The sequence below is a fragment of the Hibiscus syriacus genome, unplaced genomic scaffold (assembly GCF_006381635.1).
Source record: "Hibiscus syriacus cultivar Baekdansim isolate YM2019G1 unplaced genomic scaffold, ASM638163v2 tig00111022_pilon, whole genome shotgun sequence".
Lineage (NCBI taxonomy): Eukaryota > Viridiplantae > Streptophyta > Magnoliopsida > Malvales > Malvaceae > Hibiscus > Hibiscus syriacus.
In genome coordinates this window covers 4,701,023-4,773,111 of record NW_024062956.1, presented here as the reverse complement: position 1 = coordinate 4,773,111, position 72,089 = coordinate 4,701,023, and the positions used below count along the sequence as shown (strand labels likewise).

The 72,089-nt window shown below is 35.8% G+C and overlaps 4 protein-coding genes, 1 non-coding gene and 1 pseudogene across 5 annotated transcripts; 3 read left to right on the top strand and 3 right to left on the bottom strand.

Annotated features, from left to right (window-relative positions):
* The first annotated feature begins 1,438 nt into the window (after positions 1 to 1,438).
* LOC120150259 (extra-large guanine nucleotide-binding protein 1-like) lies at positions 1,439 to 5,632 on the top strand. The gene is made up of 8 exons (XM_039162954.1): positions 1,439 to 2,634; positions 2,724 to 2,861; positions 2,958 to 3,062; positions 3,144 to 3,308; positions 3,773 to 3,950; positions 4,236 to 4,477; positions 4,583 to 4,743; positions 4,907 to 5,632. Exons 1-8 carry the CDS (start codon positions 1,657 to 1,659, stop codon positions 5,493 to 5,495), a joined length of 2,556 nt encoding a protein of 851 aa, XP_039018885.1. The 5' UTR covers positions 1,439 to 1,656; the 3' UTR covers positions 5,496 to 5,632.
* Positions 5,633 to 5,861: 229 nt separating this feature from the next.
* LOC120150632 (xanthotoxin 5-hydroxylase CYP82C4-like) lies at positions 5,862 to 6,518 on the bottom strand. The gene is made up of 2 exons (XM_039163271.1): positions 6,132 to 6,518; positions 5,862 to 6,056 (listed from the first exon to the last, which is right to left on the bottom strand). The coding sequence occupies exons 1-2, from the start codon at positions 6,516 to 6,518 to the stop codon at positions 5,862 to 5,864; spliced, it is 582 nt and encodes a 193-aa protein (XP_039019202.1).
* Positions 6,519 to 23,624: 17,106 nt separating this feature from the next.
* Positions 23,625 to 37,412, top strand: LOC120150631 (transcription factor TCP8-like). The gene is made up of 2 exons (XM_039163270.1): positions 23,625 to 23,930; positions 36,492 to 37,412. The coding sequence occupies exons 1-2, from the start codon at positions 23,625 to 23,627 to the stop codon at positions 37,410 to 37,412; spliced, it is 1,227 nt and encodes a 408-aa protein (XP_039019201.1).
* A 12,093-nt stretch (positions 37,413 to 49,505) lies between these two features.
* Positions 49,506 to 53,905, top strand: LOC120150316 (ATP phosphoribosyltransferase 1, chloroplastic-like). The gene is made up of 11 exons (XM_039163009.1): positions 49,506 to 49,879; positions 50,472 to 50,531; positions 50,632 to 50,745; positions 51,054 to 51,119; positions 51,205 to 51,312; positions 51,454 to 51,537; positions 52,419 to 52,520; positions 52,640 to 52,753; positions 52,832 to 52,912; positions 53,059 to 53,178; positions 53,487 to 53,905. The coding sequence occupies exons 1-11, from the start codon at positions 49,631 to 49,633 to the stop codon at positions 53,580 to 53,582; spliced, it is 1,194 nt and encodes a 397-aa protein (XP_039018940.1). The 5' UTR covers positions 49,506 to 49,630; the 3' UTR covers positions 53,583 to 53,905.
* A 5,018-nt stretch (positions 53,906 to 58,923) lies between these two features.
* On the bottom strand, positions 58,924 to 61,142 carry LOC120150264 (annotated as a pseudogene).
* Positions 61,143 to 61,344: 202 nt separating this feature from the next.
* On the bottom strand, positions 61,345 to 61,417 carry TRNAK-UUU. Its single transcript has one exon. It is a non-coding gene; the product is annotated as a tRNA-Lys (tRNA).
* Positions 61,418 to 72,089: the final 10,672 nt, after the last annotated feature.

The window sequence follows — 72,089 nt, the reverse complement described above, 5'->3', positions numbered from 1 at the left end:
TAGAGGCCATACATAAAAGCCACAATGTGGACCCAAACTAATAAAATAACTCATACATTTATTTTTTTAAAATTTTATAACATTAATTATGTCAATCGAATTAAAATTTAATATATAATTATTTAAAAAAGACTAATTCTTAAATTACGAATCTTTGGATAATGTTTAATTTTGATAGAAAGAGAGAAAATGCATTTATAAGAGGAAGACGAGTGGAGTAGTCTCCTAAAAGTTCCAACTTCCTATATATTTTAAATATTTTCTGTTGAAAATATATTTTCGTCCCTTAAAATTCTGTAAATTCTCTTCTACTTAAAATTTCATAATTTCATCCCACATTATACATTCGTCCCCAATTTGGAGATTGGTGCTCATTTCAATCTTAAAATATTGTAGATTCGATATAATTTAATTTCGAAAGAATGACTCTAAATGAATATTATAAATGCGGGTTCTAAAAACTTAAGAGTATATTAAGAAAATGCAAAATAATTATTAAGAAAAATAAAAGAAGAAAACATGTCAGAAACATATGATGACCCATTCAATTCTTCCACTTATAGCATTAGGTTTGATGATTAGTCATCCAGAGTTTGTGTTTAAGACTAAACTTTTTACAACAAAAAGAACATATATATGACCCATTCAATGCTTCCATCTATACAAGTCATGACTTCTAGAATAAATTGAACTCGTGATCCAATTTTCGCACGCGTTTCCTAAATTTATAATAGAATATGATACTATATCATTTATATCACTTGGGAATTCATATTTTAATTGTAAATGAAATTATAATGTGAACCCTAACAATATGTTTAAAACAGTAATATATATACTGATTAATTTTAATAGAATTGATATCAATATCGATATTAAATATAAAATGATTTAAGATTCAACATATTTAAACGTTTAATGTCTTTTAGATACACTTTTAATAAATACTATAAAGTAGGAAAATATATAATTCATGGGCTATGTTGAATAATGAATACTATACCTTATCTTTTTTTTTAATTTTATTATTACCAAATATTTTCCTTCATTTTCCTTTGCATTACGTCCATTTTCTCGGCATCCAAACTTAAAAGAAATACTATATAGATGACGTAATTCCAAATTGCGTCAAAATGTCAAAGAACCAATTAGCCTCCAGTTTTGGTCCCGCTTTGACTTAATTATTTATTGACCCAAAAGGTTCATAAACACTGTGTGATGGTGGTAGTTGATGATGCAGCCAGGCCACATGTTTGACTTTTTCAATCCTCAGTTTCCCGTCATTGTTTCCCGGCAATTTCTTCCTCAGCGTATTGACGTGGAAAAACCATTGATGATTTTAACACTAAAAGCATGTCACTCGGTCGTGCCTCAGGTCTCCATAGCTTACTGGTTAGACAAGACTCACCATCATCTTCATTGTTCTTTATTGCTCATTAAGCCAAAGGGGGTCATTTTCAGTTTGTTTTTGGGGATTCAAAGTAAATATATTAGCTTGTTTTGATTGTTTGAATGAGTTGGTAGCAAAATGGGTTCTAAAGTTTGATTCTTCTGATTGTTGGCTGTTTTGATTCATGGATTGTTGAGATAAATCAGGGAGTTTATGGGATTAGTATTGGTGGGTTAATTTTTGGAGTTGAGAATTTGAAAGAAATCATGGCTACTCTTTTAAGAAAAATCCTTCCTTTTGAGAAATCATCTCCTGTAGATGATGATATTAGCATTGAATACTCTTTTGCTATTGAGTACCATGGTCCTCCGATCACTTCTGATATCCCGAAGTTGGTTCCGTTGGACGTTGACCGCCTCCCGACGGCTGCTGAAGTTTCCTCTTCCTTTTCTTTAAATGATATTCCATTGCCGGTTATCCAACCAATTGTCAAGATCAATCCAGTGAACCAGAAACCACCCAGAGACAAAAGATTTGCCTCTAAATCTGGCTCAGCTGGAAAATCCATCGTTCATCCCGGTTTGTCGAATGAATTATCGGTCACTGTTCATAGTTTGGATTCATTAAGTAAGGGAATCGATGATGGTCATGGTGGAGTAGGAAATTATGAAATTCAGGAGATTTCTGATGTTAACAATGAGACTCCTGGCCATGTCAGAAGACCATCTGTTGTAACGTTCCGGGAACCCGAATCATGCGACGTGGAAGAATCCGACTATACCGAGACAGAAAGCATCATCGGTGATGAACAACCTGTTGCACGGAACGGCAAAAAGGGGTCGTGTTATAGGTGCTTAAAGGGAAACCGGTTTACAGAGAAAGAGATATGCATTGTCTGTAATGCTAAGTATTGTTATAAGTGTGTATTGAGAACAATGGGGTCGATGCCAGAGGGAAGAAAATGTATTACTTGCATAGGTAAGAAGATACATGAGTCAAGGCGAGAAAGTCTCGGAAAACGTTCTCGGCTTCTCAAGCAGCTGATCGGTGAGTTGGAAGTTCAAAGGGTAATGAGGTCGGAGAAGGCCTGTGAGGCTAACCAGCTACCACCTCAGCAGGTATTCGTGAATGGAGAGCCATTGACTCAAGATGAGTTGCAGGTTTTGCAGACCTGCCAAAACCCACCTTTGAAGCTAAAACCCGGATTCTATTGGTATGATAAATTGTCCGGATTCTGGGGAAAGGTAATAAACAAACTTTTTCTCTTCTTTTACATGATATAGCAGTCATTCTCTTCCATTAAAAATTGAACTACTGCTCTGCCGAAAATCAGGAAGGACATGGGCCATGCCAGATTATTACTGCCCAACTAAATGCTGGAGCTCACATCAAGAGAGATGCTAGCAATGGAAATACGAGAATAATTGTAAATAATCGGGTGATTACTAAAAAAGAGCTGTGGATGCTGCAGGTTGTTGTGCTTTACCTGTTCGAGTTCTTTTAAATGAATGTTTTTATAGACGTATAATACAAGTTCAATAAACGGCATTCTGTTAAATATTTGCAGTTAGCAGGAGTTCACTGTGAAGGAAATCCTAGCTATTGGCTGAGTGCCGATGGATCCTACCAGGAAGAGGGTCAGAATAATATAAAGGGGCCAATATGGAACAAGGTATATTTGCATAGGCATAGGCATATGCATACTGCATAGGCACTATTTACCGGTTATAACATGGATGTACCTTATTTTCAGATGGGGATCAAGCTTTTTTGCGCTCTCTTGTCTTTGCCGGTTCCTCCTAATACCGTAAATCCTGCTGGGGAGGATGCCAGTCAGATAGGTCGAGAGAAACAAGTACTTCCCAAAATTCTTCTAGTTGGGTATCCAAAGTCCGGCTCGAGAACGATATATAAGCAGGTAATATACCGGTTGGTGGTCATAGAAACTTATTTCCGTTAACATTTTCCCCACTTTTGGCGTCTGTAAATAGAGTTGTTACTTATTTTCTTTTATGCATACCTTCCTTTTATCCTTCACCAGCTTAGACTGAGAACTTGGATCTTAAGCTGACTTTCCATTGAGCTTTGGCCAATCAAGCTCATCAGTTCAGCCATGAATAAATGCCTCTGACTACAATCTGTTTTTAAATGATTGAAGTTGAACAAGAGTAATGGAGTTATTACAATAAACTTTTAAATTCATAATATGCAATTAGTGGTTTAGATTGTAAATGAATCCTAGTTTATGCTTCTTGACACCATTACTTTCAATAATGATTTAGATTTTTTTCTTGATATTTATGACTACTGAACTCTGGCTTTATGACACTGGAAGTGCAGAATAGGATGTCTAATGAAACCTTTGTTGCTTGCTTATTTCAGGCCAAGATCCTGTATAATAATTCTTTCTCTGAAAACGAACGCCAAAGTATCAAATCGATGATCCAAAGCAATTTGTATGGCTATCTTGCTATATTGCTTCAGGGGCGAGAACAATTTGAAGAAGAAATATTTCAGGAGGATAGAAAAAGACATATTGCTGAAGGATCTGGTTCACCAGGTAGAATAATAATGATTTACTCTGTATGCATTTTGACCAAGTTTATTTTTTTCTTTATTCTCTGGGAATTTCTAATCCTTTTTGACATTACAGTTTATTCTTGATAGATTCATTTTCTAGCAACCTTTTTATGCTTCCTCTCTTTGAATTCTTAGATCATTTGTGATAATCCTCAAATGGACTTGATTGTATCATTGTTACTCTTTGGCTAGAGGAAACCTGGAGTTGTCATAGAATAATTTTAATATTTTCGGAATAGAGTTTGAGCTTCATTGTTGACAGCAGGTGGTGCAAGCCAGATTGATGGCAAAACAAAATATTCCATTTCCCCAAGATTGAAAGCTTTCTCGGATTGGCTCGTCCAAGTGATGGTGTCTGGAAATTTGGAAGTCATCTTCCCCGCTGCTACTCGTGACTATGCACCATTTATTGGGGAGCTGTGGAATGATGCAGCCTTTCAGGCCACGTATAACCGGAGGCACAAACTAGAAATGCTGCCTAGAATTGCTACTTATTTCCTAGAACGGGTAAGCTGAATTTGCTAGTTTCTTAGTAACAGACATAAAGCGAGAATTTCACTCTTCACTTAATTGCATTTGGGTTTCATACTAACTCTGATATCTTCTTCTCAGGCTGTTGAGATCTCAAGGACAGATTATGAGCCGTCCGACATGGATATCTTGTATGCCGAGGGAATTTCATCATCGAATGGACTCTCTTGCATGGAATTCTCTTTCCCCCCAATAGAACGAGAAATCGCTATTGATGGTTATCAGCATGATCCATCAGCAAGGTTAGTAATATTCTAGCTTATGCTTAAATTGTTAACTTTAATCCTTGGAATAGATATTCAACATGTACAGTTCATAATATTCCTTGGGGCTTAATTGGTGCATCATAGGACGATTTCATATATACATTTATCATGCTTAGAATTTGTTGCTTTGAATCAACAGGTACCAACTTATTAGACTGCATCACAGTAGCCTCGGGGAGAAATGTAAATGGTTGGAAATGTTTGAAGACGTCGATTTTGTCCTATTTTCTGTCTCGTTGACCGACTATGATGAGTTTTCATTAGACAGTAATGGAGTTCTCACAAACAAAATGTTGGCAAGCAAGCAATTGTTTGAAAGTATAGTCACCCATCCAACCTTTGAGAAAAAGAACTTCCTTCTATTACTCAACAAAGATGACCTGCTTGAGGAAAAGATCGAGCACGTCCCTCTCACTCGATGTGAATGGTTCCACGACTTCAATCCAGTTATTGGCCATAATCAATACAACAACTGCAGCAGTAGTATAAATAATCACACCACGCTATCGCAGAGTGCGTTCCAGTACATCGCTACGAAGTTCAAGAGATTGTTCAATTCTCTTACTGATCGTAAGTTGTACGTTTCAATGGTTACCGGTTTGGAGCCTGATTCTGTTGATGAAGCTTTAAGGTACAGCAGGCACATTCTTAAGTGGAACGAAACCGAAAATAGCTTAGTTAACACCGAGATGTCATCTACGGATATTGAGGCAAGCTCAACCTCATGAACCGCCTCATGAACCGATTTTTTTCTTCTTCAAATTGTAAAATTGATGAAACCCCAGTTGAAATTAGATGTAGGAAAAACAGATTCTTTGCATAGAACTCAATTGAGAAGCAATATATATGATTTATTCTTCAGAAACATATAACTCAATTGAGAAGCAATATATATGATTTATTCTTCAGAAAGATGCATACTTTGCTTTTCCTTCCATTAATTGTCAGATTCCCTAGATACAAACAGCAATTTTGACCCCTCACATCTATGTTAACATGGTCACTGAGGAATCTCTCCGGCATGATCTCTAATGGCTTATGCCAAATTCCTCCATAGCTTCTCTCGGTACTGATATGGGCGCTGCCGGGTATAATCACATTGTTTCCTTGATAATGGCTTGCAGGTATACCAAGTTGCTTATGTCTGAATCTTCCACTTGTGGTCTTTTCCCAACATGGACGTCAAGTTCATTTTGGGCCTTCTTTTGCACGTTGCAGTTATTCAATAGCAGGGAGACTGCCCATGTAAGCGTAACCACATTGGTATCGATGCCACCCAAGACAAGACTCTGCAATCACAAATTCTGATAAGGTTATCTGTTTTCTGGTGATGCCTATAACTTACATGATTCTACTTAACATACAAGGCAAGTTGCTTTAATGGTAACATCAGCCTCTTGAGATGGAACGTTGCTTTCATCCATGATAGACAACATGACATCGATGAAATCTTTGTCCCCTTTGATGCCTTCGTTGCGCCTCCGTTCACGATGCTCCTTCACCCAGCTTCCAAGTACAATATACAACTCCTTTGCTGTCTGCTTTATTTTTCCTATGTTTCCCGTCACAACGTCAAGCCAACCAAGAAAGGGCACCGTATCGGAAAACAAGAACAACCCTTCCAGAAAAAAGAACTCACACAAGGCCTTTTGGCATCGCCTTGATTCCTCGTAACAGCTTCCTTCGGATCCATAATATCTTTTTCCCAGCAACATGATGTTGGTTGCTAAGTCACCAATTCTTTCCTTCATTTGCACTATGTTATAATATCGAAACGATTATTATCGACACACAAATAAACACGAACAAAAAGGAAAAAACAAAGAACACCCGAATTTACGTGGAAAGCCCAGAAGTAAAAAACCACGGGCAGGAGAGAATAATTTCACTAATATGAAGGAAGAAAATACAAAAAGATTTTGGTGAAAGAAAAGAACTTACTTTCTAACGCTGACCCTTAGTATCTATTTATAAGGATAGATACTTGATTACAAAGGGAAACTAAATAAAATGGAAATCTACTATAATAAAGTTTTCTACTTTTAACCAAACTGATTTCCTACTTCCCAATATTTATATATTAATTAATTTGTGTCACTTTGAATTCAAGTCAAACTCTAACAAATCTCTACCTTCACACGAATACTGAAAGTGCAAAGGTTTCGAGACAAAACACCCAAATTTGATGTGACACCCAAACTCAACAAAAAACAATTCTTCACTTCAACGAACAAGTTCTCCACCTCTTCCACAACACCCTTCAAAGGGGTAATCTTCAGTAACGGACATCGATCAAGTCCAAGCTTTTTTTAGGCTTGGATTTAGAGTTCACATCGACATTATTATCATAAGTGTCAACTTTGCCCACAAAATATTTCACAACTAGCAATATCATGTACATCACGATCTCAATCATCAATGATAGTTCTATTTTCAAATTTATTATGTTCACGAAATTGAACTCTTTTATGCTTCACATAACTATTTTGCTCATGGTTATTTTGTTCAACAATGTTATTTGACACAGTGTATGAAACACCAACTGTATTATCTAAAACTGTTAAACCCTGTAGAACATAAAACTTGATAGTTTTTCTCTGCCCTTTCAACACAACAAGAGAGTCCTTGCAAATTTTCATAGTTTCACATTCACTGGAGAATTTGTACCCTTTTGAATCTAGAGTACCTAACGAAATTAGATTTCTACTCAAATATGAAACATGTCTCACGTTACCAAGTGTTCGAACAATCCCATCGAACATCTTAATCTTGATTATGCCAATACATGCGACTTTACAAGAGACGTAATTTCCCAAAAATACATCACGTGTAGATACATCTTCATACGTCGCAAACCAGTCACGATTAGAACTCATATGAAAACTACTACCAGAGTCAAGTATCCACTCATCACTTGTTATAAAGTTGTCTTTAGCCACAATTAGGAGTTCTCAGTCATCGTACTCCTCTACTATACCGACCTCACCAAATTTCTCTGAGTTATGCTATTCAGTTTCTCTTTTGATTTTATTTTGCAACTTGTAAAACTCTGATTTGACATGGCATTTCTTTTTACAATAGTGACAAGTTTTACCTTGGTTGGAAGATGATCTACCCCTTCCAATATTATCAGAAGAACGCTCGTCTTTTCTCCCACTGTCTGAGTTAGTCGATTCATGCATCACTAGCCAATCTGCATAGGGCTCGGAACCATATACAAGATGTTTCATATTGTCAAACGAGTGCAAGCCATTGTAAACTTCTTCAAGAGTGAGTTTTTCATGACTATACAAGATTGTATCTCTGAAAGACGAGTAGGAAGGATACAACGAACATATGAGGATCAGTCCTAAGTCTTCTTGATCATACTTCACTTATAAAGTCTCTAGATTAGAGATGATTTCCTTGAATGTGGTCAGGTGCTCTTCAAGAGACGAACCTTCCGCCAACTTGAGCGAATAAAGACACTGCTTTAGGTGCAACTTTCTGGTCAATGATTTATACATGCAAAGTTGCTCTAATTTCGCCCACAAAGATGCAGTTGTTTATTCTTCAACACATTCTGTAAAATTTGATTTGATAAGTGTAAACGAACATGAGAAAGAGCTTTGTGATCCTTACACTTTTCCTCATTCTTCCATTTTGTGTTACCGACTTCTTATCAAATCCTTATACTGCATCGTCGAGATCTAACTGCGCAAAAACATCCCGAATCTTCACCTGCCATAGCAAGAACTTGGTGTTTCGATCTAACAACGAAATAACATACTTCATTGCTGCCATAATCTTGAACATGAAGCTCTAATACCAATTTGATATAATATCGAAACGACGATTATCAGGAAATAAATAAACACAATCGAAAAGAAAAAGCAAAGAACATCAGGATTTATGTGAAAAACCCAAAAGGGAAAAACCACGGGCAGATGAGAATAATTTCACTAATATGAAGGAAGAAAATATTTTGGTGAAAGAAAAACTTGATTTTTAACATTGACCCTTAGTATCTATTTATAGAGATAAATACTTAATTATAAAAAAAAACTAAAAAAAATAAAAATTTACTTTAATAAAGTTTTCTACTTTTAACCAAACTGAGTTTCCTAATTCGAGTCAAACTCTAACAAATACTAGTGATTTTTCCCTTTTAGGTTTAACCAAAATCCTCTTATATTTATCTTCCTTCATATTAGTGAAATTCTTCTCCCCTACCCGTGGTTTTTTAATTTTGTCTTTTCCATGTAAATCCCGATGTTCTTTGTTTTTCCTTTTCGATCGTGTTTATTTGTTTGCCGATAATCATCGTTCCGATATTATAACACATTACTGCGTCACCTCTGTTTTTCACTGATAGCTCATATAACTCCTTTATAAAGCTATTGATTTTGGTGTTGGGAACATGCTTGAGTAACTCGAGCTGGCGATTCAAGAGGATGAACCGTTGCTAGCTTCTTTATACTGCGCCAATACGGTCCATAAGGAGCACAGCGGTCTGTACTTGTCAGCCATGTCTGCAAATGTTCTATAGATGAAGATGACTAAGAAACGGTAATGCCCTTCCGGCTCCGGGGGTCTCCTTTGCTGTTTCTTGTTGCCTTTAACAGGGATTGTGGCCACAATATGGTGATAATTATGGTGGAAAAAAGTGCAAAAAGGAGCTGTTGCTGAAATTGTATAGAGAATTCCATGGTGTGCTTAAATGAAATGAACCGATATTGGAGATAACAGTTTAACATAGGTAAGTTCATGCCCCATAGATTTATAGACCTTGAAGAAGAAAGATAGAGAGCTGCCAAACACTGTTGGCAAACTTTGTATAGAATAGGGTTTATGGAGAAATTGTATAGACAGAGAAGCTGTCTGAAATTCAACATTTATCCAAAATAAAATGATAAACTAACTTGGTAATAATTTTATTTTATGTATGTACAACACCAGTGGGAGATGTGCGAAATTTATTACAGGAGAATTAGAGGTTTAATGAGTAACTAGTGGGAGTAATTAAGCATTCCAAGGGAAACAGACATCGTAATTGGTCAAACAGGGACCATCGGGCCTTACATTCCACACGCACTGACTACAAAGTGCCTTATCCCTCATCTCTACGTATATGTCGAACCAATGCGTCGTTCCGTCCCACTGAAAGCTGCAGTAAAACAGGGTGTTCATAAAGATTCTCGGCCGGAACCTGAACTCGAAGTAGTTACGGTAACCGAGATGTTGTCCGCCCATGTCATCGTTCTTCGATTTGCAATGGAGGGTGAGATTCGTCCCAGAGCCCAAATCGTTATAGATATATAAAGCGGAATCAACGAAAAGGCTTCCGACACGACTAAAAGCAAGGATAGATGGAGCAACCAAGTGATGGGAGAAGGATTATATATATATATATATATTTGAAGTGTCTGATTTGGTAAAATGGTATATCCACATAGTGGAGGGTATTAGGCAGATAAGGTATCCAATTTCCTAATAAAGAAGTCATTTGATTTCGTATAATACCAACACGGAATGATGGAAATGCTTTGCAATATTTCATGCATAATTTGGAATCATTAGAAATAATTCATTGTAATGGTTATATATTCCGTTTATGTCTTCAAGTCTATCTTTATTGTATATATACTACACTTTATACCTGATTTCGTTGAAGTTTTATTAAGCTGATTTCCTTATTTGTTCATCGAGTATCAATACTCATTCATAGAATATTAATTTCAAACTCGGAAAATTTAGAAAGTAAACGTAAATTAATTCAATCATACCCCTAACAATCACATTTAATCCCTACACGACTTCAATCCATCACATCAACATTTTAGCACATGTAATCACCTATAAACCACAATAAGAACATCAAATTAGCCCTCAAGTTTCATACAAAGCATCCAAACACAATATTAGACATATGTTTGACAAACAAAACATCACACTTATACAAGTCATGAAACATTTAAAAATCTGTTACCTAGTGTTTGCTTTTGTATTTTTACTTTTTTGAAACAACAATCGGTATTTTTGACATTTGATCAATTTTACTTTCTTAAATAAAATTTATTTATGTACGATAAATATTAAAAATTTATAATGTATTACACAAGAAGATCTCTCGGATCAATCTTCTGTCACCATGTTTTTTTTCCCTTTAGCTCTTGAAGACGGCTCACTTCTTTGGACTTTTCAATCATTCCAATGATTAAGGGATGAATAAATGCGAATTTAAAAGGGTAAATTATAAATTTCATCACACAATTTTTTTCTTATTTTAGTCACTAAAATTTAAAAATATTCAATTTTCTAGTTGTACTTTTGATTTACTCTTGTTTTGGTTACTATGTCGTTAAATACTTAATGGTGTTATGTCTGGACATTTTTATTTTAAAATTTATAAAATGTCCCCAAAAGTTTCTATATTTTTTTGTGTGAAAAAACTTTAAATTTGAATTTCCTTTGATTTTTCGATGATGAAGGCCTTCTTCCAAAACCCAACAGCGAGTAGGTGGAGAAGGAGGAAAGGAGTCGCATATATATTGATTCTACACTTATCAAATTGTAAATATCATAGATCAAGGTGGTTTGAGATTTCATGGGTTTTGGGTTTAGAGTTAAGTTTTATGAGTTTTAAAGTGATTTAAATAAAATCTAAACTAATAGTGGTATTAGACAATGAGGTGGGTTCATTGATATCTTAAGTGATCGGAGACAATGCCTCAGAATGGTAATTATAGTGTTGGTGTGACACATTGATGAAATTGTAAAACTTTAATCTTTGGATGAAGAATATAAAAAATAGTATGTAAAAAAGGGGGTAATGACGTGGATAACACATGGTTTCCAAGTTAATAGAAAGCAGTCCACGTCAACACGCGTGGATGTTATGTCACCATTCTATTAATGATTTAACACCCGAGTGATTAAAAATAGGAACAAATCGAAAGTTTAATGAATGAACTAAAAATTTTAATCTTTATTAACCAAAATAAAAATGGAAATAGAGAGAAATTTGTACTTTAACCAATTTACAATGCAAATTAAGAATGGAAATAATATGATATATTCTTCTACCTAAACCTCTTTAAATCCCTATAAAGCTTCACACCATCAAACATGGTAATGATGAGCTTTTCGTAGAACTCACATATAGATGAAGAAGAATCTTACCCTTTGAAAATTTGGAAGACTGAAAGTCTACATAAAGTCATGTTTCAATGGTGACTACGTGGTGAACTAAGTTATGTTTGTGTGAATAATGTATTAGTAAGGACATACGTAAATTTTTATATTAAATGGTGAATTTATAAAATTTTAAAAGAGGACGAAAAATTATTTTATATAAAAACAACATATAAATAAAAATGATGGAATAAGAGCAATAATTTTATTACGTATATACAACACCAGTAGGAGATGTCGTGGGAAATTTATTACAAGAGAATTAGAGGTTTAATGGGTAACTAGTGGGATTAATTAAGCATTCCAAGGGAAACAGACATCGTAATTGGTCAAACAGGGAGCATCGGGTCTTACATTCCACACGCACTGACTACAAAGTGCCTTATCCCTCATCTCTACGTATATGTCGAACCAATGCGTCGTTCCATCCCACTAAAAACTGCAGTAAAACAATGTGTTCATAAAGATGCTCGGGCGGAACCTGAACTCGAAGTAGTTACGGTAACCGAGATGTTGTTCCCCCATGTCGTCGTTCTTCGATTTGCAATGGAGGGTGAGATCCGTCCCATAGCCCAAATCATTATAGATTAACACATCCGCTTTGTGCGGAATCAACGAAAAGGCTTCGGACACAACTAAAAGCAAGGATAGAAGGAGCAGGCAGGTGATGGGTTTAGGGTTCATGTTTAGTTTTGCTGGTCAGCAGAATGGGACAGACAGAAGGTTTATATATGGAATTTGAAGTGTCTGATTTGGTAAAATGAGATATCCACATAGTGAAGGCAATTATGCAGATATGGTAGCCTATCTCCTAATGAAGTAGTCATTTGATTTCGTATAATACGAAGATGCTAATACTTTGTAGTATTTCATGCAGAATTTGGAACCATTAGGAGATAGGCTACCTTATCTGCCTAATATCCTTCACTATGTGGATATCTCATTTTACCAAATCAGACACTTCAAATTCCATATATAAACCTTCTGTCTGTCCCATTCTGCTGACCAGCAAAACTAAAAATGAACCCTAAACCCATCACCTGCCTGCTCCTTCTATCCTTGCTTTTAGTTGTGTCCGAAGCCTTTTCGTTGATTCCGCACAAAGCGGATGTGTTAATCTATAATGATTTGGGCTCTGGGACGAATCTCACCCTCCATTGCAAATCGAAGAACGACGACATGGGGGAACAACATCTCGGTTACCGTAACTACTTCGAGTTCAGGTTCCGCCCGAGCATCTTTATGAACACATTGTTTTACTGCAGTTTTCAGTGGGATGGAACGACGCATTGGTTCGACATATACGTAGAGATGAGGGATAAGGCACTTTGTAGTCAGTGCGTGTGGAATGTAAGGCCCGATGGTCCCTGTTTGACCAATTACGATGTTTGTTTCCCTTGGAATGCTTAATTACTCTCACTAGTTACCAATGAAACCTCTAATTCTCCTGTAATAAATTTCCCACAACATCTCTCACTGGTGTTGTACATACATAAAATAAAATTATTGCTATGTTATTCTATTTTTGTTATTTGAATTTAGTCACTAAATTATAAGGTTGGTTCACTGAAATTGAAGTTCGTTCGAATAACCCTTCAATCATGATAATTCACTGGAATTAAGCTTAGTGAGAATCTTCTTACCTTATTGTTCCAGATTTTCCATAAAATATTGTGAAGTATTTCCATCTTCCTATCCTACTAAATCAAATTACTACTATTCCGTATTAAGATAACCTTATCTATCTCATACTCTTGATTCTATTTCCTAATGAGAGCAGCCCGTTTCACTTATATTAGCTTTTGTGTCATATTGTTGATCTCATCGAGAGCAAACATGAATCCTTCTCCGACCAGCTTCTTTGTGCCAAAAGGAGTACACATATTACTCTATGACTGTTATATGTCTTCCAAATCTTTTTCGCACCTTAAGATGTCTGAAAAGCTCAGGAAGAGCATTTTTCCATCTCTTGAGAAACGTCTGACATCTATGGAGTAGTGACCTTTTGACATAATCCTAACAGGTAGTCAACTATATTTATCTAGCCTGCTAATCTACGTATAATCATAGTAGTTCTATTTCTACATCAACACTAATAGTCAATATAAAATTTCTTGACGAAGATCGAGCCTAAGGTTTGGAACTTTTATCTTCATTTGTGTATGTTCTATCTCTTGACTTAGATATTTAGACATCAATCAACAATCATTCTTCCATCGGTTATGATTTTCTGATTAAATTAAAAAAAGGTAAATCACTTATAACTATCATAATTTATTTATTGTCCTAAACAATAACGGTTTGAGCCACAGCATGAATTTCACCATGTAATAAAGAAGGATTATGATATCTGCAAACATCTCGCTCACCACGAGTACTTTGAGTGCTATCTCGGTCCGAGCATGCAATGGGACGGAAAGACGCTTTGGTTCGATATTTATGTATAGGCGAGAGATAAGCCTGTTTGTCATCGTTGCGTGTGGGATGTCAGACCTAATGGTCTCCTTTTGCCCTGTATTAGGACTTTTTTCCCTTGGAAGTGAACCGAGATGCTTAATTACAGTCACTCTTACGTGTTGTCTATTTTGCCGCTAAACTTGTGTAATCATCACCTTTATTTAGTGATTGAATATAAGATTTATACATTTGTGCGCCGTCATCGTTGTTTATAACAGTATTAAAAAATTGTAAAAAATCAAGAATGAAGTTGAATCTTCTTTCTCATTAAAAAAGAAATGTACAAAATAAACAATATATACAATAGCCAGTTAACCTAACTAACTTAGCTAACCATAAAACTAACTAATTATCATACCAGTTACTGTAACACTGTTCGATCGACACATGCTCATATAATTATATATCTTTGATATGTATTGTATACAGTGTTTTTTTAAATAAAATTCATATATATTTTTTTAATTTTTAACTCATTACTTTTATTTTAAACTTAAATGGTGTCAACTGTCAACATTGGACGCTTCGCCTGAAATCCCTATCATATTAACAAAAAATATATATATATAAATATATCATGTAAAACACATCTTTTGAAAAACGAAATCTACATAGCGCTTATTTACTAAAATAATTTTAATAAATTTTTAAGTGTTATTTACTTAAATAATAATAGGGCAAATTACACGTTTATTATATAAACTATTATTTTTATTCTATTTTGGTATCCAAATTTTACTTTTTTCATAATCACACCTAACATTTAGTTTATATTTTATTTTTGCATCCGTCGTTAAAAAATTAACAGAACTACTAACGTGATATTTTTTTATTTTTTCAATGACAGCGTGACATTATCTTATGATGACATGTCAACATCTCTCTTAAATTTTTAACGATTGAGTATCAAAATAAAACATAAACTAAATTTTAGGTGTAGTTTTAAAACAAAATAAAATTTAGGTACCAAAATGGATAAAAATAATAATTTAAATATTTAAACGTGTAGTTTAACCATACCACTAAAAATATTCATATAAAAATATTCACATAAAACAGCTCCATCAACGGTGACAATGATGCATGTTGTAAGAAACACTTTGTTTCTACTTATGGGGTGAAAAATATACACTAAGGTGTTGTTTGTTTATCTCTTAATGGAACCATTCAGTGATGAATGCTGAACCGTTCAACATTCAGTGTGTTTGTTTCTGACCTCTTAATGAAGACTATGTTGAATGATTCAGCACAACAGTGTTGAATGATTCAGCACCAAGGAACATTCTGAATGATTCAAAACCATTATCAAACAGCATGTCACATTCAAAGCTAATTCATATAGAACCTCTGAATCATTCAGTATTTGAATCATTCAGCGCTTAATCATTATAAAGTAAACAAACAATTCCTAAATCTTTATTATTTGCCTTTACAATTTTAAGTGGGGAAACTGAATTTACTGTAAAGTCGGTAAAAGGGTAAAGTTACTGGGAACAGAAAGAAATTAATTTCCGGTGCCTTAAATGTCCATTGATGATCAAAGTGTTAATGCATTTCTCTAATTAATAAGTTAAGGTTAAATTATGATTTTGGTCCCTCCGTTTTACTCAAATTTAGGGTTTTTTTGGTATTTTTAGTTGACATAGTTTGATTATCGACTCAAATAACATCATTAGTTGCTCCAAATAATGAATATCATAAATATTTTAATTAAGTGACTTAAGTGGTAAAAATAATATTAATCTTGATAGAGATTTTGGGTTCAAACAATGATATATGTAAGATATGTATACATTGTTAATATATTAATAAAGTTTTAAGTACAAAAAAATATATTGATGAGGATTTTTCTAACCCCTTTCAACACACACAAAAGGTTAATATCATAAATTGAGACACGAACAAAATTAAAAGGTTAGATTATAGTATCATAATTTAAAATTTTAATGTATAATATTTTTTCGAAGTGGTGTCGATATCCTTCTAACGTAGTGCTAATTCTATTTATTATAAAGATTTTTTACCAAAAAAATTTAGGACGTCAACTGACATTCTTTTTTCAAATGTGGCTCTACCAATAAATTAAAGAAATGTTTTTTTAAAAATCTTAATGTAAAAATAAATATTTGAATTATATTTAAAATTAATTTTAGGTGATTAAAATATTTTTCGTTAAAAATAGATGTCTAACGTTTCCTCTGTTACACTTTTAGATGCCTAATATTTCCTACGTTATATTTTTAGGTGTCTGGGCAACAATGTCCATTAAAAAAATATTGTTATTTGACAGTGTCAAAATATAAAATTTTATTTAAAAAAACGCTTAAAATTAAAATTTATTAAAAATATCTAATATTTTCTGAAGTTATATAAAAAAAACTCAAAATCCCTAAAAAACCTAATTTCAATCCTTTAACATGCCGCCAATCGACTGAAATCCTAACGGTGTGCAACTACTCGAACCCCCATCGACCGAACCCCATGCTTCACAAGGTGAATGCAACAAAAAAATGTGATCGCAATGACTAAATAATTTTGACTAAATAATTTTGACTGTGTGCGACAATTCCAACTATTCAAGCGATGATTTCTCCCACCATGCGTTGGACTCCAATTAAATGGAGTGTCCAACGATAAAGAGCGATGACCATGGCAACATTATTGGCAATCGGTGTGGGTAGAGGAGTTTAGAATTAGGGTTTTAGAATTTTGGGATTTATAAAAAAATAAGAAAAATTACGTTTTTTATTAATAAAGTATTGTTTTTTTATTTTTTATTTTAAAATAATTTTTTTAATTATTATAAGTATGTCACGTGTTAGATAATAGTCAATTTTAACGGTTGTTACAGTCTAATCACTTAAAAGTATAATATTAGAAATATTATTAACATATATATATATATTTTTTAAAAATCTTTAAACACGAAGTTAACTTTAGGTACTTTAGGTGTACTATGTGCACTTATGTTTTACATTAAAGCTTTTTTTAAACTATAGATAAATTAAAAATGTTAATTATTTGAACTAACGATATTGAGATTTGAATTAAGTTACGCCGAATTCAAATATAAAAAAATAGTATAACAGATGGGCTAAATCATATGGTAGAGGTCTTTATCAACAAAAGAAAACAAAGAGTATGCTGAAGATGACCAGTGTCTTTACTTGGCCACCCTGGCATCCAACACTGTGTATTTTTTTAATAATTTAAATTATTTATAAGATAAGATTTATTAATAATTTTTTAATCATTAATAATACATATAGTATTGACGTAATAAATCAAATTGAAGAACAACACTGCAAACCACTAAAATCTCGTGTTGGGTTCCCACTACTATATATTTATTGTTATTATATTCCTTTTATTAATATTTACACTTAATTGAACATAATATTAATAAAATATTTATAATATTTGATTAAATAGTTATTTTTATTTTATTTTTATTATTTTGATCTACAACTTTTTATTTTGGGGTAAAGAGTCATTTTATGGATGGAAATTAGCAATCAATAAACAATCGACACTCCAAAATATGATTTTTTTGGTCTTAAAATGAAACATTTGGATGATCAAAATTCTCCAAAAAGTAATATGAACTAAAATAACTATTTAGTCAAACGTTAGGACTATTTACCTTAAAATGAAACATTAAATGTCAAAATACTAAAAAAAATAAGAACCACATAACTATTTAGTCAAACGTTAGATGTATTTTTTATGTTATACCTATTAAATATTCTCAATTCATAATCATAAAATTATTTTATTTATTTTATAACTTTAATATTTAGTCTATGTAGACACACTATTTTTATATATATATTACATATATATATAAATTATTTTCGTTTTATTAAAACAACATTTACATTTGTTTTCAGGCCCAACAATGGCCCAACAGGCTCGTGACCCAGCAAGCAAAGGTTTCCAGAAACCCTAGCAAGTTCCAGCCAACGCCGTAACTATCCCCATACGAGAGTCCCGTGTCCCACGTCTCACCGGCACTCATTCCCGGTTATCTCGGCGCCTTGAACTTCTCAATGTCAAACAACCACCAGCACACGAAGCCAACCGCCAACAACAAGCAAGGCAACGTGTTAGTTTAGGACTTCAACAACCAAACCGAGTTTTACTCGGATTAAAACTCTAAAGTAGGCCTGTATAAATACATGTAACGAGAACACTCACAGGGATCTTTTTTTTTTCTTGGACACTGGACGAACACCCGAGATCATCACGACAGCCCGCACATACAAACATTACGAGTGTTCATTAGTGAAATACGAGCAAAGTAACTTCGGAGATCGACATTTTGTAATCGTTTCGTAGCAAAATAAAGGGTAAAAGTTTCGTACCTTTCTTGTTTACTTTGTATGTATGTATTTCCTTCACTCTGGTTTGATTCTAAACAACAAAAAACGTTTTGGCCGAGGACCAAGGGGGTTGCTTTCGAAGCTATTTTGCTAGATCTACGCGACCCCGAGGCTCGTTTTAAAAAACTAGTTGGATTTTTGTAACCTACGCAAGAAGACCTTTCAAAAAAATAAAAGCTTTTTCATTTTCGCCGCCGATGACCGCGGCCAGCGCCGTTCGCGGTGGCCGACGAGGCGGCATGCAGTGGTCGGATACTGGGTTCTTGAAGAACCACGGTGGCCTGTTCTTGAAACTCAAGAACAAACCAGAGAAAAGGGAGAGAAGAAGAGAGGGTTGTTCGGCGAGAGAGATGAAAAATGAAGGTTTAAAAAAATTTTAACATTGATATTAACCAGTTAACCCGCGTGTAGACCCGACCCAATCTTCTGACCTGCGTATTTTTACGAAGTAAAGGGTAAACTACCCTTTTGGTCCCCTGCTGTGTTAAAAGGCCCCATTGGCATCCCTAAATTCATTTTAATATTGGCCCATAATTTTTATTTTATTTGAATTTGGACACCTAACTCTTTTTTCTTATTTAATCCGACCCTTATTTCTATTTGTATATATTTTTATTTGTTACGTAATTATTTTTTAATATTATGTATATATATATTTTTCATTTAATTTTATATATTTTTACTATTATATTTATTCTCTATTTTTATTGATATTCGTAGTTGTATATATATATTTTATTACTATTATTATTATATATATATTATACTCACATTAATTATATCTACCTATCCCCCCCTACCGTTTTTTTCTTCATTTTCATGCACTGCTCTACTTTGATTAATTAATAGATTAGGTTTGACGTTTTTAACTTTATGTTATCATTATTTATTCTTTTTCGTCTTAGCATTTATTTAGCATTTATTTATCATTCTTTCACTATGGTTTTCACCCGTTTCATTTAATATTATATGTATATGTTATCATCTTTCTTCATTTTATTTATTTATTTTTATCTTTACTTTTTCATTCTTTTATTTTCTTTATTTTATATTACTTTCTTTATTTCGTTCGTTTTTGTATTATTTATTTTCATTTTTCTAACACATTTTTGAATTTTAAAGGGTATTTTTTTGATCAATCAGAGGTAAGTAATCTAGATCGCTATTTTTACCTTTTAATTTAAAATTACAATTTTCTTAATTAAAGACGACTGGAAATTACATAGTACCGAAAGGGCAGTTCAAGGGTGCTAACCCTTCCTTGATTGTAACCGGCTCCCGAATCCGACATATCACTGGTAAGAAGCGGATCAGGTAAGAAATAAGGTATCTGATCAACCCGTTTTATTTTTAAAATAAATGATCGGTGGCGACTCCAATCCATTTGCCTAAGTCGAAGCCCAATTCCGGGCCCAACCGAAAGACGGTTCCGACAGCTTAGCGACTCCGCTGGGGACACAGGTAAGTGAGTCAGGCTAAGGTAATTTCCAGTTGTCTTTTTAACGAAAAGGGTAAGTTTAAATTTTAAGGTAATATTTCGATCCTTATTACTTATTTTTGATTATATTTTTTCGAGTAAATAGTTGGACTGACCTTTTTCTAATGATTTCAGCTTTCCAAACATTTTTCATCTAAGGCTCTAAACCCGAGCTCCGAACCCGTTTTAAGTGGGGGTGAAAGCGACGCCTTCGTGTGAATTTATTCACCGTATGGGCCTAGCAAGTAGCCTTCGGGATTCATATACCTTATGCATTCGTGTGAATTTATTCTCCGTATGGGCATAAGGGAATGTGTCCTCTCGAGTTTAACTTAGTCCACACAAGCCTGTGATGGGTTTCGGACTAAGGGTCTGGTCGGCCCAAGGGGACGCCAGCAAGGAGAACTCGAGTACCGTTTTTAGAACCTAAACTGGGAGACTTTGAATAAATAGAGCCTACCCCAAAACCACATTCCAAAACCTAGGACATTTCTTTCCTAACCTTTTTTTAGTCCTTATGTTTTTTCCTTTACCATTTATTTTTTTTTATTTTTATTTATTTCTATTTTATTAACCTTTTTGCCTTTGTGTTTGTTTTTAGCATTTGCATCATAACAAGAGGCCATTGATCCCTAAAAAGGTGTTTATTAAAACTCAAATAATCTGAATTCATGGAAAAGGTGTTGTAATACAAGAGATTGAAAACGCTGAGGCACGACTATGGTCCGAGAAGACTCAAAGTGAAAAGGGAGACAGTCTTCAAGGAAGCTATGTGTCAGAGTTGGTTCGCTACACCCCTATCAGCCTAAAACAGAACAATGTACAAGAGCTTCGAGATATCTGGGACAGTTGGAAGAATGATCGGAGACAGAAGTTCAGCCAACGGTACGGTGACATTGCACTCTTGCTTCATGTTAAGACTGATGAGCCCTTAATCAGAGCCATGGTTCAATTCTGGAACCCAGGATATAGTTGCTTCACTTTTAACCAAGAGGACATGGTGCCCACCATCGAAGAATACACTACACTGCTGCATTGTGAAAGCATCAAGCTTGAGCGAGCCTACATTAAACACATCAAAAGCCAGCCCTTCAAGAATGCACTGGCCAAAGTTGCAGGAGTAGATGAGAAATGGGTAATCGATCGGACTCAGCGTAGAGGCAGTGGAGAAGGAATTGAATGGATCCACATAAAGCAACTAATGAAAAACCACCCTGATGAGTGGAAGACTATAGACCTTTTTGCACTGGGTCTGTACGGTTTGATCATCTTTCCGAAAGCTTTGGGGTGCATTGACGCTGCCGTGGTGGAACTATTTGAGCAACTTTCTAAACGAGTTAACCCAGCACCAGCCATCTTGGCCGAGACCTTTCGATCTCTCAACCATTGTCGAAGATCTGGTGGAGGAAGATTCACAGGGTGCATTCAGCTCCTTCAGGTCTAGATTCACAGCCACTTCTGGAAGACTAACGGGGTTGCCTACCGCCGTTTCAGCACCACCTATTCACCTCTAGGTGAATTTATCACCTTAAAATGGCATGAAGGCACCTCGAAGGAAAAATGGATGAAGGTCTTTATGCATCTTCAGGACCGGGATATTGTCTGGAGAGCCCCCTGGCTATTTCTCAGTGACGTTCTTTTCCGATGTGGTGACTCTGACACTGTGACCTTACTTGGACTTTAGGGAGCAGTCGGGTATGCTCTGTTATTAGCACTTAGACAGTATGGAGCACGCCAGTTTGTCCCAGCAACATGCGGGTTGGCTAGGTCAGAGTTTGAGTATCACGGCGACAGCTATAAGAAGATGATCAAAGAAGCAGCCGATTCGTGGAGGAAAGTATTCCGGATGGATGTTGTAGCTGCCAGAAGCATGCTCACTCCGGATTATGTGGAGTGGCGAAGATTGAGAAAGAATGACAACATCCCTGTGCCAGACTGTGATGCACCCGAACCATGGAAGAACATCTCAGGCATGTCCCTTCTGAACTCGAGATAGCCAAGACCGAGTTTGAAGCCGTGAATAGTGAGCTGAAGCAGAGGATAAAGGAACTTGAAGCCGAGCGCTATCAGTGGAAGCTAGATGCTGACTCTCAGAAAGATCGGGCAAATAAACTGGAAAGAGAACAGAAAAGAGTCTGTTTTGAGTTCGAAGACTTGAGAAAGGGGTATCAAGATAAGGTCAAGGATAACGCCAAATTGAAGGTAACCTCTGAATACTGGAAAGACGAAGCTCATAGCCTGAAAAGGAAGTTTGAGGGGCCTGATGAGAAAGCTTGGAAGGAACAGATGAAGATTGCCCAAAGACGCTTGGCAGATAGTCAATATCAGAACCAGTGCTTGAGAGTTCGGGTAGCTGACTTAGAAAAACAGCATGAGAAAGATGGCAAGACAATAGCTGAGTTAGAGGCTATTGTAGATGGGTTCAAGAGGCAAGCAAACGAGCTTCAGATGGTGCCCTTCGACGGAGGATTACAATGGCATTTTCGTTGGGAGCAAGCACAACGAAGGGTGAGGGCCCGAGATGCAACCATCCGAGATTTCCTAGATTAAGTGCAAAAAGTAGCCCGTCATCTCCACGCCAAATTGAAGGTAACCTCTGAATACTGGAAAGACGAAGCTCATAGCCTGAAAAGGAAGTTTGAGGGGCCTGATGAGAAAGCTTGGAAGGAAAAGATGAAGATTGCCCAAATACGCTTGGCAGATAGTCAATATCAGAACCAGCGCTTGAGAGTTCGGGTAGCTGACTTAGAAAAACAGCATGAGAAAGATGGCAAGACAATAGCTGAGTTAGAGGCTATTGTAGATGGGTTCAAGAGGCAAGCAAACGAGCTTCAGATGGTGCCCTTCGACGGAGGATTACAATGGCATTTTCGTTGGGAGCAAGCACAACGAAGGGTGAGGGCCCGAGATGCAACCATCCGAGATTTCCTAGATCAAGTGCAAAAAGTAGCCCGTCATCTTCACGGCCTAGCAAGGGAAGCTGGAGTGGTTCGACAAGGCATTCAACCGGTGACAGATGAAGGCAGAAGACTTGTCAACCTACTGGAAGTTGTTCGGGGTCTAGAGGATTTAGTTCGAATGTACCTTTAATTTGTTTTTATGTCTCTAAAAAGATAAAACATTTTTGTCTGAATAAGGATTATTTATAATAATGAACACTTTTTCTGGATCAATGCCCCCAAATTGCATACATCATACATTACATATTTTGCATTTTTATATTTCAAGTTTTTTTTTTTTATTTTTATTTTTTTTACATTCGTATTAACTAACAGAACATGTCTCAGACACCAAGCTTACCACCGCAAGCAATAGATACGCATCACCCTCACAACACTCGTGCAAAGAAAAAATAAATAGATGTCAGAATGGAAAAACTCGAGGAGAACATGACAAGACTTCTAAAGGAACTGGAGGACAAGATGGCTCAGAACAATCAACGTACCATGGAGTCCATAAAGAAAAGCACGGAGTCCCTAGCCGACCAGATCGTGGCTAAGTTATCTGGTTTACAACAACAGACAAGTGCATCCGGAGAAGCTGCATCTGAGGGGATAACCATACCACCGACCCCACAAGTGGTTGCCTCATCTGGGACCTTACCCGGACTGCAAGGTGACTCATTTGTCGCTAGAGGGAAAGCTGTATCAGCGGCAAATTTACAGACTTCTGCGGCAAAGCCTGACAGTAATCTAGACGACTGCCCTATCCCGGATTTTGACGAGGAGGATAAGGCGAAGAAGATGAAAGAAAAGATCAGGATGTTAGAAGACCAAATAAAGATGGTCCAGGGAGACCATGATTATTATGGTGTTGATGCAATGGAACTAAGCTTGGTTCCCGATTTGGTGCTTCCACCAAAATTTAAGGTTCATGAGTTTGAGAAGTTCAACGGGAACAGCTGCCCTTCGGCCCATATCACTATGTTTTGTAGGAAGATGACAGGGTACGGGGGAAATGACCAACTCCTGATCCATTGCTTTCAGGAGAGCCTATCCGGTTCAGCTACTCGGTGGTACAACCAGCTTAGCCGGACTCATATCAAGACGTGGAAAGACTTAGCCAAGTCTTTCTTGGAGCAGTATAAGCATATCAACGATATGAGACCAGACCGGGTCATGTTACAAAGCCTAGAGAAGAAACACAATGAGAGTTTCCGACAGTACGCACAGAGATGGAGGGATTTATCTGTGCAAGTTCATCCACCCTTGGATGAAAAGGAAACAAGAAAGCTGTTTGTACAGACCTTGAAGGCACCTTACTTCGGGCACTTGGTAGCAATCACGTCGGGAAGTTTCTCAGATTTAGTCATGGCCGGTGAAATGATCAAGTTGGCCATTAAACAAGGAAAGATTGAGGGAGGTGACTCTAGTAAAAAACCTCTCGTGAAAAACAAAGAGCGAGAGATCAACAATGTAAACACCTACAACGTCAGCAAGGGGGTTACGATCTCAAGCTCAAATTCCACAGCAGCTGTGCCATCCGGCACTTCTAGACAGAATCAGAGAGAACCAAGAAGGGAAAGGGAAAGGGAGCAGTTCGAACCCATTCCCATGACATATAAAGAATTATACCAATAGCTCTTCGATACTCATGCAGTGTCGCCTTATCCTATGAATCCAATAAGTCCCCCTTACCCGAAATGGTATGACAAGAGCGCTCACTGCGAATACCATGGCGGTGTGCAGGGGCATTCGATTGAAAGTTGTCTCGTATTCAAGAGACTTGTGCAACGAATGCGAAACAAGAATTGGATCACTTTCAACTCCGGAGCACCAAACGTCGCCCAGAATCCCTTGCCCAATCATCAGGAGACAGGAATCAATGCCATTACTACTGAAGGGGGAAGGAGAATTAAATCAAGTGTTTCGGAAATTAAATCTCCTTTGGCTTGGGTATGGAGCCAAATGGTAAAGGCAGGATTTCTTGCACCATATCCAGACATTACAGAAAATGAAGATGGTAACCATTGTTGTTACCACAACAAAGAAGGGCATAAAGTGCAAGATTTCCCAGAGTTCAGATTGTTAGTCCAGCTCATGATGGATCGGAAGGAGGTGGAGTTTTACGAAGAAATTCAAGAGTCCTTGGAAGCAGATGTTTGTGCCACTGGAGAATCATCAGACAGAAGATTTGGTAGGGGTAGTCCTTTGATAATTACCCCTAAGGCAAGCATGACAGTAACAACACCAGCCAAGGTGAGTACTTCCGGAGGATGTAATAGTAAAATGGGGCAAAGACCACTTGAGCCATTCAAAGAAGATGTGCTAGTTGTCAATGAATCTATAAAGGAGGAAGAAGCTAAAGAGTTCCTCAAGATCTTGAAGTACAACGAGTACAACATTGTAGAACAGCTCCACAACTTACCTACACGTACTTCAATGCTAGCACTATTTTTAAGCTCGGAAGCACACCGAGAAGCGCTGTTGAATGTCCTTAATCAAACGTTCGTGCCACAAGACATACCAGTCAGCAAGATGGATCGACTGGTGAACAATATTCAAGCTGATAATCTCATCTCGTTTTCAGATGATGAGATTCCATCCGGAGGAAGAGGCCGAACAAGGCGTTACATATTACTACCTACTGTAAGGGGCACGCTTTACCAAGTGCCTTAATCGATAATGGTTCGGCCCTAAACGTGATGCCTTTGGTTACATTGAAGAGGCTACCAATAGATACCTCTCATATGAGAGCTTGTCAAAATGTGGTCCGAGCATTTGATGGGACCAAAAGAGAGGTAATCGGAAAGATCGAGGTACCATTGACCATCGGACCAACCACCTATGATGTTGAGTTCCTTGTGATGGATATCATGCCGTCCTATAGTTGTCTTTTGGGAAGGCCATGGATTCATCAAGCCGATGCAGTACCCTCCACGTTGCACCAAAAAGTTAAATTTGTTATTGACGGGGCCTTAATAATTATCAACGCTGAAGAAGATATCTTGGCAAGCGTGACCACGGAGGCTCCATACATCGAAGTAGATGAGGAAGCGGTAGAATGTTCGTTCCACTCCTTGGAGTTTGTGAATGCCACATTCTTGGCGGAAGGAAAGAAGATTCCAAGACCCCGACTCTCCAAATGCACAAAGATGGAGATCAAGCAAACCTTGGGCCGAGGTGCCAAGACTGGAAGAGGTTTTGGGAAATATTTGCAAGGAAGGATTAATCATGTCCTTCTGATTTCAAAATTAGACCAGTTTGGGCTCGGTTTCCAGCCCAGTTATCATGAAAAGAGAAAGGAGATCTAAAAGAACCGGGAGAGAAGATTAGCCAGATTGACTGGAAACGAACTCCAATGGAAGCCTATGATATTCCCGCCTCTTTTTAGAACATTCAAGTCAGGTGGTTATGTGTTTAAAACCACCATATCCGAGTTGGAAGCGGCTCTGGAAGATCTGAACATCAATGCCGTGACCACAGAAGATGCTGGCAACGGAGATAGATCCGGGATATGCCCTCTGCCGCCTGGGTTCGTGCCTAGCAGTTGGTCGGTGGAAGAACTACCTGTGGTTTACAAGAATCTTTCAGAGTAATATTCGAACTATCCCTATTTGCCTATACCCGGGGCAATAGGTGATCTTTTGTAAGGGTGAATAAACATTTTGTTTAAGTTTAATAAAAGATGCATTTTTCTTTTTCCATGGCAAACAAATTTTTCTTTTATTGTTGAATTCATTGTCTATCTCCTTCATTCCAGTACTTCATTTCCAGTTACTCTCAAAGTTAGTTCTTGACCATTCCGTGTGGGATATTATCCTCTCACACATGCACGTTATTCTCCTTGCAGGTGCCCAGATAACGATAATGTAGGCACTGATGATCCGGATCCGGAGGTGGATTTTGAATCAACCATTTGTCTCGGGGAATTTGATGAATGCGATAATGAAGAAGAGTGCAACTTGCCTACTGAATTGTTGAGAATGATATAAAGAGAAGAAAAGCAAATATTGCCCCATGAGGAGGCGATCCAAATCCTAAATTTGGGCACTGAGGAAGATCGAAAGGAGGTTAAAATCGGCACGACTCTTTCGGCTGAAGCAACACAAAACTTGATAGTCTTACTTCAGGAATACGAAAATGTGTTCGCTTGGTCGTATCAAGACATGCCGGGACTAGACACAGATATGGTAGTTCACAAACTGCCAATCAAACCAGAATTCAAACCGGTGCAGCAAAAACTGAGAAGAATGCGACCAGAAATGCTCCTTAAGATCAAGGAAGAAGTCAAGAAGCAGTTTGATGCAGGTTTTCTTCAAGTGGCCAAATATCCAGAGTGGGTGGCCAACATAGTGCATGTACCGAAGAAAGACGGGAAAGTACGCATGTGTGTTGATTACCAGGACCTTAACAAGGCAAGTCCCAAGGACAACTTTCCTCTGCCACACATAGACACTCTGGTGGACAACACGGCCGGGAACGCCTACTTTACATTCATGGATGGATTTTCGGGGAACAATCAGATCAAGATGCATCCCGAAGACATGGAGAAGACCACTTTTGTCACAATGTGGGAACTTTCTGTTACAAAGTGATGCCTTTCGGATTAAAGAATGCTGGGGCAACATATCAGAGAGCTATGGTGACCCTGTTCCACGATATGATACACCAAGAGATCAAGGTTTATGTCGACGACATGATTGTCAAGGCACAGACCGAGAATGAACATGTCGAGAATCTGAGAAAGCTCTTCCAGAGATTGAGGAAATTCCGGTTACGACTGAACCCTAGTAAGTGTACCTTCGGGGTGACATCCGGGAAACTATTAGGCTTTATAGTCAGCAGAAAAGGCATTGAGGTTGATCCTGATAAGGTTAAGGCTATCCAGAGTCTACCTCCTCCACGAACACAAAAGAAGGTCCGAGGTTTTTAGGAAGATTGAATTACATAGCCAGGTTTATATCTCAGTTAACTGACAAGTGTGATCCAATCTTTCGCCTTCTCCAAAAAAACAGCCCTGGAACATGGGATGAAAACTGTCAAATTGCATTTGAGAAGGTAAAAGAGTACCTGACCCACGCTCCTATCCTGATGTCCCCTATCCCAGAAAACCTTTGTTCTTGTATCTTTCCATATCCATGGGGTGTGTCCTGGGTCAACATGACGAGTCCAGGAAGAAGGAAAGAGACATCTACTACTTAAGCAAGAAGTTCACCGATTGTGAGGTCCGATATCCTCCTATGGAGAAGGTTTGTTGTGCCCTGGTTTGGGCTACAAAAAGACTCCGACAATACATGTTGTATCACACTACTTGGCTGATTTCCAAGTTAGACCCATTAAAATACATGATGGGTGTACCTGCTCTATCCGGAAGGTTAGCCCGATGGCAGATGCTTTTGTTGAATTTTACATCGAATAAGTGAGCCAAAAAGCGGTAAAAGGCAGTGCCATATCCGATTTTTTGGCAAGCAGAACTGATGAGAGCTATGAACCGCTGGACTTTGATTTCCCAGATGAAAACTTGATGGCCATATCTTTAGAAGAAGCAGATACTTCAACAGACAGCTCCTGGAGAATGCATTTCGATGGAGCATCAAATGCATTAGGACATGGCATTGGGGTAATCCTGATCTCTCCGAAAGTGAGTCATTACCCATTTACCAGCAGACTAAACTTTGATTGCACCAATAACATGGCTGAATATGAAGCATGCGTCTTGGGAATTCGGGCTGCATTGGGGCAAAATATAAAGACTTTGCGGGTGTATGGTGACTCAGCCTTAGTAATCTATCAGCTCCGAGGAGAATGGGAAACTAAGGATATAAAACTGTTAGAATACCGAAGACTAGTGCTGGATCTACTCGAAGAGTTCGACGAAGTCACCTTCCACCACGTGCCTAGAGAAGAAAATCAGATGGCTGACGCTTTAGCTACATTGGCAGCCGCATTCAGGGCTGGTGGGGAGTCTGAAATGATGCCAATTAACATGCAGTCGTATGAGTACCCAGCTCATTGTTACCAAATTGAAGAAGTGAAAGACACTAAGCCTTGGTACTACGACATTCTACAGTATATCAAGCATCAGAGTTATCCAGAAAAAGCCACCGAAACTGATAAGAGAACCCTTAGAAGGTTGGCAGCTGGATACGTCCTTGACGGAGAGGTTTTATACAAGAAAAGCCATAACCAAGTTCTGTTAAGGTGCGTCGATGCTGAAGAGGCAAAAATGATAGTGGAAGAAATACATGATGGAGTTTGTGGAGCACATGCAAATGGTCATATGATGTCAAGACAAATAATGAGATGCGGATATTTTTGGTCATCACTGGAAAGCGATTGCATCAACTATGCTAGGAGATGTCATAAATGTCAGATTTATGGAGACAAGATAAATGTTCCACCCCATCCGCTTCATGTAATGACGTCACCATGGCCTTTCTCTGTGTGGGGCATGGACGTTATCGGGAAAATCCATCCGAAGGCTTCGAATGGTCACCGTTTCATTCTCGTAGCAATTGACTATTTCACGAAATGGGTAGAGGCTGCGTCATATGCCAGTGTCACTCAATCCACTATTTGCAAGTTTCTGAAGAAAGAAATTATATGTCGGTATGGTCTACCTGAAAGGATTATCACCGATAACATAACAAACTTGAACAACAAATGATGAGTGCTGCTTGCGAACAGTTCAACATAAAACATCACAATTCCACTGCTTACAGACCAAAGATGAACGGAGCAGTAGAAGCAGCAAACAAAAACATTAAGAAGATAGTGGAGAAAACGGCTGAAACTTACAAAGACTGGCATGAGAAGTTGCCTTTTGCTTTGTTCGCTTATCGAACCTCGGTACGAACTTTGACTAGGGCAACTCCATTTTCATTAGCCTATGGAATGGAAGCAGTGCTACCCATTGAAGTCGAGATTCCGTCTCTCAGGGTCTTGTCAGAAGTTAAACTGGATGATGCAGAGTGGGAACAATCCAGATATGATCAGCTTAATCTGATAGATGAAAAAAGACTGAAAGCCATTCATCATGGTCAAATCTATCAGAAACGAATGATCCGAGCACATGAAAAAAAGGTGCGCCCAAGAATATTCCGCGAGGGAGATCTGGTGCTAAAAAGAATTTGGCCAGTCCAGAAAGATTTCCGAGGAAAATGGACGCCAAATTGGGAAGGACCTTATGTCGTGAAAAAGGCTTTCTTCGGAGGAGCCCTCGTCCTGGCTGAAATGGACGGACCTGAACTGCCACATCCCATCAACTCGGACGCAGTTAAGAAATACTTCGCTTAGGATGAAAACCCGAGAGGGCGTCTTAAGTTGGAAAAAAAACAAAACAAAAACAAAAAAAACAAAAAGAGAAAAACGTTTAGGGTGAAAACTCGAAAGGGTGCCCTAAATTGAAGAAAAAAAAAGAAAAGAAAAAGAGAAAAAAAGAACAAAAGAAGAGAAAACAATGGGGGTTCAAGATGAAAACCGCAAAGGGCGTCTTGCAACCAAGGATGGGTCCAAGTTGAAAACCCGGAAAGGGCGATTTGGATATTAACAGTGGAAACATCCCGGCACATGAATCTTCTACGAACTCAACAAATTGGAGAAATGTTGCACTCTCCCAAACGTTATCGCATTTTCAAGGATCCTTTGGCAAAGGCTGCATTCAAGGTCATCAAACGGCTTTTCAGCTCAGAAGTGCCCACATTATCGAGATATAAGACATTCATTTACACATCACCGTGTATTCGTTTTCTAGAATGTTTGCCATGTATTGTTTGTTCTTCTCCTCCCTTATGAATAAAGACCATCTTTCCTCTAATTCCTTTGGAGCATCTTGAATTAGATTTAAATCTAATGATTTATTTATTTTTATGAAAGATAATCGCATATTACTGTACAAAGATTCATTGAAAAGTACAGGTACCCAAAAACCGATCAAGGCTCATGCACATACTTGAGATAGTTGAGGAGTATCTCCCAAATCAAGAAAAAACAGAATGTGCACATCAGATTTAAACATTTGAAGAATTCAAGATCAGAGATCGGAACTTCAAGCTTTCAAAATCAAGAGTCAACAACGACAGGCCATCGGAGATCAAGATTTCTCTCAAGAGCCCAGAATAACATATGTTGCCTATACATTTTAGGCATACCTAAGAGCGTGACATCCCCAACATCGCATATATGCATATCTTTGCAGGTTTTACCCAGAGCCAATCTCAACTTCACAACGAAGGATATTGGACTCCAGACAACGCAAGTTCAACTTCACGACGAAGGGACCGCTGGTTGTCAACAAACATTTCTCAAATTCAGAGCCAATCTCAACTTCACAACGAAGGATATTGGACTCCAGACAACGCAAGTTCAACTTCACGATGAAGGGACCGTTGGTTGTCAACAAATATTTCTCAAATTCAGAGCCAATTTCAACTTCACAACGAAGGATATTGGACTCCAGACAACGCAAGTTCAACTTCACGACGAAGGGACCGCTGGTTGTCAACAAACATTTCTCAAATTCAGAGCCAATTTCAACTTCACAACGAAGGATATTGGACTCCAGACAATGCAAGTTCAACTTCACGACGAAGGGACCGCTGGTTGTCAACAAACATTTCTCAATTTCAGAGCCAATTTCAACTTCACAACGAAGGATATTGGACTCCAGACAACGCAAGTTCAACTTCACGACGAAGGGACCGCTGGTTGTCAACAAACATTTCTCAAATTCAGAGTCAATTTCAACTTCACAACGAAGGATATTGGACTCCAGACAACGCAAGTTCAACTTCACGATGAAGGGACCGCTGGTTGTCAACAAACATTTCTCAAATTCAGAGCCAATTTCAACTTCACAACGAAGGATATTGGACTCCAGACAACGCAAGTTCAACTTCACGACGAAGGGATCGCTGGTTGTCAACAAACATTTCTCAATTTCAGAGCCAATTTCAACTTCACAACGAAGGATATTGGACTCGGAACAATACTTGGATTTCAACTTCACGACGAAGGATATCCAATTCTCAGGCTCAGCTTCACAACGGAGGGGCCATATACAATTCCAACTTCACAAACAGATGGACCCAACTTCATGACGAGGGAGTCATCTCATATTTCAGTTTGATATATTAGTCGTAACATCGAATTTCAAGTCTACGACGGAGGACATTCGATATAGACGAGAAGTGTGTCTTTTAATCTTTTCCCTATCCCCGTTACACGACTAGGGGCAAAGAGGGGCAGCTGTAGACACACTATTTTTATATATATATTACATATATATATAAATTATTTTCGTTTTATTAAAACAACATTTACATTTGTTTTCAGGCCCAACAATGGCCCAACAGGCTCGTGACCCAGCAAGCAAAGGTTTCTAGGAACCCTAGCAAGTTCCAGCCAACGCCGTAACTGTCCCCATGCGAGAGTCCCGTGTCCCACGTCTCACCGGCACTCATTCCCGGTTATCTCGGCGCCTTGAACTTCTCAATGTCAAACAACCACCAGCACACGAAGCCAACCGCCAACAACAAGCAAGGCAACGTGTTAGTTTAGGACTTCAACAACCAAACCGAGTTTTACTCGGATTAAAACTCTAAGTAGGCCTGTATAAATACATGTAACGAGAACACTCACAGGGATCTTTTTTTTTTCTTGGACACTGGACGAACACCCGAGATCATCACGACAGCCCGCACATACAAACATTACGAGTGTTCATTAGTGAAATACGAGTAAAGTAACTTCGGAGATCGACATTTTGTAATCGTTTCGTAGCAAAATAAAGGGTAAAAGTTTCGTACCTTTCTTGTTTACTTTGTATGTATGTATTTCCTTCACTCTGGTTTGATTCTAAACAACAAAAAACGTTTTGGCCGAGGACCAAGGGGGTTGCTTTCGAAGCTATTTTGCTAGATCTACGCGACCCGAGGCCCGTTTTAAAAAACTAGTTGGATTTTTGTAACCTACGCAAGAAGACCTTTCAAAAAAATAAAAGCTTTTTCATTTTCGCCGCTGATGACCGCGGCCAGCGCCGTTCGCGATGGCCGACGAGGCGGCATGCGGTGGTCGGATACTGGGTTCTTGAAGAACCACGGTGGCCTGTTCTTGAAACTCAAGAACAAACCAGAGAAAAGGGAGAGAAGAAGAGAGGGTTGTTCAGCGAGAGAGATGAAAAATGAAGGTTTAAAAAAAATTTAACATTTATATTAACCAGTTAACCCGCGTGTAGACCCGACCCAATCTTCTGACCTGCGTATTTTTACGAAGTAAAGGGTAAACTACCCTTTTGGTCCCCTGCTGTGTTAAAAGGCCCCATTGGCATCCCTAAATTCATTTTAATATTGGCCCGTAATTTTTATTTTATTTGAATTTGGACACCTAACTCTTTTTTCTTATTTAATCCGACCCTTATTTCTATTTGTATATATTTTTATTTGTTACGTAATTATTTTTTAATATTATGTATATATATATTTTTCATTTAATTTTATATATTTTTACTATTATATTTATTCTCTATTTTTATTGATATTCGTCGTTGTATATATATATTTTATTACTATTATTATTATATATATATTATACTCACATTAATTATATCTACCTATCCCCCCACCATTTTTTTCTTCATTTTCATGCACTGCTCTACTTTGATTAATTAATAGATTAGGTTTGACGTTTTTAACTTTATGTTATCATTATTTATTCTTTTTCGTCTTAGCATTTATTTATCATTCTTTCACTATGGTTTTCACCCGTTTCATTTAATATTATATGTATATGTTATCATCTTTCTTCATTTTATTTATTTATTTTTATCTTTACTTTTTCATTCTTTTATTTTCTTTATTTTATATTACTTTCTTTATTTCGTTCGTTTTTGTATTATTTATTTTCATTTTTCTAACACATTTTTGAATTTTAAAGGGTATTTTTTTGATCAATCAGAGGTAAGTAATCTAGATCGCTATTTTTACCTTTTAATTTAAAATTACAATTTTCTTAATTAAAGACGACTGGAAATTACATAGTACCGAAAGGGCAGTTCAAGGGTGCTAACCCTTCTTGATTGTAACCGGCTTCCGAATCCGACATATCACTGGTAAGAAGCGGATCAGGTAAGAAATAAGGTATCCAATCAACCCGTTTTATTTTTAAAATAAATGATCGGTGGCGACTCCAATCCATTTGCCTAAGTCGAAGCCCAATTCCGGGCCCAACCGAAAGACGGTTCCGACAGTCTATTTATCAATTAATCTGAATCGAATGTTATAAAGTTTTATTAATGAAATGATTCTTTAAATTCAGTCTCTTTCGTTCATGATATATGTGTTCAAATTTCTTAACTTATTTAAGAGGCATAATTAGGGATGTGTATGGGTCGGTTCAGGTTTTCAGGCAATCCAACTCGACTCAAAAAAAAAATTACCCACTACTTGAAACCCGATTCAACCTGAGTTTAGGATAACTTCACTCGACACGACACGACATAAATAATATAAAGAGAAATATTATTGTAATTATTCCTAAATATATAAGGTATAATTATAGTATTTTTTTAGGTTGTGTCGGATATTTTTCACATTAAACCCAAACCTGACCTGGCCTAAATTAATCCTCAAAACAAAAATTGAATTGTCCCAATCCGAACACGATTTAAAAAAATCTAATGACTCAATCGGGTCATAACCATCAGTTTGAGTCTCGTATCCATCCCTAGAAATAATGTTTCATCTCACTAAATAACCTGGTAATTAATTCTTTTATTTATTTATATACAATATTTTAAAAAAAATATTTTGTATGTTTATTTTATAATTCATATTTATAATTTATAATTATCTCTCTAAATAACATCCATCTTTAAAAATTGATGCAATAAAATCTTATCATATTGACTTGTTCATGATCATTAATTAGTATAATATTAAAAATATTTTTGGGATTAAAATAATATTAAAGATGACAGGGATGAAGATATGGGTTGGATTCAGTCAGTGGTGTATGGAATTAATTCAGTTGATCATCTGTTCAAAGTTGGAGATTATTTTATTTTTCATTTCTTTAATAAAAAGCAAAGAAAGTGGGTCCAGGTGGATTTTGGCTGGCTGATTACTGTTTTGGATATTATAATAATACCATAAATTTAATATATTTTAAAGAGAAAATAATCTCAGTGACAAAAAATGTCTTATAATATACGATTTTAACCATTTTTTTTTGGATTTGTCAAAATGACCAATTAAATCGTAATGCGATAGATAATTCGCAACGCGATCTCCGGTATCGCAAATCAGTTTCCAGATTCGCAACGCGAACTTCGACTATCGCATTGCGATTTACATATTCGCATTGCGATAGTCCAAGTTCGCATTGCGATAGTCCAAGCTCGCATTGCGATAGTCGAAGTTCGCGTTAAGAATCTGGAAACTGATTTGCGATACCGGAGATCGCGTTGCGAATTATCATTCGCATTGCGATTTAGTTGGTCATTTTGGCAAATCCAAAAAAAATTAGTTAAAATCGTATATTATAAGGCATTTTTAGTCACTGAGGTAATTTTTTCTATTTTAAATATTTTAATTCAATTATGAGATAATAATTATATTAATTCTTACTGTACATATCAAATTAAAAATTAAATTAAACGTTAAGTACTATTTAAAAAAATGAGTATTAAAATAAAATATAAGTTAAACTTTAGATAAACTACATATTAAATATATAAATTATCATTTTTATTCTATTTTAATACTTAAATTTTTTTTTAAATATACATAACTTTTAGTATATGTTTATTTTGGTATATTACTGTTAAAAATTTAATACTGATATTGACGTGACATCATAAGATAATATAATTTAATCATTAAAAAATAAAAAATACGTACTATAGTTATGTTAAGTTTTATTGATGGTTAACAAAATAAAATCTATAATAAATATTTAAATATGATTTTGAAAAAAATAAAATTTAGATATAAAATCAAATAAAAGTGTTGTTTTAAGTATTAAACGTATAATCTCCCCTTAATATATACATAGAGACAACAGTCAATCAAACAAACAAAAGAACCCCACATAAAGCTCTTTGGGGTTGATGATGAATCAACCCTTTTTTCCAGAAACCCCCCCCCCCACACACACATGGAACTTTCATATTCTCAAAGCAACAAGCTTCACAACCACCGTCATCATCTTCTTCATCTTACAACCGCCGCAGCGCCTCCTCTTGCTTCTTCCTCCTCTTCTTCTTCAGCTTCCACTGTTCAAACCAATGCACATTAGCTCGTTGATGTCTCCCTTGCTATTGCCACTGGATCTACGACGACGACGACGACGAGCACCATCATAGCGAATCCGCCGGTGAAACGTTCCACCAAGGACCGGCATACCAAAGTTGACGGTCGGGGGCGGCGTATACGAATGCCTGCGGCCTGTGCGGCTAGAGTTTTTCAACTGACTAGAGAGTTAGGTCATAAATCGGATGGCGAAACGATTGAGTGGCTTTTACCACAGGCTGAACCGGCTATCATAGAAGCCACCGGGACTGGTACAATACCGGCGAATTTTTCGACGCTTAACGTTTCGTTAAGGAGGGATGGCTCGACGCTTTCGGCTCCGCCGTCGAAGTCGGCTCCTCACTTGTTCCATGGCGCTTTAGCTTTAGCTTCAGCTTCTCATGAATCTCATCATAATTCATATGGAGAAGGTTTGGCTCATAGTGCTTCGTTGGGTTATCACCACCATCATCAGCAGATTTTAACGGCATATCAAATGGCCGACACTTTACCCGGAGGTGGTGCTGATGGTGGTGGAGGCGGCGGAGATAGTGGGAATTCTTCAAGTGAGAATTATATAAAGAGACGTTTTAGAGAGGACTTGTTTAAGGAAGATAACCAGCCACGAGGCGAAACTGGTAGCAGCCTCGGAAACGGTGACGGTGACCGTAACGGAATGTCAACTAAGCCTTTTAAAAGAGGTTTAAGTACTCAATTGCCTGAACCACCGTCAAACATCTTGCCCGCCACTGCCATGTGGGCAGTTGCACCAGCTCCCGCTACTGGAACTACGCACGATTTGGATGCTTCCTGTCACCAGCAGTTCCGCAGCATCCGGGGCCGGACCATCCGAGCCCTAGATGTGGACTTTCGGAACAACAAGTGGGAATACATTGCAAGCACCTTTACATTTCGTACCCAGATTTAATCTCCAAGGAAACGTCGAATTCCAAGGTGGAAGAGCCAGTCCATTGCAATTGGGTTCCATGCACTACAGCAAAATTGATATGTAGCGGCGTTTTTAGCGGCGTTTGGAGAAGAAACGCCACAAAAGTTAAACATATAACAGCGTTTCCAATCGTAGCGCCATAAATTGATACTTTAGCGGCGTTTTTAGTACAAACGCTGCAATAGAGTTGACATATAGCGGTGGTGTTTTTACAAAAAATGCCGCAATAGGGTGGTAAATTAGCGGCGTTTATACCACAAACGCCACAATAGAGTATAAATTTTGCGGCGATTGAGCCAAAACGCCGCAATAGAGTGGTAAATTCGTGGCGTTTATACCACAAACGCCGCAATATATTACACATATAGTGTCGTTTATTCCTCAAACGCCGCAATAGTGATAATCAATAGTGGTGTTTTTAGACAAACGCCATAATAGTGTTAATCAATAATGGCGTTTTTAGAAAAACGCCGCAATAGTGATAATCAATAGTGGCGTTTTTTAACAAACGCCAGAATAGTGTAATCAATAGTGGCGTTTTTTTGTATAAACGCCGCAAAATGTTAAATATATAGTCCTCATTTTCTCTTACCCAAACCCTAAAATCATTTAAACTCTTCTTCCCTCAAAGATTCTTCTCTGGTACAACAACAACTCTCAAACGATTTCAAGTGACGTCGTCATTTGTATGTCCCGTCGACCAAATTGGGCCTCTCACCGACGTACTATAACACAATTGCACGGTTTGATCCATATAGAGTTTACAAGGACGAAAAACTTAACGATGCGTCGTCAAACAAAGAAAACAACTTTCCTACATCCTTTCCCCACGAATGACCAAAACTAAATTCTACTGAACAATATAGCGAAGACTGTTTATACATAGCTTTAATGTTTCTAAATTGTAATGTATTATGTTGTTAAGCATTTTTATGCATACCTTATGTCTTAATTCAAATGTATGGTTGTTGTTACTTATATAAAGCTACATATATCAGTGAATTTAGTAGATGTAGAGCAGAAATGATTAGTTGTAAAATGAACTAATATTATGTAAATTAAATGTTATTAGCGACGTTTTTGATAGATTTACTTTTGCGGTATTTGTATCCAAAAATGCCGATAAAGAATAATATTTTAGTGGCGTTTTTTGATACAAACGCCGCAATAGAGTTATTATTAGGTGGCTTTTTTAATCACCTCAATAGAATAGTTCCTTAGTGGCGTTTTCATAAAAAAATGCAGCAATAAAATAGTTCCTTTGCGGCGTTTTTATTAAAAACGCCGCAATATTCTGATATATAGTGGCATTTGTATAAAAACGCCAGTATTGACATGTACAAACGCGGCGTTTATGTTAAAAGCGCAGCCATTACATGATACAGTAGCGGCGTTTGTATAAACAAACGCCGCAATAGTTAAACAATTTAATACCCATCATTCCAAATCCCTAATTTTCGTACCCATTTACTGAATATCGTTCATAACATTCTCTACCAGCGCAAACTTCTCCACCAGTGCAACCACCACCAGCGCAGCCTCACGTTGTCGTTGACCTTGCGTCCTTGACAACCCTTCTCCAATTTGCGTCCTACCAAAAGTTTCTCCACCAACGCAGCCTCAGAATCGAAACGGTTAGTCAACCTTGAACCATCGATCGACCGAATTAAGGGTTGATTGATTTTTATTTGTTTCAAATTTTATGACAATTGAGTTTTGTAGTTGGAGATTGAATACCTGCATTTGTTCAAAAAAAAATTATTCTTGCCCTCGTTCAAAACATATTAGGTTTCTTGTAAATTCAAAAACTTTACAAATGTAAGAAAACAACTGAAAATTACAGAATAATTCTAATATTTCAAGTTCAAAACTTCACAAAAAACATGAAGTTACAGAGAATAAAACAGAGATATTAGTAACATCAGCAGTAAAAGTAGTTAATGTTCAGCAAAGTTGCTACAATTAAACATTGTTACTGTTAGCATGAAAAAACCACAGGAGTATACACAATTTTGAAAGGAAATGTACAGATAAAAATTTGATGACATCACTGAAATCATTAAATAAATAAAATGGCGTTTCTTTAAAAACAAAGAGAGAAGATCAAACCTTTGCCTCACTTTAGCATGTTGAACCAGTTTCATTATATGTTGTGAATTGTGTACAAAGAATTCAGCCGTGTGTGGAGGGGGTCTAAATCCCCAATCTGAAACTTGGATAAAAGCTTGGTAAGTGACATGTACCTTAGGAGTATGGAGTAATGTGGTAGATAAGTATAGGACTTAAGTGTTATATTGTATAAATTGTAGTTTGCACAATGTTATATGTTTTAGTGTCAAGTATTCTATTTAAAATTTAGAGTTTATGATTTTAGGGTTTAAGGTTTAAATTTTAGGTTTTAGAATTTAAAGTTTTATATTGTAGTGTTTAGCATTAAAATAGACATATTATATAAATTATTTGTTACACAATATGTATATCAAATACTTTCTCTAAATTAAGACTCGATATGTCATTCAAATACAAAAAAAAAATCAAATTTATTCAGTAAGAGTCTTTAGAATTTATTTAGCAATCTCAGTTAGAAATTGAGAAATCTTGTTAACTAGAAATCTTTGTACGGAAGAAGGAAAAGAGGGGTGGGGGTGAGAATCTGGAGCCTAGACAGTGAGAGCCTATATCGTGTTTGTATATGATCTAATTACTTTTCAATCTCAATACTTTTAAAAGCTCTTATTGAATTGTTGAGTGAATGTAATGTTTGTGTTAATTCAAATCAGTATAAAAGTCTAGTCTCCATAATGGTCCGTTCATATGTTCTGTTTTTGTTAACATTTATGTAATTATCTGTTTCTTTTTACCTTTTTAACTTGCGGTTGGGTTGATAAAAGCGTGTGTCTTGATTAGTTATTCATTGGTTTGGTATGCTTCAGTTTGTATTTATACACTTTTGAAGCAACGAAAATAAGGTAGAAGTATTTCTACTTTGTGTAATGTGGTACTATATAAAAGCCATTAACTTTTCTAACATGCTTATAAAAAATATTTCTTCCTAATTTATATAGGAGATCTTCTTGTCCAGTTTAAGTGCTTTGTAGCCTGAACTTTGCATTACTGCAGCATATGGGAATATTTTACCCACCAAGTTTTTCAACATTCCACCATTAGGTTAGTCCATGATATTTTTGTTAATGGATTTGGAGTTTAATGTTTCTGCTTGTTTTCCATGTCTATGTTTGTGCTTGTCTAATGTTTATTCTCCAGTCAACAAACACTGCAACTATTTTTTCTTTGAATGTATAGTAGTAATGTTATCTTTATTGATTCAACTTTCCATAAATGCTAGACTTCTAGTTTCTTTCATAAAAGATTGTTTCTAGTTTTGTTGACTTGAACTTGTGAAGCATCTACCACTTAGCAGGGAGGTTTTTCATTGTAGTTGGTGTCTTAACTATGCCAACTATATGTATTGTCAGATATTTGCATTATTAAAAATCTTTTGGTATTAAGAACAATGATATTGTTAAGGATAAAGGATGTGATATCTTACTTGAGAAGTTGCAACGCATCCTTCTGTCTTCTCAGGAACAGTCAACAAACACCCAAGTCTACTACCTTCGTACCGTCGTGCTGCCCCTGTTCAAAGATCACTTCAGGTTCCTCGCTATAAATTTCATTGTAATTATGAGTGCATATAATATTTTCATGGAAGTTTATCAATATTTCTCTTGTCATGGAAGTTTATATTTTCTTGATTACATTTGATACCTTGGTAGTACTTAAGACACTTATACAAACCTATGTTCAATGTTAGTTTATGATTGATCATCAATAGAAGTACGTTAAAGTTTAATTTTTCCTAGAAATGTTGTTTGGGAATTTGCTTTGATTTTAGTAGAGGAGACATTGGGAGATAAAGACAAAACGACTGTAGCATCCATTGAATTCCTCGCAATACCTCTCATCATTTGCAAATTACTTGCTAACTCTTAGGCATTTTCCTTATTATTATGTCAAACAAGACAATAATGAATCAATAAGTGATCAATCTAAATTAGTAGGATACTTTATTTTACATATTGTTTCTTGCATGAATATAGGGCTTTGATGGAGGAGATGCTTGAGTGTATGTGTGGGGAGAGATTTGGGGGTTCATTATGTGAATTTTTAAATTGAATTCTTCATGTTATAAATTACTTTAAATTGAAATATTGAAAAGTTGTCGAGTCAGAAAAAGATGCTAAATAAGTTTAAGATTTAAGTCTAACATAAACCAGAAATTACAATATTCCTCTAGTGTCAATTTATTATGATGTGAAATTAAATGTAATGCTTCTGTTTAGGTTCTAAATTTATCTATAATATTAGCAATTAACATTTGAATTTGAATTAAATTGAAGTACTGAAGAGCCAAATGGAGAAGCGGCAAAGTTTTACAAGTTGCTGAATGAAATGAATGAACAACTTTATGAGGGATCAAAGTTTTCAAAGCTAATAAGAACTTTGGTTTCAAGTTTAAACAAAAAAAAACCCATTGATTTAAGTTGAATAGCTAATATAACATGGTGTTTAATTTTTTTCCATTCCACAGGATATATACTACAAATTAGAGACAATAACATTTATATTTCGTTCTAAGTTCTTAATGCCTCTCTCTGTAACAAAGAAACATGAGTCTGTTTAGATGTAAATGCTACATTTCGATGAAACATGTGTAAATATTTAGTTCTATAGTATGCAATTGTATATAATTCTCGTTATAATTTTTATAAATTAACTGAGATACATTTGCTCCCATATATTTAGTTCAATTTAAAAGTTGTATAATTTACGAGTGATTAGTTTTATACTATGCAAATATTATTATGCACTAAATATGATAATTTAATGCTTCTGTTTAGGTTCTAATTTTATCTATATTATTAGCAATTAACATTTGAAATTGAAACTCCAGAAATACAAAATGGATAAGAGTTGGATGGATTTCTCAAGGGTAAGCGTCGAATATCGAAATGGAGTCGAAAACTTTCTAAATTTAGCTTTTCTGAATGCAAGCCAAGAAAATATGATTCTTTGCCCTTGTAAGAATTGTGTGAACATTAATTGGCACATTCGTGAAGTTGTGTACGAGCATCTAGTAATTTTTGGATTTGTTCGGGGGTATAGAAAATGGATCTTTCATGGAGAGATTGTATCAGATAGATCTGCTTCCACGAGTTACTCGACTTATCGTGCTCCTTCTCCCCATCCAACTTTTAGAGAAGATGACATGGAAGGGATGTTACGAGATGCATTTAATATGCACAATCATCAGTCGTATGATACAGAAAATTATTGTCAGGATGATGTTAATGATTTCACTGAGATTGGAAGAAGTGGATGTGATGAAGAGCCAAATGGAGAAGCGGCAAAGTTTTACAAGTTGCTGAATGAAATGAATGAACAACTTTATGAGGGATCAAAGTTTTCAAAGCTTTCTTTCTGCATTCGTCTTTTCCACTTAAAATGCCTGGGAGGGTGGACTGGTAACTCCTTTACGCAATTGTTGGAGTTACTAGGAGAAGTGTTTCCTTTTGCAAAAATCCCTCAATCATGCAAAGATATGAAGAAAATGATCAAAGATTTGGGTTTGGATATGACAAAATTCATAGTTGTCCGAATGATTGTATGTTATATTGGGGTGATCGAAAAAATCAGGAGTCTTGTCATGTATGCGGAAAATCTCGATGGATTACTAGAGAGGCAGAAAATGTTACTGAGGATGAAGCTCAAGCACGATCAAGAAAGAAACCGATCAAGATTCTGCGATATTTTCCTCTCATACCTAGGCTACAAAGATTGTTTATGTCCTCCAAGATTGCTGAGTCTATGAGGTGGCATCATGATGGCAGAACCGATGATGGATTATTACGGCATCCTGCAGATTCTTTAGCTTGGAAGTCATTTGACAACAAGTATCCAAGTTTTGCGAGAGATCCTCGAAATGTCAGGCTCGGTCTTGCAACTGATGGGTTTAATCCTTTCAAACTCATGAGTACTTCGTATAGTACTTGGCCTGTTGTACTTGTTCCATACAATTTGCCTCCCTGGATTTGCATGAAACAATCATCTTTCATCTTATCCATGATAATCCCCGCGAGAAAGGCCCCGGAAATGATATTGATATTTACATGCAGCCGCTAATTGCAGAGTTGAAACAGTTATGGGAAGGGGTCGAAACGTACGATGTGTTGACAAAGGAGAACTTTAATTTACGCGCTACTTTATTATGGACAATTAATGATTTTCCTGCGTATGCAAATTTATCTGGTTGGAGTACCAAAGGTCGTTATGCTTGTCCTTGTTGTGCTGCACAAACATGTTCGAAGTGGTTGGTTAATGGAAAAAAGTTCTCTTATATGGGACATCGTCGGTGGTTACCTGATAATCATAGATTTAGATGTCAAAAGAATATGTTTGATGGTGATGAAGAGTTTCGAAATGCTCCTGACCAAACAACCGGCTCTGAAATATTCAGAATGTTGAAAAATATCAATTTTACTTATGGAAAGATGAATCAACCAACTAGTACACGATCAAAGAAAAAGGCAAAACAGGTCAATGAAGAGCTTGAAGTTGACGAACAAACTGATGATGAGTATGATGAAGAGGATGATCCAAATGAGGTAGACTTGTGGAAAAAGAGGAGTATATTCTTCGAGTTGCCTTATTGGAAAAAGCAGATTTTGAGACATAATCTTGATGTAATGCATATTGAGAAGAATGTCTGTGAGAATATTATCGGGACCATTCTGAATGATGGCAGAAAATCTAAAGATAATCTTAAGAGTCGACTTGACTTAGTGGACATGGGAATTCGACATGATCTTCATCCGCAATTACGTCCGAATGGAAGAAATTTCTTGCCGCCTTCTATTTTTTCTCTTTCGAAGAAAGAAAAAGAAGTGTTTTGCACGGTGTTGAAGGATATAAAGGTCCCAGATGGGTATGCATCAAACATTTCTCGATGTGTTAGTGTTAAAGATCGAAGACTTTATGGTTTAAAGTCTCATGATTATCACATATTAATGCAAGATTTACTACCAGTAGCTGTTCGCGGTTGCATGTGAGTAAGGTGACGTCTTGTATCATTGAACTTTCTAATATAATGAAAGCCATATGTGGGAAAGTTCTAATGGTTGAAGAACTTGATAAACTACAAGATCGAGTTGCCTTGACTTTATGCAACTTGGAGAAGATATTTCCGCCTTCATTCTTCACAATTATGGTGCATCTATTAATTCATCTTCCTCACGAAGCAAGAGTTGGTGGTCCCGTTTTCTATCGATGGATGTACCCTATAGAGAGGTGTTAATTGAATTACACGTTTCAAATTACTACTGATTATACATTTGAATAAAATGTATTTACGTAGTATGTTGTTTTCTGTATAGGTTCTTGGGCAAGTTGAAGTCTTATTGTCGTAATAAGCGTTATCCGGAAGGATCAATTGCTGAAGGGTATTTGGCAGAGGAATGTATGACATTTTGCTCTAGATATTTGGAACATGTTGAAACAAGATGGAATAGACCAAATCGAAATGATGAGTTAGGTACTGATGACTTAACTCAACATTATTTGTTTGGAAGTTATGGTCAACCATTAGGGAAAGTTGAAATTGCACATTTAGATGACACGTCTTGGGTACAAGCACACCGATATGTTCTTTTCCATCACGATTCAATAGATCACTTTCGCACGTAAGTCTTTCGGACTCAATACTAATGAAATCTCTTTATCTTTTATATTTATCAATTTTTAACGACATAATATTCTTTATAGTGAGTTTAAAGAAGTATTGAGATCTCGAGCACGCTCCCGAAGATTAAATCAGCGAGAGCTACATAAGTTATTCACAGAAACTTTTCATGAATGGTTAGGCAGACGGTAAGCAAATAAATCTTACGGAACACTTATAAATAATATATGTCTTGCTTTTTATATCGACATCAATGCAAATTAATTCACCATTCATGTGTAATAGGTTTGGAGTGGGAGAGAAGTTAGTGAAGAAGTTAAATGGCTTTCTCAAGGTCCGAATAGAATAGTTAAAAGATATAATGCCTTCCTCATTAATGGGTTCAGGTTTCACACGAAATCTCGTGAAAGATTAAGGAGGACACAAAATTGTGGAGTCGTAGTTACTTCATCAACTACAAGTTATGCTACTGTAAGGGACAATAATTCGCAGGATGGAGAGGTCGATTATTATGGAAATCTTACGGACATTATTGAGTTAGATTATTATGGAAAACGAAAGGTTGTGTTGTTTCGGTGTGACTGGGTTGATGTAAACAGATGTATAAAAAGAGATAAATTCGGGTTTTCAATGGTGAATTTCTCTCGATTAATTCACACGGGTCAACGTTTGATGGATGAACCATATGTATTTTCCTCTCAAGTGAAACAAGTATTTTATTGTCACGATCCAATGGATGACGGTTGGTATGTTGTGCTTCGAAATACTCCCAGAGACTTGATAGACATCGGGGATGGAAGTAGAGATGACATTGAAACAAGATCAGAGTGTTTACCTACTACCACAAAACTTAGATGAAACTATCAGTAATACAACACAATTTCAATGGGTTCGGGAGGACGTTGATGAAGATATTTATGACAACTGACATTACATAAGACTGTTGTACGATTTTATATCTTCATTTATTTATTTATAATGTTATAACCCTTAATATGTTGTCTTTCAATGTATTCATTAATTAAATCGTTTTTTATTACTCATGTTTGTTTATTACAGATATAATGCCGAGGAGAAAAATATCTGATTTGCGGGTTGTTCGAGCTTCTGAAGACCATGTAGAAAGAAATAACGAGGAAACGAATGCACCTGAGTCTTCCGAAGTTCCTGAAACTGTTGAAGAAGTAGAAATTCAAGGTAATCTTCGAAACTTTATTGACTACTTTGTTCATTTTCAAAACTGACATTTAATAATTTCTTATATAGTTGAAAATGCTGGAACGCGCAAGACTCGAGGACGTACCACTTTAAAGGAATTATACCAACTTCCTTCTGGGCATCGTGTCAAAGTTTCAAGAAACGATGCCGGTCAACCTATTGGCCCAGAATCACGTCTTCTAGCAGGTTACTTAGGCATAGTTGGACGTAATGCGAATCTGTTACCGATCAATTATGAGTCATGGCGCAAAATGCCTAATAGTAATAAAAATCAAGCGTTGGATTTTGTTAAGGTAATAATGTCATTATAATAGATACTCTATATAAATTCAATACTAATTTATACTTACGGTGCACACTTATTTGCTGTATAGGAGAAATTTGTTTTAGAGGTCTCTGACGATTATGTGAAGCAAGCGTTAGGGAAGAGATGGAGGGATCACAAGAGCTCCTTAAAGAAGAAATACTTCAAGAATGATCTCAGCCTTGAAGAGAAGTTGCAAACAGTCCCACCAGGAATGCTCAGGTACCAATGGGAAGATGCAGTCAGATTTTGGAGTTCTCAAAAAGGACAGGTATGATGTATTTTTCATAAATACTTGTAACAAAATTTAAATCATCATTATAAGTGGTTGTTTGACATTGTAGGACCGAGAGCATGTTGGTGTTGCTAGTAGGCAACAACAAAAGTTTACGCACACGGCTGGATCGAAGAGCTTTGCTTGTATAGCTCATGAGGAGGTATTATAGATTATTGAAATAGTTTTTTTGTATTCCATGTACATACTAACTCATAGTAATTACATTATGGTACATTGTAGGAAAATACATCCGGTTCTAAAGTTGGTCGAATCCAACTCTTCGACATGACACATACGAAGAATGATGGCACTCCTATGACTGCTGACGCTGCAGAAATTATGGTACGTTTATTGGGTAGATGTTTTAAATTTACCTGACTTTATTTATATTTGTACCATGACATTTTTTATTTTAATTAATTATTCACTTTATTATTAGGAAAAATTGAGGGAGAAAAGGGCAGAGTATCATGCTACTGCTTCGAGTCAAGGTATTGTTAATGATGATGACATTGAAAACCAAGCTATTAATGACGTTTTGGGTCCTGAAAGATATGGTCGGGTGCGCTGTCAAGGATCATTCGTTACTCCCACCAAATATTTTGGATTCAGTTCATCACAGTACATGTCATCACAGTCTCGATCTTCCCAATTAGAAGTTGGTCGTTTAAAATAAAAGTTGGCTGAGATGGATCAACAAATGGCTAACTTGAAAGCGGAAAATGAAGCAAGGGAAACAGAGAGAGCAGCAGCGGAAGCAGCTAGAGCAGCAGCGGAAGCAGAGAGAGAAGTAGCGGCAGCACAGAGAGAGGCAGCGGCAGAACAGAGAGAAGTAATATATCAGCAGAGATGTAAAGAATTTGAAAAATGACTCAATGATATGATGCTGATGATACAAAAAACGCAACCTCAGAATCCACCATCGTAGCCTCATTTATGTTATGAGCATTATGTTAATGTTACTGAACCGTGTTTAACTTAACCTATATTACGTTAATGAAAACTTTTATTTATTATATTGGATTTGATGTTATTGCTGTTTTGTTTGTTAGATAATGGAACAGGTTGAAAAAACAGATTTGGGGTATTAAGTATAATTTTTAGAATTGTTAAATTCTGTGTTATTTAGCGGCGTTTGTAACAAAATGCTGCAATATACCATACATTTAGCGGCGTTTTTGATAAAAACGCCGCAAAATCTCAATACATATTCTGCGGCGTTTTTAGGAAAACGCCGGTAAAAATAAAAATTTACTACGGAACGCCGCTAAACATCAACGACTATTGCGGCGTTTGTCTGCCAAATGCCGTTAAATATCAAAACCTATTGCGGCGTTTTAATGATAAACGCCGCTAAATATCAATACCTTTTGCGGCGTTTGTTGAACAATCGCCGCTATATGTTGTAACCTATTGCGGCGTTTTTTTGTTGAAAAACGCCGCAAACTTTAGCGGCGTTTTTTTTACGCCGTATGTGTTTTTAGCGGCGTTTAAAAACGCCGCTAGAAATAAAAAAATGCCGCAATAAGCCACTTTTGCTGTAGTGATGATAACGCCGCCGCCGCAGCAACCTTCACAACACCTTGATTAACGATGTCGGAGACTAATTTGGGGATGCTGGCGGCTCTTACTGCCTATTCTAGAGGTGGTCCGAACGTGGATTCCGACCAAAACAATCCCATGGAGCATCATCAACAAAAGGACAAGGTACTACAGATTGTGGAGATGAAGACCCAAATAATTGAGGTTGTAATTAGCTAACCTTGTTAGTTTTGATATTTGTCAAATTATGATTGTGATTCTTTTACCGAATGCTCTCAACCTGGTGTTAGGGACAACCTACTATCCTAGCTCCCTTTACCTCATTACATATCAGCTAATTTTATGAGTTGCATTGAGTTTTTTAATTTATTTAAATAAATTAATAGGGATAATTATGATTTCGATTGAGTTTTTAATTTATTTAAATTTAATTTGAGTATAGTACTCTTTTTATCTATTATCTAATTTAATTCAAATTTAAAGAAACTTCGTACGTATCAAAATTGATATTTTATAGTATGAACTTACACCTAATTTGACTGATATATATATATATATATATATATATATATTTAATAAAATGAGTACTTTATTAAAAGAAATATATAAAAGAGATATTATATTAATTATTTTTAAATATATAAAAATTAATTTATATTATTAGTCTATAGTTGAATCGGGTATTTATTATCTTAAATAAATACCGCATAAGACTCAAATTTGAGGAATTTTAATTTGACTTTATAAAATTGAATTTTTAATAGAAAATTTTGATTCTAATCATAGTCGAATTTATTGTGAAAAATTAGGTTCAAATTTTAATCTGATTCTATAAGACTCAAACTTTCACAGGCATGATTTACCCTCAAAACGACATGATTTAAAGAATGTCAACTGTATGTGCATACAATATATCCGACCGCATAGAATCACACCTTCACATCCCAACAGCTACAGACCAATGACAAACGGCGCGTAAGCTTCCATTTTGCAGTAGCTCATTGCTAAGTCGCTGTTCGTCACTAATTATTTCACTTTCAGATAACCTCAAAGTCGATTTTCCACCGGTTAGATCCGATAACTGTTTTAGGGTTTTAATTTCGCGGCAGCCGTAGAAGATGTCTATGTTGCAGCCGTGTTTCCAGCAATTCTCCTCCGCGTTTTCTCCGGCCTTCTCAATTTCGCTTCCTCCTCCGTCGTTCTACGTATCGGTTTCCCGCCGCAGCTTCACCTATTGTTGTTCATCGCTGTCCGAAACGGCTGTTTCCAATGGGAAACTCAATAGTAGAACCGCTGAAAGGGATGAGATTCGTCTCGGTTTGCCTAGCAAAGGTCGGATGGCTGCTGACACTCTCGATCTACTCAAGGTAATATTGGCTTAAATCTCTGTTTGTTCACCAGAAAAAAATGAAGTTTTATTTTAGTTATTACTTGGATTCAAACTTGATGTATTTTTGTTTATCAATTGATTTTCTCTGGATTTCTTTTGATTTATCGCTGAAATTGAAAAATTGAGGAGTATGCACTTGGTGTGCAAAAAATGCGTTGTATATAAAATCAGATTATGTTTATGAGAAATTAATTTAAACGTATGTCCAATGCGATGTATGACCTTTAATATCGTGCAATTTTATATATGAAATTTTGATTTGATTTAGTTTTCACGATTTACTTGTATTGTATTTATTTTCAAGGCAATTTTAATTGAATAAAAATTGTACTTTTATATAATTTATCCCGAATCAAAGTACATGTATCATCACATTGTATCAAAGTTAATGTGTAAATGTGAATTTATCCAATTTTTGAATAATAAAAATTTACATATTTCTAATATTTATGTTTGAATATTATGCACCATGCCCTCATTTTATCCTTCCTTTTTTTCTAAGGAAAATAAAAAACTCCATTACATTCTATGTTCTGACCCCTTCCATTATTCTGTATTTCTGGCAAAAGGATTGTCAATTGTCGGTTAAACAGGTAAACCCTAGGCAGTATGTTGCACAAATACCTCAGGTGTGTGCTATCTTTCTCTCTCACGATATGCATAGGTACTTAGGACCCATATCTGATTTATGGAGGATTGATATTCATCGCATAATTTGTTTTGTCGCAGCTTTCCAACTTAGAAGTTTGGTTTCAGCGGCCCAAAGACATTGTCCGGAAATTGTTATCTGGAGATTTAGATCTTGGTATTGTGGGGCTTGATACTGTCGGTGAGTATGGGCAGGTAAGTATTAAAGTGTAGGACATTATCACTAACGGCATTCTTTGGATCGGTCTGTCATTATCAAATTGTTACTGAAAATCTAAATATCTAATTCTATGCAGTCAATATGTTAGAATTCCAGCCTTGCAGATTATATTTGCCATTTCATCCTAGGCCTAGGTATATGTTATTGTTTGGGTTGTCTAGATTTAACCTTGTAGGTCATCTGTTACTAGACTTGTCCTTTTCTACCAATATGCAAAAAGAGTCCGTCTTGTGAAGAAATGAATGCAGAATAAAGCTTATAATTGTTTCTATACTTTAATCAGGGTGACGAGGACCTTATAATTGTTCACGATGCCCTTGAGTATGGAGATTGTCGTTTATCCATTGCAGTAAGCAAACCCTTTGTTACTATTACCTATCCAGCTGCTTCTTCCTGATATCCTCGCAATTGATGATTTGCATATGTTTGTTCAGATTCCAAGGTATGGGATCTTCGAGAATATCAATTCACTGAAGGAGCTAGCCCAGATGCCTCAGTGGACTGTTGATAGGCCTCTAAGAGTTGCAACTGGCTTCACCTATGTATGATATCCGCTACAATAATTTTTTACAATCATGTTGATTTTTGGAAATTCTTTTTGGTACCATCTGCTTTGGTTAGCTTATTACTTATTGTCGATTGTTTCAATTTGACTTAATTTCTTTTCTGTCTTTTCTACAAAGCTTGGTCCTAAATTTATGAAAGAAAACGGACTGAAACATGTGATATTTTCAACTGCTGATGGAGCCTTAGAGGCAGCTCCTGCGGTAAGAGTGAAAGTCTCTCGGAGTACCTGGAGTTTAGTTTTTATATGAAGTTATTTAAAATTGAATGAAAGAGTTGCACATCCTTCTACAGTTCTGTGTGTATCAATATTTTTATATCTTACTGAACACTTATTATCATGCATATTATTGCTTTCTTGAAGAATGCTTTTGCTTGAAACTTCAGTCTTCTGAGTATAGTTGCTCATACATTTCAGTTAATTTCTATGCTATCAATTCGCTGCTTAAGAGTCTTTAGATTGTTTCCCGGATTCATAAACTGTATATAGCTTAGTTCTCTTTCTTCATTGGGGCTTGTTTTTTTTTTTTTTTTTTTTTATTTTCTCTTTTTTCTGTAATTTAAGTTGTATAGTTATGCATATTTGATAGGCAATGAGAGAGAAAAAAATGTTTCTTTCCCATTTTGGTGTTGGATGATAAAAACAAAAAAAGAGTTAATGAAGCGAAGTGTGGCTGTCTACATGGAAAAAGGAAGAAATAATAAAAATAGCAATGAGACTAGTGTAGAAACTATGATACTAATCTGGGAAAGAAGCTTACCAGGCAATAAATAATCGAAAAGGGGTTGCCTAACTAAAAACTCCATATTGAATTCTTATTCATTTTGGGGGTGGCGGATTGGAAGCCCTTTATTAGTTGGTTAGTTGATCCTAAATGCAACTCTATTCTTTTCTTAAAGTTGAGGATATGAAGATATAGCTCAATTTACAATGTTTAAATGTAATTTGCTCTATTCTACCTGCCTTAGTTTCCTTTCTGTCTTTCATCCAATTGATATTGACTGAACAAAATGTTGCTACCTTAATGAAGTGATATTTGAAGAGCAGTTTGAAAAATTGACGGTCCATTTCTTATTAATATAGATGGGAATAGCTGATGCAATCTTGGACCTTGTGAGTAGTGGGACAACACTAAGAGAAAACAATTTGAAAGAAATTGAAGGTGGAGTTGTATTGGAAAGCCAGGTAAACCTGATATTATTCCTGCAATTTTCATGCTTGTTATCTTGTTGTTTGGAGTCTGTTATTTTAAAAGGATTTGTTTTCAGAATATCTTTCCTGATCTCTAGTCCATTATTCTTCAGGCTGTTCTAGTTGCAAGCCGAAAAGCGTTACTCCAGAGGAAGGGAGCACTAGACACGACACACGAGATCCTGGAAAGATTTGAGGCTCATTTGAGGGCAGTTGGTCAGTTCACGGTATGCATATTTGTTATTCTTTGTGGTTATCTTTTTCGTTTCCTCCCTGCATTCGTCATTCTTATTCTCTTATGGCAGGTAACTGCGAATATGAGGGGCAGTAGCGCAGAGGAAGTGGCTGAGCTAGTACTTAGTCAGCCATCATTGTCTGGGTTGCAGGTGAGGTTTGAAATCATTTTGCTCTCTGGACCCTCACTTTTTGATGAAATTATTACAAATTTTAATTTGAATTTATTAAATATTTTCCAAACACTATTACTAAATCTAAGAAGGCTCTTAAAATTATCCATGTTTGCATATTACAGGGGCCCACAATATCTCCAGTTTTTAGCAGGCGTGGTGGAAAAGTAGCTGCCGACTTCTATGCAATAGTCATATGCGTACCAAAGAAAGCGCTATATAAATCTGTGCAACAGTTGAGAGCGGTAAGTCATGATGAATTGTAATAAATACTACCTATATGTTATGGAAACTGTGGTTTTCATACTTGCACAAAAAAAGAAGAATTTGTTGGGTTTTAGGTGGTTGCTAAAGATCATTGCTATTATTTTAGGCAATGCTACCGAATTCAACACTAGTAGTTATTTATTAAGGTTTCAGTTACACCCAATTACATGGTTGAAAATAACAGTCCGCTCCCCCTTCCCCACCAAAAAAAGGAGGGAGTGCAATAAGAACAAGGGTTTAAGCACTGCACATCATAATCGGTGAATTTGAATGTTTTCTGTTGCAGATTGGAGGAAGTGGAGTGCTAATTTCACCATTGACCTACATTTTTGATGAAGAGACCCCAAAATGGAGGGAATTTCTCTCAAAACTTGGCCTCTAGTCCTTTACGATGGGTACGAGGGTGGTTTACTTGCATTTCATAGCAGAAGTTTTGAAGCCTTTAAGGTACCAAGGTGGATCGGAAACTACTTCGGCGAGAGTAAGAACCTCCATAGATTTTGTATACTGCCCCTTGTTCTTTTATCTGTTTTCCCTATGTTATCCTTGTTGCAACCATAATGATGATTTAGAGAACATGTTTCCCTTTTTGTATGTGCATGTAAGAAGATACTTGGGAATAATTTGTATAGATACTAATTTGCACTTCTTGTTGAAAAAGAGTCGCTGGATGGACGTACAATGCTAGCTTTTCTTCTGATAAAACTCGTGTTCTGTTTATAATCACGCACGATATCATCGATGTTATCATTTGACTTGTGTTGAATTATGTTTCGATATAACAAATTTAAAGGTAAAATGTTTTTGGACTTGAATTGAATTTATTTAAAATTTTAAAAATGTTTCAAAAATAATTCAAAGTCCATTAAATTCGGATTTCAGTAAAAATGCTAAAGGGTGTCAAAGTGCATTCATGGACCCCTGCAGTACATCGATGCACCTGCCACTAGTGCATCAATGCACCATGTAGTGTATCCATGCACTCCATTTCGAATGCAATTAGTGCATCGATGCATCTTGATGTGCATCCATGCACAAAGGCTACAACGGCTAGTTTATTTGAATTTAATGAAGGGGTATCAATGCACCTTGATAGTGCACCAATGCACCATGTTATGGGCAGCCTTTTTTAGTAGAAAAATCATCCCCAAACGGCTCCAAAACATCCCCAACGGTTATATACGACATCAAACACATTCCAAGCTATAAATACAAGCTAAGGACACTTGAAGAAATAAGAGAACTATCCAAACAATCAAACACAAGTGAAGAGTTTTTCAATATTATTTCATCTTTCTCTTGTAAATATTTTGTTCTTGTGAGCTCAATCTTATAAACACCTACCTTAGAGAGATTTTCTTGTTTACTTATTTTATCCTTTTGTAAAGGGGAAAGGTTCTATCTTATCCCGTGTAAAAGCTAGGGAAAGGTTCTAGTTTAGTCCGAAAAAACTAGGGAGTTGTAAGGTTATCTCTTTGTCCTCAAAAGAAATAACAAATTAGTGAATTTGTTGGAAAATCCTTGGTGAGGAGCTAAGGTAGTGGACGTAGACTTTGGTTTAGAAAGTTGAACCACTCTAAATCGCTATGCAATTTTCTATCTTTCAATCTCCTTACTCTCTAAACTCAAAAACCGTTCCGATCCCTCTTTGTAAATCGTTCCGGTTATCGAATCGAGCTTCCGAAAATCCCAACAATTGGCATCAGAGTCTAACTCGTTAAGAAGGTTTAACCACCTTGAGACAATCCTCGAAGAAGCTCTACCAATTTCCGACGCAACCGACAAAGAAATGACTTTTTCCTCCGGTGCTTATTATCTTGAAGAATATCCTATTATGGATTCACAACCGGTCAACAAGTCACCCTTCTTCAATGGAGCAAATTATGCACATTGGAAGAATAAGATGATGTACTTTATTCAATCCTACAATCTAGGAGCTTGGAACTCAATCATGGACAGGTACTCCTCTCCACCCAACAAGTACAACGATTGGAGTAGAGAAGAGCAGAAAAAATTTCAGCTTAATTCTAAGGCTATACATATTCTATTATGTGCTTTAGGCCCAAATGAATATGGAAGAATCTCATCTTGTTCCAGTTCCAAAGAGATTTGGGATAAGCTCCAAGTCACTCATGAAGGAACCGACGAAGTGAGGGAATCAAAGAAAAGTCTTCTCAACTATAGCTATGAGAACTTCAAGATGAAACCCGATGAAGACATCAAAGCTATGACGGATAGATTTTCCGTGATTGTCAACGGTCTCAAGGGATATGGAGATGTAATCTCAAATGTGAAGCTTGTGAGGAAGATGATCTACTTTATTCCAAAGGAGTGGCAATCAAAGAAGACGGCAATTATCGAAGCAAGAAACCTAAAGTCTCTCACTCTCGACGAGCTAATTGGTTCCCTTCTCACTCATGAGATGATGGTGAAGGAAGATGAAGAAAGGGAAGAGAAGAAAAACAAGAAGAAGAAGAAGAAGAATGAGGTAGACATTGCCTTCAAATCCACCAATGAAAGCTATCAAGATTCAAGTGATGAGGCGGATGAAGACGATGATGAACAAGAAGAAGAGATGGTCAAGCTCTTGAAGGAACTCAAGAGATTCATGATTTCCAAGGAAGTGAAACATGAATCAACCAAGAAGAAGAGTCCCCCAGTATGTTTCAATTGTCAAAGAAAGGGGCATGTCAAGTATGAATGTCATATTTTAAAGAAAATGGGGAAGAAGGCATTTGTTGCATCTTGGAGTGATGAAGATGATTCCAATGATGAAGATGAAGTAGTCAACATATGCCTCATGACCACTCAAGAAGAATTCGAGGTATCTTCTAACTCAAATGAATTTAATTCATTTACTTTTGATGAGTTACAAGATGCTTATAATAGGTTGTAGTTGGGATTTGAGACCATGAATTCCAAATATACGAAATTAATTTCAAAACTCAAAATTAAAGATAATTTGATTTTGAAAGCAAAAGTTGATTTTGAAAATCAAAATGAAATTTTGAAAAATAATTTAGAGCTTTCAAAAATTAAAATAAATGATTTAGAAAAAGAAAATTTTGAGTTAGGAGTTAAGCTTGAAAGCTTAATAAAAGAAAAAGAATTAATTTCTAAAAACAACCTATTATGTTTAAATATGGCAAAAAGCTCACATTGTCATTATCATGGTCATATGGAACATACTTGCCCTTTGAAGAAAGGAAAACATTTTAAAATTAGACAAGTATGGGTTCCGAAAGGAACAAGGGGCATTGAAACTAACGTTCAAGGATCCAAAGCAATTTGGATACCAAAATCTACTTAAATGTCTCTTGTAGGTGTGTGGGAGCAATGGTGATGAAAATGATGATATTCAAGATGCTCTAACCACACATGAAAAGGAATGGGTAACCTCTAAGCTTTTGGTTGCTCATAGGATTTATGCATGCATGAGTTTTGATTTTAAATGATTATGCATTGTTTTTAATCTCATGTATGTTAAAAAAATGGTTATGATGAATATTTTAAATTTTGAATGATTTTTTTTTATTTTTAGTTCATCATAATAAAATTTTGGTCAAAATTGGTTTTAATGCAAATGATATCTCTCTAACATTTGATATCAATTTTTCAAAAACTTTGGTTTTACAAATTTTAAATTTTTGACCTAAATTTAAATGTTTATGCATGTGATTTAAATGAAAATGATATCTCTCTAACAATTGATATCAAAATTTTCAAATGCATAACATTTTTGGAAAACTTTATGTATATGCACTTAATTTCAATAATTAATATTGCATAAAGTATTTTAGACTTGGATATATTGAATTTCATGTACTACTAACATGTTTGTTATTCTTTGTTGAAATTCAATTTTGTTTAAGTGTCATGATCCTAAAAGCTTAATTTTGTTTAGAATGTATTTATTGAGGGGGAGCTTTGATTTTTCAAATGATTTTTAAAATTTTAAAATTACTACTTACTCTCCAAAGTTATTTTGAACTTCAAAGATTGAATTATTTTTAATATAACAAAAAGGGGGGAGAAGTTTTGGTTTGAAAAAATCAATTCTTAATGAAAAAGGGGGAGCTTAACATTTTCATATATTTTCAAACAATTGGTAACAATTGATATCATTTTGTTAACAATTGGTATATTTTTCATTAAACATTTTATTAAGGGGGGGTTTTGCCAAAAACAATTTTTCAAATATTTTGTTATATAAAAAAGGGGGAGATTGTTGAATTATGTTTCAATATAACGAATTTAAAGGTAAAATATTTTTGGACTTGAATTGAATTTATTCAAAGTTTTAAAAATGTTTCAAAAATAATTCAAAGTCCATTAAATTAGGATTTGAGCAAAAATGCTAAAGGGTGTCAAAGTGCATCCATGCACCTGCCACTAGTGCATCGATACACCATGTAGTGCATTCATGCACTTCATTTCGAATGTAATTAGTGCATCGATGCATCCTGCTGTGCATCCATGCACCAAGGCTGCAACGACTAGTAACATTTAGTTTATTTGAATTTAATGAAGGGGTATCGATGCACCTTGATAGTGCACTGATGCACCATGTTATGGGCAGCCTTTTTGAGTAGAAAAATCATCCCCAAACGGCTCCTAAACATCCCCAACGGTTATATACGACATCAAACACATTTCAAGCTATAAATACAAGTTAAGGACACTTGAAGAAGTAAGAGAACAACTATCCAAGCAATCAAACACAAGAGAAGAGTTTTTCAATCTTATTTCATCTTTCTATTGTAAATATTTTGTTCTTGTGAGCTCAATCTTGTAAACACCTACCTTAGAGAGGTTTTTTTGTTTACTTATTTATCCTTTTGTAAAGGGAAAATGTTCTAGCTTATCTCATGTAAAAGCTAGGGAAAGGTTCTAGTTTAGCCCGGAAAACTAGGGAGTTGTAAGGTTATCTCTTTGTCCTCAAAAGAAAGAACAAATTAGTGAATTTGTTGGAAAATCCTTGGTGAGGAGCTAAGGTAGTGGATGTAGACTTTGGTTTAGAAAGTCGAACCACTCTAAATCGTTGTGCAATTTTCTATATTTCAATCTCCTTACTCCCTAAACTCAAAAACCGTTCCGACCCCTCTTTGCAAACCGTTCGATTGTCGAATCGAGGTTCCAAAAATCCCAACAACTTGGTTATATGGCGCGATGCTCTCATATTCTTCTTATATATATATATATATATATATATATATATATATATATATATATATATACACACACACTTGTGCAGATGTAGTTGCTAGAACTTAAGATCTCTAAGGAAAATAACATTCCTTTTAATCACTTCAATCACTCGATATAAACCAAATTCAAATTGTGAGAAAAATGAAAATGATGTGATAAATTAAATTTAAATTTGACATGCTAATATCTAATTCATTAATAGTATATAAATTAGTATTAAAGTATCAAATATCAAACTTAATATATTTATAATTTTAGTTCACTGTCAGTGACAAATATTTCACAATCAGTGATAGAATCATAACAGATGTTATTATAATAAATTTAAAAATTAAGAAAATATAAAGTTTGTCACTATTTAATCCATATATTACTATTTATGACTCGCAATGGCATCCAAAGAGAAATCAATATAGAAACTATACAGCAGGATGTCACCATTCATACAAGTTTTACACTCCCGGCAACAAATGCCATTATTTGGGAACCATTTTGTTAATGGAAAAATCTTGTATCGGAATCATAGAAGTTGAACTGCGGCAACGGCCGGAATTTTCTCTCGCAATTTTTGCGTAACAGCCACTCTAACAGTCATGACCCCTGCTGCAGGCCCCGTGATTCGAACTTTCACGATCGGCTCCTCTATGGCAACTAATTCCAGAGATCCACCTGCTGCTCCAACCAGGTAGGGCCTAATCTCTTCAAGTACCTGAGTAGAAATATTTATGTCAGTTTGCTTATTTTAAGTTTGTTCGTCTTCATTTCATGTTCGTTATAAATTTCAAAACCGAACTACTCATGAATTGTTCATCAAAGCTCTCTATTCATTTACATCCCTAATCTGAAAGGACTGAGAACATTAACCAAAGAAAGCCGAAGAGTTCACTTATGTATAACTATATCCACATGATATTTCTATCTTGCTCACTTTCTATATCTTCCTTGCATATCTTCCATCTCATCGAAGTAAAGGTTTTTGATAAGCAGAAACCATACGCTCACACTACAATGATGGAATTAAAATGCTTTATATACGAAACGAATGTTGAGCTGGCTGACATAATCGGATTAACGGATTTACAGAAACTATTTACTTATGATGATTAGCTTTGAAATGCATATCTTTTCATATTTGTCAACTATATGGATGAACTAAACATTATATGCCATGGGATGACAGGAGAACAATTGAGAGTTAAAGTAGTGAAGTAATTACCTTCTCAATATTTTCTTCATTCAGCTCAAGGCCAGTTTCTTCGTCAGTTACCGGTTCTACAGCCACGATCTCTGGTATCTTTTCCATTAGACGTCTCTCGATACCCAACTTCATCGTCATAACAGAACTCGGGCATGAGCCACATGCCCCTTGTAGTTTCAACCGCACAACATTACCGTCAATCTCATGTAATGCCACATTTCCCCCATCTGCAATAAGATATGGTCGAACTTCATCCAGTACGTCTCAACGTTTTCTGCCGTCAGCGGCAACTCCAAGGCTGAATTAGGAGTAGCCACAGCCTTTACAACTGCAACAAGTCAAAACAGAGCAAAATTGATTCAAAACACTCAACAAAAGGCCCAACAATCCAATGAGAAAAAACGTAGAGAGAAGATATATTAGTAATTCAAAGAAAATCTTGACTGATAAATTGTTGAGGATAATTTTGATGTACGAATATGAAATTAATGTGTTAATCTTGACATTCGATGTACATTCTTGATTATGCACATTCGAACGAAATTGCTTCTAAGATAATAGACCACCACGATACAGTAATTGTGTTGTATTTAATTTTATTGGCAAAATTAGGGGGTAAATGAATGCTCGGGAAAAAATTAGGGATTGGGAGATGGAATTGGATTAATTAGGGAAATATGAATGTTTTACAGTGTAGGCGAAGCCGTCAGCAGCTGAAACCGATTTTGCAAAGCTGCCAGCAGCTGCCGTCGACTTTGCTCCAATTTTGCAAAAGTCGTCTGCAGCTGGCGACTTTGCCAAAGCTTCCCTCATATCGGAGTCTTAGCTAAAGTCATCTTCATCTGTCCACGACTGATCATTTCCTAATAATCCGATACCATCTCCAAATCATTTTTTTCAGCATTCATTTCCCTCTAATTTTGCCATTTTTATTATTTGTAATTGCCATTGCTAAGGTAGGGTAGTTGTTTTGCACCAACTTTACCAACAAGATGAACTTTATGAATCGGGGATATGCAGATAACTAAACATCTTGTAAAAAGCAACAAAGCAAAGCAATAGCCATCAATATATTGATAAAAACATAACCATCAAATCGAAAAGGAAAGAAACCCACTTTGCCTGCGCGGAAGACCAGGTGATCGAACCCGAGCGCAACGCCATGAGCTACGCCGCAACGGATTACGCCCTCCCGGGACCGAGACGCGGGCGCGAAAGAAGCTTGATGACTGGGTAAAAAAAAATCGGAAATCATCATCAGACCTTCGAAAATTCAATTAAAAAAGAATTCAAAAAACGAACCTTGTAAGGATTGAGACAAGAAGAAGAGGGTTGCAGGGTTTGGTTATGGGCACTGCAACAATATGTTGGGGTACTAATAACCACGGACTGCATCTCCAAATCAATTGATTTGGAACGAATTAGTATCCAAAAGCAATCTTCTACCCCTGCTGAACTTCGTAAACCGTGTTTTGGTTCTCTGAAGGTGGAGCTGCGGAGGCGCGTGTAAGGAGATGTTTGGTAATCGTGAGGTGGGAGACTATTTCATTATTTGTTTGAAGCGTTTGCCTTTCGTCATCGTTCGAGCTCGAAGCACAGAACCACAAACCGACTATTTGTATAGTACAGGTAATCAAAAGTCGATTTAAGTACGTCAAGAAAAAGGTTAAACTACTTTCTAAAACGACGTCGGAATTGTCGCATCCCATCCCATACTGGGACAAAATGACAATGTTAACGCCGTCTGTGGGAATCGAACCCACGACCACGTGGTTAAAAGCCACGCGCTCTACCGGCTGAGCTAAGACGGCTTGTTAACATAAGTTTCAGTCATAAATAATTATTTTTTCTAAAACTCCACTTGATTAATAAAACCCTTTCACCATTTGATGAATATTGTAGTGTAGTTGTAGACTAAAGTCCTCTTGTGATTTTGATAAGTTGATTCATGTATGCTCTCTTCTTCACTATATATCTGTTTAGAAAATTTGAAATTGATAAATGGATATATATATATATATATATATATATATATAAATATATAAAATAAGATGGCAATTTCTTAATTCAAACTTCCCGACATCATCAAGTTATTGTTTTGAACCACTAACATGTCCCCAAAAGAAGCCCGAATTGCTTCCCATTGTGTTCATAATCACTGCCAACATCGCCGGCAGCAATGCGACCATCGGAGATGTGAAATGAGATGTTGCCAACACCACACCTGAGTGTGGAGATTCACCAAGTTGCATGTCATGCATAAACACAGTCGCAGCAATGCCGAAAATACAAATAGTTTCTCGAAGGATCGATATAAACTTGCATATACGTACCTCAATTGAAATCGCTCGCCTCTCTGTTTCTCGGAATCTACAAATAGCTGCTGATAGTGATATGTACCTGCAAATGGTAAGTAGATAGAGGAACGCCTCCTCTAGCAATTAAGGTCGCCGGTTACACTTTTCCAGCAAATAAAATGATGGTATCTTTGCAGAAACAAAGCAAATATATATGCCTAGAAGACAAAAACATCCTCAGAGTCCTGCGAAAGAGACTCTTAGCACATTGGATGCAGCACCTCCAGGACTGTTACCTAGTAAAATCAAACCAACAGAAAGAGATGGTGAAAGCCTCAAAGTTTTGCTAATAACCATTGCAAAAGTAAGGATGATCGAGATCAATCGGAGCTCTTAAGATGAAAGAAGTGGAAGATGATGGAATCGGTCGTTGGTCAATTGAAACAAAAAAAAATTAGATGAAAGCTGGAAGTGAGGCGGCACTAACTCAGGTTCATTCATTGTTTGTTTTTGCTGTGCCAAGAAGAACTCAGACGACATTCGCATTCCCGATCTCAGCAGATCTATGGTTATCCGGCCCTTCGGCCCATTTCAGGGCACCAAAGAGGGGCTCGTTGGTCCAGCCGGTCGATGAAACCTCTACATCTTCCTTCAATAGACTTCCCTCTGGTTTTAAATTGATGAGAGTGTTGGATTCGGAATACATTCCATTCAAGTGGGATATCTTAACCTAACAAGAACTCAATTGAAAGAGCTTCCGAGATCCATCGGGAAGCTTTATAATTTACAGTCTCTAGTTATGAAGGAGACTCAAATCAAAGAACTTCCTGCAGGAATTGTGAAGCTGAAAAATCTTCGACATCTTATTGCTTATGGTTACAATGTAGATCCAGCGGCATTTGACTATTGGTTTGGCCCAGTAGTTCCGTCCAACATTTGTTTGCTAAGCAACTTACAAGCTTTGATCACTGTGGAAGCAAGAGACGATAACATCAAACAACTCAGCAAAATGGTGCAATTGAGAAGACTTAACGTTACCAATGTGAAGGAAACTGATGAGAAAATTTTGTGCTTCGCCATTGCAAAAATGATTCACCTTTGATGCTTATGGGTGAAATCATGTAATGATGATGAGCAAACGAAATGGATGGTCTTGAATCTGCTCCCCTTCTCTTGAGAAACTTGTATTGGCTGGGAAATTGGAGAAGGTACCGCACTGGTTTAACTCGCTAGACAGCCTCAAACAATTGTCTCGAGGGATGATTTTTTCCTCACATCAAAAGCATTGCCTAATCTTTTACAACTCGAGAGAGATTAGACTTCCTTGAAGGATTCCAAAAGCTTAAGATTTTAACAACTTTGTTTTCCCCTAGATCGACAAATGAGTGATGCCTACTCTTCAAAAGCTAAATATCTTTGATTGCCAAGAGTTTGCCAAGTTTATTTATCTGACATTCCGCCCGTATTTATCCAGAAAATATGCTGATCAAAAGGGATGAATCAACAAACAACCAAATCCATCCAGTTTAGTAGAGAAGGTAGTCAAGCCATGTTAAAAAATAACGAGATGGTTTGAATGAAATGCTTGCAGTGATAAGTAGAACTATATTCCATAGCCCAAGCTTTATTCATTCAGTTTACTCTACCAATCTGCCTGAAAATGAATTCTTTTACTATTTCAGCTTATTGTGAAGCAGAGCAAAGCATCCCAAGCTATGTTTTGAAGAATCATTGTTTGGTTTTGTGTTTTGTTCAGTAACATTTTTACGTTGAATGTTTGGTTTAGGTGACATCTTTCTCCAAATGCTGCTATTGTTTCTTGATTCCCAAACAAAACTGTTTCCTTTTAATTGAAAACCTTTTTTACGGATGCAACGGAAAAACTTGAAAATAGTTATTAAATTTTGACGAATTATTATAAGATGATCATTTACAATTATTATAATGTTACCGTAATCATTTTGTAATAGTTTAATAAATTTAATAATCATTTAAAATTAATAAAAGCTTAATAACTAAATTGAACATCTAAATATAGTTCAATGACCTTTGGATGTAATTTTCCATAAAATTATTATAAAAGTGCACAATTTGTACATCAATGACATCACTAATGACAGTAAAATGCATCTCGACCTTCCATTAACTAAAGACAAATCCTGGCCGTTCAGTCCTAAAAGACCCTGTCAATTGACTTTAAACTATACCTTTTTAATAATTTGTCTTCTACTTCTTTCCTTCTCAGTCAACCCAAAGCAGTCTAAGTCTGAATGCTTTAAGGTTTGTGATTATAATCAATCTTATAGTTTATTTATGTTATAGCTTTAACTTTTATTTATCAATGATACAATAGCTGGAATATGAATGCAAAACTTTTCATAGCAACTTGCTTTTCATTTGCAGAGATATTTTGAAGTTTAAAAATCTGATAACTGTGAAACCATTATGCTCCTTTGGAATTGGAAACAATGGAGTTATCAAACTCTTTAGATCCCATAGTCTTGACCGCTGTGATCAACAAAGGAGTGATGCCTTCTCTTCAAGAGCTGTTAATCGTTGAATGCCAAGAGTTCATGACACTGCCACATGGTTGGGACAGTCTCCCTGATTTAAACCATGTTTATTTGTACAAGGTTTCTCCTGGCCTTATTCAGAAATATGCAGATCAAAAGGGATGGATCGACAAAAAATCACAGCCATCGAGTTAAGTAGAGAAGAAGGTACCGAAGCCATATCAAAATAACGGAATGGTTTGAACGAAATGTTTGTTGTGGTAAGTAGCACTATATTCCATAGCCCAAGCTTTATTCATTCATTCTTTCAGTTTAATCTACCTAACAGCCTGAAAATGTATTCCTATTCTATTTCAGGTTATTGTGAAGCATAGCAGAGCATCCCAAGCTTATGTAATGTATTCCTATTTTATTTCAGTTTATTGTGAAGCAGAGCAGAGCTTCCCAAGCTTATGTTTTATGTTTGGAAGAATCATTGTTTGGTTTTGTGTTTTGTTCAATCTATAAAACTGACATCTTTCTCTATATGTTGCTATCATCATTCTCTCAAACCTTTTTTGTTGTGAAGATTGGGTTTAATTAGTATTCTTATAGTTTGTTTTTTTTCAAACTATTTTTAATTAATCAATTGACTCAAATGTATCTATATCGTCTATTCTCTAAAGACCAATCATGGCCATCCAACCTAATAGCAAATCCATAAATTAAAAATGGAGGTCTAAAATTTTAATATATATTTAAAAAAAACAAAATATATATGCAGATTTTAAGATAGGGACTTAGTGGATCCGCCCCTGATCCAACCCTAAAAACCCTGTCAGTTGACTTTAAACTAAATCTCTACAATAATTAATCTTCTTCTTTCGTTCTCACCCAACCCAACCACAGGTTGAATTCAAGCAGTCTATATTGCTTTTCAAAAGTGCTTTTAGAGAGAGAAGCAATAAAAATAGGTAACTTGCTTTTAACTTTTATTGAAAATTGTTTTTGAAAAGCTGAAATTTATAGCGTTTAGCTTCTGCCGAAAACAATTTGGAGTAAATATACTTATTTATCTTCATGTATTTCATCATTTCTTTTATATGTTCAATATCAGTGTCTAAAATAAATATTTTATTCATTTAAAAGCATTTTTTGCCAACAATACTAACACATAAATTTTAAACTGAATAATCTTACCGTACTTTTCGAAAGCAATACCAAATGCCAAGTGCTAAAAGAATAAACATAGGAGGATAAAATGCAAGCCCAGATTAGCAAAATCAATTAACTGAACCAACATGAAGCAATCTCAATGATCATCGGATCATGAAGAGTTGAAAACTTAAACACAATCCATATTCCTCATCAATGGTGGCATTAAGTCTCATTATCATCAACTTGTCTATCATCAACTGTGTTTCATGTATAGATATCCAGAAAGGAGACAGATTGACACAGATGCAAATGTGGATAAGAGTATTATGTGCTTGATTTTCGAGATTTAACATGCATGGGGTGGCCTTTATAGTGAACCTCAAAGATCTACATAACTGGATATGATTACAAATACAAATACAAATATGAATATGAATAGTGAAAAACTCTTTTCTCCTTACAAACTAAACAAGGAATGTAACTGAATCTAGGCAATTGAGGATCACAAAGACAGAGGGCGATGGAGAAAGTGTCCTCGTTTCAGACATTTCAATGTCTACTGGTACCACTGGTAGCGAGCAAGTTCTAGTGAGAGATTTTGCTCTCCCTTCTCTCTAGGTTTTCTTCTTTGTGATGGGTCAATGGTCGGTTTCAATGGTTTCTTCCATGGTTTTCCATGGATCCCTGGTTGTCGAGATCCTTATTTGGAGCTCAACACGGTCATGTTTACTCAAAGTTCGGTTGATTATTCATCAAGTTCCTAGATTATTAGGATTTGATAGTTGTTCTATAGTCAAAAGTCTTTCTCTATGTTCTTCTTTAGCGGAGGAAGTTGAAGGTAAAAGTTATCTTTGTTATCATTGTAGTTACTTACCCGAGATTTATGTTTTGCAGGATCTTCTTAAGGGATGTTGGCGATGGAATAATGTTGAGAGAGGGAATGTAGCTTATGGGAACATTCAATATTGGTTTTGTTGAAAACATTTTTTTTGATATTTCGATATAACAAATTAAGTTAAATGAATTTTAAGATTTTACAAATTATATTCGATTCAATTAATCGAATATCAAATTATTACTCCAAGTTTTTCAAGATCAATTTTAATCCTTACTAAATGTGTAAAAATTGTGATTTGTACTTAAACTATTTTTGAAACAATTTTCACAATGTATTTTGAACCAAAATCAAGCCTTAAATCAGTTTTTTCAAAGCATGCACCGATGCATTCTCCATGCATCGATGCATCAGGCTATTTTTCAAACATCGAATGCATTTTATGCATCGATGTATCCTTAGTGCATCGATGCACTAAGTGTCCCAACGGTCAAAATATTTGAATTTTACACGAATGCATCGATGCATCCTTGATCATGCATCGATGCATGAGACGCTCCACCTAGAAAAATTAATTGCTTTCACACTTAAACGGCTATATGATCTTCACTAATCATCCCCAACGTTCAGAAGTGATTCAAGGTGTATTTAAACAAGTTCTGAAGCCCTTGATCAACAAGAAATCATAGAGAAACAAGAGAGAAAGCATCAAACACCAAGTTTGTGCAAATCAAGCCAATTTTCCTTTCAATATTCATTTTGCTTTCAAGAACACCATTTGTGCTCATTTGTAATTATCTTTGAGTGTTCTTTTCTTGTTCTAGAATTGTGCAAACATCTTACCTTGTGAGGTTTTCTTGTAAGTTTGCAAATTTGTAATCTTCTCTTTGGGAAAAAGAGTGTTCTCAAGAATTGGGGTATATTCTTGAGGGTATTGTAAGGTTATCTCTTTGGCCTCAAAAGAAAGAACAAATTAGTGAATTTGTTGGAAAATCCTTAGTGTAGATAGCTAAGGTAGTGGACGTAGACTTTGATTGAGAAAGTCGAACCACTCTAAATCGCTGTGCAAATCTTTTCAATTTTCTGCAAAAGCTTCCACCGAATTTTTAATTGCCAATTCACCCCCTCTTGGCTAATTCCGTCGATCGATTAACTCAATAATTGGTATCAGAGCCTCACTCATTTGAAGGTTTAACCGCCTCTTGAGTAGATCCGGGAAGAGTTAAATCGATAAAGATGGCGTCCACTTCCGGTTCATTCTCCATGGAAGAATCCAGACCAATTGACGTGCCTCCTCACTTCAATGGAACAAATTATCGTCGTTGGAAGAGGTGTATGATGATATTCATCAAAGATTTTGATATGGAAGCTTGGATGATAATCAAGAAAGGATATTCCTCTCATACTAAGAAGGCAAAGAAGTGGAGTGTTCAAGAACGAAATGAAGCTCAACAAAACTCAAAGGCTATGCACATGTTGTGTTGTGCAATTGATCCTAATGTATATAAAGGAGTTTCTTCTTGTTCAAATGCCAAGGAAATGTGGGAAAAGCTTGAGGAGATCTATAGAGACGAGGAAAAAGAAGAACCAATGAAAGTAATGTCTCTATTAGCTCTCACAGAGCCAAAGGTATCTTCTAATTCAAATAGATTAAATTCAAAATCCTTTAGTGAGTTACAAGATGCTTATGATAAATTGTTTTCGGAGTTTGAGACCATGAACTCCAAATACAATAAATTGATTTCTAAATTTATAGCTAAAAATGAGCTTATTTTGAAAGCTAAAACAGATTTGGAAAATCAAAATGAAATGTTGAAAAAGGAGTTAGAGCTTTCGAAAATAAAAACTGAAAACTTTGAAAAAAAAATTCAAATTAAATAACCTTCTTTTAGAAATCAAAATGGATTTTGAAAAACAAAATGAAATGCTGAAGAAGGATTTAGAATTTTCAAAAATGAAGTTTGAAACTATTGAAAAAGAAAATTTCAATTTGAAAGTTAAGCTTGAATGCCTAACAAAAGAAAAAGAAATCATTTCAAATAATTCAATAATGACAATATGCTCACATTGTCATTATCATGGTCATAAGGAACATACTTGTCCTTTAAAGAAAGGAAACGATTTAAAATTAGACAAGTATGGGTTCCAAAAGGAACAAGAGGCATTGAAACTAATGTTCAAGGATCCAAAGCAATTTGGATACCAAAATCCACCTAAATGTCTCTTATAGATGTGTGGGAGAAATGATGATATTCAAGATGCTCTAGCCACACATGAAAAAGGAATGGGTAACCTCTAAAACTTAATGTTATTATTTTATTTGGTTGCTCATTTATTTTGTGCATACATGAGGTTTTAAATGTTGAATAAGTTTTGCAAAATTGTTTTATTCTCATGTATGTTGAAAATATGGTTATGATGAACATTTTAAAGTTATATTTATTTTTCATAATTTTAAGTTTATCATAATAAAACTTGGTCAAAATTTTAACGTAATTGATATTCATTTTAAACCATTGATATCAATTTTCAAACAATTTGATTTTTGACCTTAAATTTTGTTTTAATGTTTATGCAAGTAATTTCAAAGTTTTAATGATATCTCTCTATATCGATATCAATCTTTAATGCATAACATCTTTGTAAAACTTTATGCATAGGCTCTTAATTTTGATAATCAACATTGCATAATGGTTTATATGTGAATGGGTTAAAGCATAATCTTTTGAATAATTAATTTGTCAAAAGATACAATGCCTTGTTTTCTTTTAAATCAAAAGTTTGCAAAATTGATTGACATTGCATCTATTTCGATTATGTTTATTGGTCATAAATAGGAAACATTTACATGGTGCATTTAGATTATATTGATATGACTAATTTATGCCTAGTTGCTAAGGATGAGCATGATAGTTGGTTATGGCATAGGAGACTAGGTCATGCTAGTATGAGTGTTTTGCAACGGTTAATTCAAGGAGACTTAGTAAGAGGGTTGCCTAAGCTTAAATTTGATAATGATAAAATCTGTGATGCATGTGCTAAAGGAAAACAAAAGCGAGTTTCTTTTAAATCTATTAATGATGTATCAACTGGTAGAGTATTACAATTGATCCATTTAGATCTTTTTGGGCCAACCAGAACTACTAGCTTGGGAGGAAAACAATATGCATTTGTCTTGGTAGATGACTATTCTAGATATACTTGGGTTCTATTCTTAAGTACTAAAGATGAAGCATTAGAACATTTCATCACATTTTCAAAAATAATCCAAAATAAAAAAGGTTACTCTATAACTAGTGTTAGGAGTGATCATGGTACTGAATTTGAAAATCTTGGATTTATTGATTTTTTTTAATTCTAATGGTATTAGCCACAATTTTTCAGCACCTAGAACTCCTCAACAAAATGGAGTTGTTGAGAGGAAAAATCGAACTTTAGAAGAAATGGCTAGAACCATGCTTTGTGAAAATAATTTGCCAAAATATTTTTGGGCGGAAGCCACAAATACCGCTTGTTATGTTGTAAATCGAGTAATGATTAGGCCAATTTTAAAGAAAACTCCATATGAAATTCTCAAAAATAAAAGCCTAACATTAGCTATTTTCATCCTTTTGGATGTAAATGTTTTGTTTTAAACAACGGTAAAGAAAACCTTGGCAATTTGATGCTAAAAGTGATGAAGGAATTTCTGGGTTATTCCTTAAATTCTAAAGCTTATCATGTATTTAATAAAAGAACTTTAGTTGTAGAAGAGTTTATACATGTTATTTTCGATGATAATCCCCTTCCGAGGAAGGATTCTTCTGTTAATGATGATGTAGGTATTGTACAAGCAAATGACGTTAGACATGACGTTGAAGAATTATCATCAAAGGAAGAAACGAAAGATGAGGAAACTCATGATCCCCTCGAGAATCCAACCATTGAAGAAAGGGAAGTATCTTTTCCAAGAGAGTACAACTATGTCAAGGATGGTGAAATTATAGGTGATCCATCCAAAGGGGTAACTACTCGATCTTCTCTTAGAAATATTTGTAATTATGTTGCATTTATTTCATGCATAGAGCCTAAGAACATCAAAGAAGCATTAAAAGATGAACATTGGATTATGGCTATGCAAGAAGAATTAAATCAATTTGAGAGAAGTAAAGTATGGACATTAGTTGAAAGGCCTAGTAATAAATCTACTGTAGGTACTAGATGGGTTTTTAGAAATAAACTTGATGAAAGTGGTAATATAGTGAGGAACAAGGCCAGACTTGTTGCTCAAGGCTATACTCAAGAAGAAGGCATAGACTATGATGAAACATACTCTCCCGTAGGTAGGATGGAAGCAATTAGAATGTTATTGGCATTTGTATGTTTCAAAGAATTTAAATTATATCAAATGGATGTTAAAAGTGCATTTTTAAATGGTTTTATAAAAGAAAAAGTGTATGTGGAACAACCTCCAGGTTTTGAGGATTCAAATTTTTCGGATCATGTTTTAAAATTGACAAAAGCTCTTTATGGTTTAAAACAAGCTCCTAGAGCTTGGTATGAAAGATTATCAAATTTTTTAATTGAAAAATGTTTTTCAAAAGGAAAGGTTGACACTACACTGTTTTTTAAAGAGAAAAGGTAAAGATTTATTAGTAGTTCATATTTATGTTGATGATATATATTTAGTTCTACTAATGATGCTCTTTGCCAAGAATTTTCTAAGCTAATGCAAAGTGAGTTCGAGATGAGCATGATGGGGGAGCTCTCATATTTCTTGGGACTCCAAATCAAGCAAAGAAAAGATGGCATCTTCATCAATCAAGCTAAGTATGTCAAGGATATGCTCAAGAAATTTGGATTGGAAAATGGGAAGCCTTATGCCACTCCAATGAGTTCTTCTACAAAGCTTGACTTAGATGAAGGAGGTAAATGTGTTGATATTAAATTATATAGATCCATGATTGGCTCATTGCTTTATCTAACCGCAAGTAGACCGGATATTATGTTTAGTGTTTTCTTGTGTGCTAGGTTTCAATCATGTCCTAAAGAATCACATTTACTAGCCGTTAAGAGAATCTTTAGATACCTTAAGGACACTCCTAGTATAGGACTTTGGTATCCTAGAGACTCTAGTTTTAGTTTGCATGCTTTCTCCGATGCGGATTATGGAGGATGTAAATTAGATAGGAAAAGCACCTCCGGTACTTGTCAATTCCTTGGAAATATGCTGATTTCTTGGTTTTCAAAGAAACAAAATTGTGTTGCATTATCTACCACTGAAGCGGAATACATTTCAGCCGGTAGTTGTTGTGCACAAGTTTTATGGATGAAACAACAACTTTTTGACTATGGAATGAAGTAAGTACTATTCCTATCAAGTGTGACAATACTAGTGCTATTTGTCTCACTAAAAATCCCATCCAACACTCTAGAACTAAACACATTGAAATCAGACATCACTTCATTAGAGACCATGTCACTAAGGAAGATGTAATTCTAGAATTTGTTGATACTTTGCACCAATTAGCGGACATTTTTACAAAACCCTTAGATAAGGAAAGATTTTGGACACTTAGGAGAGAATTAGGTTTAACTGACCTATCTTCACTTAGTGTTTAAAATAATTTTAGCACTTTTAAGAATAAATGAAAAATGCTTATAAATAATAATTTTTGATTGCATTCTTGCTATTAGTTAGGGGGAGTTTGTGATTCTTAGT

What these genes read in the sequence shown, in the direction of transcription:
- LOC120150259 (XM_039162954.1), top strand. Translation starts at nt 1,657, where the DNA reads ATGGCTACTCTTTTAAGAAAAATCCTTCCTTTTGAGAAATCATCTCCT. An exon ending in TGTCCGGATTCTGGGGAAAG is followed by an intron (nt 2,635 to 2,723) that starts GTAATAAACAAA and finishes GCCGAAAATCAG; the next exon opens with GAAGGACATGGGCCATGCCA. An exon ending in CTACTTATTTCCTAGAACGG is followed by an intron (nt 4,478 to 4,582) that starts GTAAGCTGAATT and finishes TCTTCTTCTCAG; the next exon opens with GCTGTTGAGATCTCAAGGAC.
- LOC120150632 (XM_039163271.1), bottom strand. Translation starts at nt 6,518, where the DNA reads ATGAAGGAAAGAATTGGTGACTTAGCAACCAACATCATGTTGCTGGGA. An exon ending in CCATTAAAGCAACTTGCCTT is followed by an intron (nt 6,057 to 6,131) that starts GTATGTTAAGTA and finishes TTGTGATTGCAG; the next exon opens with AGTCTTGTCTTGGGTGGCAT.
- LOC120150631 (XM_039163270.1), top strand. Translation starts at nt 23,625, where the DNA reads ATGGAAAAACTCGAGGAGAACATGACAAGACTTCTAAAGGAACTGGAG. An exon ending in CAAATTTACAGACTTCTGCG is followed by an intron (nt 23,931 to 36,491) that starts GCAAAGCCTGAC and finishes AATGCACATTAG; the next exon opens with CTCGTTGATGTCTCCCTTGC.
- LOC120150316 (XM_039163009.1), top strand. Translation starts at nt 49,631, where the DNA reads ATGTCTATGTTGCAGCCGTGTTTCCAGCAATTCTCCTCCGCGTTTTCT. An exon ending in ACACTCTCGATCTACTCAAG is followed by an intron (nt 49,880 to 50,471) that starts GTAATATTGGCT and finishes TTCTGGCAAAAG; the next exon opens with GATTGTCAATTGTCGGTTAA. An exon ending in ATTGTCGTTTATCCATTGCA is followed by an intron (nt 51,120 to 51,204) that starts GTAAGCAAACCC and finishes ATGTTTGTTCAG; the next exon opens with ATTCCAAGGTATGGGATCTT.